We start from the raw sequence: 72,089 nt of genomic DNA on the forward strand, positions 1-72,089 counted from the left end.
GCATTTCCAACATTGTCCTATGGGCACCCTCGTGCATACAACATTCTAGAACGTACAAGTTACCAAGAGATTGTGAAATGGGAATTGATGAGCATGGATAGACAGTTTGTTACTTGCATAGAGAACCTCTTCTCCAAGACAATGAAGGTCCTAGTTCGGTGTAGTCTAAGATTGGCTACCGTGGCTTCACATGCTTGCGTACATTTACAGACTATAAACAATGCCTGAAGAAAAACCTCTTTGCAATGGTGAGACAAATAGGACCAAAGGATTTATACACCAATAACTTCAATCCAACTATATCAAAACTTTGGGGAGCTAACACAAACATTCAATTTGTCTTGAACCCCCATGGAGCAACATCATACTGCACATCCTACATGACCAAAATTGACAGAGACCAACAACACTTTTTGAAATGCTCTCATTGCGAGGTTGCAAACCGACTCCCCATCAAATGAGCACATACACAACATTGACAACATGATACTAAATACTCAACACATCAGCACATAACAAGATACTTACATATGCTTATCATTCCCCTTAACAAGCGCCAATAGGGATTGTTATTATGTCAACACAAGCCCCATGGATGAATGGACACTACTCCTGAAAAGGCAATCCCAACTTGAGAAGATGGACCCAAGCAACACTAAAATTTTCTTCGATGACATTGTAATAAAATAAATGCACCAAAACATCACCGATGAGCATCTATGCCTAGCAAGTTTCACCAATGAGAACAAAATCCCCGCCAAACAACAACATCCAAGGAAACGAGCCAAGGTCATATGATACAGCAATTACAATAGGGCAAAAGATCCAGAGAACTATTATAGGGAACTATGCTTATTGTACTTGCTATTCAAAAGCCATGAACACACATTGTGTGATAACTTCCTGATGTGGCACGACATGTACTACTTCCACATGGACACAATTGAAAGAAATTGTGTGCTATTGAATAAGATTTCTTCATACCCAGCCATGACTACGAGCTCTATCTCTATTGCAGGCACAACCTACAGCGGAAGCATGTCTGTTGAATAAATGAGAAGTTTGACCTGTGTATGGAAACGGGGCCGTACACCAAAACCAGAGCAACACAAGAACACCAACAATCCAAACAAACTATCATTCCCAAACAACAAGTACTACATCTTGCTTTGGCAATTGAATTCCTAGTAACACCTCATTTTAGAAGACATCATGTTCAAGAAAAAATTAAACCGTCATGAATGGTTCCACCTATATCTCTAGTGATGTAGGGACTGGGGAATCATTCACACTCATGCTCTTGGTCCAAGCATTGCTACAATTCTACTCGTACTATGAAACTTCATATGTTGAACTCGTACTATGAAACTTCATATGTTGACTTGCCTGAAGTGATGCTACTGGCATACACTGGTAGAGCCGCCCATGCTATCGGTGGTATAATATTACACTCGGCCTTGCACCTACCATTGCTTTCATCCTTGTACACTGCCCTTAGATCCACAGAGAAACTACAAAGCCTATCTAAAATGTACAAGAGCTTCAATTGTTGGTCGTAGATGAAATCTCCCCCATTGGGCTGGACACCTTCATTGCGGACTCTCGGCTGCGAGAAATAAAACACAATCATGACAAGCCAGTCAATGGAGTTGATGTATCGCTTTGTGGGAACTTATGCCAAGTGAGCCCCACCAAGGACTCCTGGCTATTCCTAGAAATATTTACTACTTCTACTATGCTCACATGATATTACAGATCCCAACTGCTCTACTACAAGATCGATAAGCCAATGTGTCAAAATAACCCAGGTTTCCTTGCCTTGCTCAATCAGAGTTGCATCACAGTCTAATGCAGACCTTGAATATCTAAATAAACAACACCTAAAAGAGCCACCACATAAACATACTATCCCCCACCTTTTCTACACAAGCGACTCAAAAGACAAGCACCTCGAATACATCTTCAACATGCTTGCATCCCATCCCCACACACTGAAAGGAAAAGACACTAGGCACATAACATGTAGCAAAATTATAAAAACCCCAACATGCCCCAGGAAAACTGATGGCCTGCATAGGAAACCAAGAATGATAATAGAAATTTGCTTTGGTAACTTGAACATATGTGATGGGATTGTGAATGGTGCAAAGGGTGTCTTCAAAAATAGCAACATGGAAACGAAGCCATACGTGCTTTGGATAGAGTGACCGTAATGTAGGCATACAAACACGTATGGAAAACAAACACCTCTACGAACCAGACACACCCAATAACTGGACACCCATTCTCCCATCACGCGGGAGTTTCAAATTGGGAAGAACCACTTGAACACTATCTCACATAAACAATTCCTAGTTCAGCCCGCAACTGCAAGGATAGTACATCATTCCCAAGGCTTGACAATGAACTCCAACGCATTTGATCCTTTTAATATCAGAGCGCATGGACTAGTTTATATTGCTCTCTCACATATACGTGAACCATCAAACCTCTTCCTTTTGTCAAAACTAGAACATAAACATATCAAGATGGACCCACTGGTCCAGCGAGAAATTTTGCGACTAAGATTAACTCGTAGGTGGACATTTGACCAAACGAACCTCGTAGAGCTGAAGCTACCAACAATAGAACCTTGCAAGTCCTCAATGCGAGGTCCTTGCCTTTGCATGCGAATGCCATCCTCTGTTGTGAGAGTATCCTCAGTGCGATAGTGTGCCTCCAAGAGACTCGCACAAATCCTTCAACGTTGTTTGACTACTAGGATTTGAAGACATTTCCATGCATGAGTGCGTCGGGATCGCCACTTCCTACAAGCACAACATTCACCTCCTCTGCAACAACGAGCTTGCAATGCCGGTTCTCAATGTCTACTTACCATATTCGAAGATCCAAAACAAAGACATATCGCAATTGTTACCTTGTACAAATCACACATTGCTTCAAACCCTAGAAAATATGCTCCAACTTATTCCATCCAACATACACAGTAGGGGATTTCAACATTGACTACAATAGTACTTCACCGGCTGTGGCATGGCTATGAGACGTCATGTTGCACCACAACATGTGACAAATCATCACCGCACCAACAACAATCTATGGGACCACAATCGACTATCTGTGGACCAACACAACAAGCAAAGCCCCAAGAAAAGGCACAAACTTGGTGTACTGGTCGGACCACTCGTTATTTTTTACAACAATGGATTTGCCATGACAACACACACTACAAAACCATCCAAAGGCAGGCCCAATGAATAAAATTCACCTTGTTTATAGGTGAAAATGAAAATTTTGCAAGTTTATTATGGTTAAGTTTAAGTTGATTCCCTACGTCTTCCTAAACAAAGACTCTAGGCCTCCAGCTAGTGAAGCTATCTTACATCATGCGAAGCTCAAGTATCATGAACAGAAGCTCCTCAAAAAGGTTAACTTTCTCGAATGGAAGAGAGAAAGAGGCCATCGGGAGGCCTTGGTCATGCGTCGGTATCACATAACCGGTCGGGATGACTACAAGAAGTGAGTCTTCCCCCCCCTTCCCCTCCCAACAGGTCAAATAATGAAGCGACGCATATTATTAGTGCTTAATTTCCCTGTTTGTGTTGTGTGTGTGTGTGTGTGTGTGTGTGAGAGAGAGAGAGAGAGAGAGAGAGAGGAAGGAGGAGGGGGGGGGCATCCTATATCCCTGAAAATGAAGATATTCCCGGGAGGTTGCGACAAAGTTCAACCAGATAAGGCAAGCCACGCAATGCGTGTAGTCACACACACACACACACAACCACAACTGATTGTTGGAAAGATAGCCAAATGTACCATGTGTTTGATTTAATAATAGATGCAAATCTTGATGTCCTTGTGTATAATCCTTGATGACCTTTGCATAATCTGAAATACTGATCAATGAAACTTCCCTCTTGCTTCTCATGCTGAGAGTCTGCCTTTGATAAGAGTCACTTGCATTCTGATTAAGGCCTTTTGCTTAAAAGAAAACGCTGGTGAAAGAAGATATTGAAAACACAGTGGCGGATCATCTTGTACAGAACACCAATTTTCAGTTTCTAGCATATTCACCCTCTTTGGTTTGTTTCCAACTTTGGGCAATGGATCTGATACTGTAACAGTTGCATGTACTATGGTGGAGGTAACCTCTTGACTCAAAAAATCCATAACTGTGTCTAGGCCACACTGTGATGGATTTCCACACCACTGTTGTCTTACTGTATAATCGATCTCAGTCTGGAAAACAGCGTACGCTCTCAATACTTTGTACATACCCAGTTCCCTTTTTAGTTAATAGCCAGCCCATATTCGTGAGTTGAACTCCACAAAGCTAGTGTACTTGATTGTGTAGACAACAAGTGTAGTGGAAGCTTCCTTCACCTGTGCGTAGAGGTCAAACCTTATAAAAGCACTGTGCTCCTCTCCTATGGCTTCCAGTAGAGCTAAAAAGATAGCTAACACACTCTGATTTGAAGTTATTAGTTTAGGTCATGTAGCCTGAACAAGCTAGCTCCATGCAATGATGCTCAATAATGACTTTTTGGTTGATTTATAATCGATATGAACCATTTGGAACATGCTTTCTTTGTTTGGATTGTGCAAAAATGTGCGGGATTGGCAAGTCATAAAACATGGCCACTGTTGGTAAATGATGAAGGGGATTGTATATATGTTGATGTAAGCTGTTTAAGCTTGGAGTCCCAGGTTTGGACAGCCAGGCAAATAATTTCACATTGGATATTCACTGGTATTCTGCAGTTTACAACCAACCATAGGAGTATGCCTAGAACTTTGAGCTCATGAGCAAAGGTACAAAACTCAAAGTGCCTCTTAGTTGAAGTACTAGGAGCCCACGAGCCCCTAGGACAGTAAGCCAGCAGCACGGCAGAGACATCACAGCTCCAGCCTTGAAACATCCTTTCTAGGATCTAACCCTAAACAAAGTCCAAACATAGCCAGCAAAACCATATAGAGATCAGCATGTGACTCACCTCCCAGCCACCCTGGAGCACTCAGCCTAGAGATCAAACTCCCACAAGTCTATACTCATAGCTCTGGCATTCCATACCACCCAAACCGTGCGCAATGTGTAGCATGCAACAGTGAATGATCGTTTAATGTGCAACAAGACCTTAAACCTTTGTGTGAGGTGTATGCGTATGCACCATAAGAGAGAGAGAGAGAGAGTGTAGGATTTAGAGAGAGAATGTAGACGACACCAGATTGGGTTCCTGTACCCACTGAGGGTCCCCCTCCCCAACTGGGAAGGAATTTGCTTTATATCTTGGAGAACTGCAAAAGAATACAACTGACACTTCTTCAGAGAGCTCGAGATACAACTCTGAGGATGACCCTTCGATATGGAGAGCTGACCCACAAATGCCTAGGAAGCAACCCAAATCTTGACCAAGACCACGCTGCACACACAGAAGATGTGGACCACTGTGCAAGGCTATTGAAGAGGCTTGTGCTGTCCTCGGGCATGCAATGGAGCTGCGTGAGTGTGAGGTGAAGGGAAGACAGAAAGCTGAGAGTAATGGAAGCTAAAACAGAGCTGAGATGTGAACTGAGAGCTGAGTGATAGGAGCTGTGAGTGAGCTGAGAAAATTGGAAAAGAAGCTGTAAAAGAACTGCTGAAACAGGCACCCCAAACCTCAACTCCGAGCCGAGCTATGGTGCTGCGTAAACTCCTTCCTGGATCACCCTTAGGGACTGCTGAATGTTTGCTGTCGTGCAGGGGACTGTGGAAGGCTGAGGGCTGCACCGGGCTGGAGGAAAAGGAGGCTTTCTGCTGGGGGCTGGATCAGAACTGAAGGCAGCAGACCCCCCTTTATATAGGGGGCTGTAGGGCTGGTAGGGAATGAGCCAACCAGCCTGAAACAGGCCAACCAGCCAGTCAGCTGGTTGGGCTGATTTCCCTAGCCCTAGCTGCCTAGGGAGGGGCACAGGATAGCCTATAAAGGCAGCCCTTCCCCAGCTCATTTCCCTAGCCCTAGCTGCCTAGGGAGGGGCACAAGGTAGCCTATAAAGGAAGCCCTTCCCCCAGCCCATTCTCCCTTGATGGGAGGTCATTGTCTCAGCCCTGAGGGGGCCTTCTGGGCTCCTATCCTAGGCTGAGACCTAAACCTACCTAGAACCCTAAGACGGAAACACTAACCTACTGTTCTCTAGTAGGTACTAGTGAACAAGGACTGACTTTTTGACTTGACCTAATTTGATGGAATCTGCAAAAAGCTGTTTGAGATGCATCAACTATTGCAATACTCTGGCAAATCTGTGCCCTGAATGCATCTGAAGTCAACAATGGTTCAGGCTTCCTCAGTATACTAGTTTTGCATTCTTGATCACAGTATCTGTTTGACAATGATCTTTTGTTCTACATGTGCCTCCTAATGTCCTTGACTGAGAGATTGGGCAGGGTAGGAAATACTGTCATGTTTCGTTCTCATTGCTTGTGTTAGTCTCATACAAGAAGAAGTCACTCTTTCTTCCTTGTTCTCCCTCTCCCTAAAACAAGGAATAAACAAAAATTGATGGTTTTGTTGGTAAACTGAGAGGAAAGAGTAGAGTGGACACAAACTCACAATACTTGCATATAGAATGAAGAAGAGTGAGGTCCTTATATAGGCACCTCTTACATGCTTACTGACATCACTGATGACTTCAGAGCTCCACAATCATCTCCTCAATCTGCTCCTAGATTCTCTCAATCATCCTATGTGGCTTTCCACCACCTAACTGTGCCTCTCTCACTCACACATAGAAACCAAGGTGTGCCTGAGGCATACACCTTGAGATATCCCAACAAACCCCCCCTCAAGGGAATGCCTCAGGCTATGTCAAGGATACAGCTAGCACAAGGTGTCTCATGCCATCTCATGGTGGTCATGGATCTATCAATGGCTAGGATCTCAAGCTAGCAAGGGTTCCCATGGGTGTAAGGTAAATAAAAGGGATACAAAAGACCTTCCAATGGTTATCTCCCCTGCATGTACATGCACACAGTGTCTGCAGGAGGTACCATGGAGCAAAACAGATACACATGGCCTACATCATAAGGTGACCAGAGGTGTTTACAAAACACACAAAACACAATAGTTTATTTCATTCATTTTGGAGGACTATCCAGGCTGAGTACCTTGACTCAACATAAAAAGAGAGATCTGGAGCATACATAGAGATGATTTAAAATGCATAATCTTCAAAGGATGCCTCATCTTGTGGAGGCACATCAACTGAAAGTAGATTGGTATTTTCTGTCTTTGAAGTTGCTTCCTTTTTTGCAACCATTATCTTGGCAATCTTTAACAAGGAAGCCATGTTGGCATTTTCTTCCTTTGTAGCATAACAAGACATTGCTTTATGTTTAGGCTTTTCACATATTTTGCATAAGCAAGCCATGAGAGGGTCTAACCCAGGTATTGGGCAGTGTCTTCTCTCTTACAAGGCTAGAATAACAACTGAAAAGCTTCAGAATATAAGCATTTAATGTAGCAAAGTCTTGTGATCAAATTTCAATCAATGATGCTTTCACTTATATGCTTCACAAAGGTGGCTAAATGAAAGCTTTCCAATCAAAACCAGGTATAGCAACTCAAAGCAAAGTTGAAGCCACAGTTGTACTGATGTTATTGAAAACTTCAAAAACTCAGAAATGCTAGAGTAGCATCTTATGTAGCATCACTTTCAAAAACTTGTCAAAACTGTCAAAATCAAAAGACTAAACTTGGAGGGCTTGAATCTCACTCTCCAGAGCAAAGAAAAAGGGGGTTTTTGAGGCAAAAGAAAGCTTATATACCACAGAAGGTCCACTGAGGAGAAGGGGCGCAAATTCGCGTCAGGGCACCATAGCTTGCCTCTCCATTTTCGACTGGTTTTTCTCTGTTTTCAGGTTGAATATGCAGCCATTGCTGCTCAGATTTCAGCACAGGATAGCTCAAGGTATGGAGAAGCTCCCTCTGAAAGGAATTAGAGAAGCATGGAGCAGTCTCAGAGAAAACGTAGGAAGAAGAGTCGACGATCTGCGTGAAATGGCGACGAGCAGAGGCGAAGATTCGTCAATTCCTTGCAGCCAAGGGTCGCCCCTTCGAGGTGTATCTCCAGCAGGAAGGGCGTGGAGAATGGCAGAGAAACGGAGGAGAACAGGCTTAAGCAAGTTTTGGGAAGAAGAGGAAGAGATGGTGAAGAAGAAGATGGAGAAGAAGAAGATGATGTGGCAGAAATGGGATCAAGGGGGATCAAATGGCTCTGATACCATGTGGGTAAACTGAAAGGAAAGAGTAGAGTGGACACAAACTTGCATATAGAATGAAGAAGAGTGAGGTCCATATGTAGGCACCTCTTACATGCTCACTGACATCACTGATGACTTCAGAGCTCCACAATCATCTCCTCAATCTGCTCCTAGATTCTCTCAATCATCCTATGTGGCTTTCCACCACCTAACTGTGCTTATGGGCACCTAACTGTGCCTCTAGCACTCACACATAGAAACCAAGGTGTGCCTGAGGCATACACCTTGAGATATCCCAACAGGTTTTTCATACAATTCATAGCACACTTGACACTCTGGAAAGGACAGATAATGTAGGAAGGCGAGGCATGAATTTTTTCTGAAGGTATGGCTCTCCTCAATTAGGCATCCTTTTTTGGATATGGCAGGCACGGTATTAGATCTCATTCTACATAAGATTACGTACTCCTTTCCCCTTTTCCGAAAACTGAAGATCCTTTTATATAATGTGATTTCCCTTGATGCCCTGAGGATCATGCTGTAAAATTGTGAAACGAGCAAGAGTAACATTGTATAAGGTGGTCTGAATCTAGACTCCATTGTCTGCAGGGTCTACAGGAGTCATGATAGCAGGATCTGTATACAGGGCCAGAACGCTAGCCTATGATTGATATGCATGCTCCTTGTTGATGGGCTGCTTTCTTGTTGGGACTCTAACCGTCCAAAATAAGTGGGAGCCCCCCCCCCCCCCTCCCATAACGACGGACAGTCTATCCCCCTCCTCTTAGCAGGCTGACTCAGCCCTCTGGCCCCTCCATGGGCCCGAAAAACTCCCATTCGCTGCCCTATTACTAAGCCATCCAGCCCATGTTGCTGCGCCTTGTACACAGCCCTTGTGGCAGCCTATAAAGCCCACTTGTCTGTTCTCAATGCTGCCGCACATCAGCTGCCCATGTGCCTCCCGCTTCTCCTCCTAGGTTTGCCCATGTGGAACCTTAGCCTTCTGTCCATATGGCAGTCCCATAAATCATTGCAGGGGTCCTAGGATGCCCTCAAGTTTGGGAGCTCAAGTGGAGCAATGGCCCTTCTTTTAAATACCCCCTCTCAAATGAGTGGTCGATCAGCTCTCGCGAAGAGATGTCGGGAATCATTGGAAGGCCTCCGAACTCAAGTCCACTCTCCCACAACTCTTGCACCTTTAGATATTGCTCTGCAGCGTTCAAGAACAACTAGAACCAACCTAGATCATAGACAATTAGAACACTTGTGGCACTGCCAAGCCAAGTCACGAACTTGCTAAATTTTTTATACCCATGCACCATTGTTAGATTCATCTAGTGAATCACTACCTTTCGAATGCCAAGCCATCCTCTAATTGATAGATGACTATCCAATTGTTCCTCTTTAACACTAGAAATAGTATGCATATATCTTGCTAACCACACTAATGGCTATTTCAAACCATTCAGTATTTTTCACCATCTGCAATCTTGAATCAAAAGACTTTGTTTAATGAGTTCCCTATGGCTACTCCATAGATCCCCATCACCAGAAATCCTTTCAACAACTTTGGATTGGGTACTAGTCTTTGAGACTACGTTGTATTTGAGAATTGAACTCTTGAGTCCACCAAGATACCTTAGAGGCTTTTGCTTTGTTTACAGAGCCGACTTTTTTGTGTGTGGCACTTTAGCTACCAAACTTTTGATGTTTTGGTGGCTCCATAGTGTCAGACATAGTCTTCAAGTGGGCTACCGCAAATTATTCTAGCATTATGCAACTTGACCTCCTTGGAAAGTTCTCTAGGTTTCCTGCTTGAGCACCCATATCATTTTGACACTGACTTCCTCATCCAAGCAAACATTGCATAGGCCTCTAAAAATCACCGGTCTTTGTTTGGAAGGTTTGCACCCTCCACTTGGACAAATAATCCACCCAAAGCATGCATTGGAAGTATTCAATAATGCACAAAGAGAGTACGTACCTTGTCCCATCTCTTGATGCTCTAGTCTTTATCATCTATCTCCTCACACTTTACTTGAGAATCGTCGGCCTTATCCTCATCCCTCCTAATGTGGACAGCCTACATGTTGTCCTTCATGTTCACAAAGGTATCTGGATCCATACAACCATTGCCCACTATTAGGCATGAGCATTCACATTATTCTTGTTTTAGGCCTTATTCTCAATCATCAATTGGCTATCTCCTACCATTGATTCTTAGACATTAGTGGCTGTCACACTCAAGAGAGAGCTTGTCTATCTCTGTAGCTTGCTTTTCAACCATGTGTAACAATAAATATGTCTTCTTCCTTTAAGATGCGAGCTCATTTTTAACCTTGCCTAGTAGGAGGATCTTGTGTGTATTTTGTCTCCAACTAAGGGCCCAAGAGAAAAGGAGACTTTGCTTTGTGATGCAATCGAGGGTATTTTTAGTGGCATACTGTGTCTTTTGCATCACAACTTCTTCCATCAATGGGCCACTTGTTTGATTCATATCTTGTGTTTTGGTGGCATATGTTGTCTTATTACCATGTGTTGCCTTCTCCATACATTAGTAATCTTCCCTTCCAATGCCTTATAAGGAGGGGCAAGAGCTGGGAGCTTGTGCTAGCCACCACGAGGGGGTTTCCCATTCCTATTACATCTACTATCCAAAAGTTCACAACCTTGGAATCTATGTGACATGCTTTTGTAGAGTCAAGAGGGTGATTCACGCACTACTAGTCGTTAGAGTGAAGAAATAATGATTGGTGTGATTCATGCATTGCTAGTCATTAGTCGTTAGAGTTGTGACCTCATTTTGTATTTGGAGCATTATTTGTGTGAAAATTAATGTTTGTTTTCAGTGTTCTTAGTTTGTTTTCAATGTTCTTACTTTCTAATTCAAATGTTGTGTACAATGTTTACATTCACATTCAAACCATCAAATCTTATTGTGAATGTGACTACAACATTTACATTCACCTTCAAGCCTTATTGTAAAGGTGCCTACAAGGATCCCATACTATTCGACATTACTTGGAATCACAACATATCATATTTCATGCTATTCACCTTGGAATTCCAAAGATGATTGATTGCATACCAAAATGACAACATTATTAAAGAGTCATTTCTTTAAATCTTTACCAACACTACTAATGATATAATGTAAACATACATGTACCAAGATTGTATTGCATTCATAATTCTATCTTGGCAATTTTGTTGCTATGTTTTTATGCACACAATACGTTAATGCTTATACACATGCCCCTTTCTCTTCCCAAATTCTAAAAAGTCAACTTTTTATCCTAACTATGCTAAAGGCATTAATGCTATACGATAGAAATAAGACTCTACATTTGGATAACACAGAACCCCTGCAATGTAATTTATGTGTATCAATGGATGGTTTGAATGGTAGATAGTTTTATGTCAACTCTTGTATTTTGTAATTGAAGACACATAATTGTTATAAACATTTGAAGCTTCTACATTGAATAAAGCGGATGGTAAAGCACATTGTTTAAAGCTTGCACTTTCAATAAAGAGAGAAGGTGAAATTTTACACATCCAATTATTTTACTTCCCATATTGAAAATTGAAGTTCATAATCATTAAGTTTAAAATCTACCTTGAAGATGTATATGAAGATTTCGTGTTTTTTAATGTTCTCAAAATCTTTCATCAAAACAAAACTTGCATTAGAAGGTCCATATCTTTGGATAAATAATATATGATCACAAAAACCCTCTTACAATTTTCACATCTATGAATTTGCTCTAAGAATTCAAAAGCATCATCATGATCTTTCTGAGATATTTTTTAGATTATTTAGAGACAAGCTATTCAAGTGGGTGCTTCCAATACATTTAAGGGTATGCTCTCCACCTAGTGCCTCCATGTGTCCATGACTTCAATATGTTAATGAATCTTGGTTTGATATTTTAGGGAGTTATAGGAAGGACACATCTTTAATAGGATGTTCTAGCTCTTCTGAAATGGATAGGGCATGGATTCTTTTATTTATATAATCTCATTGTATCTTGTCATCCTAGCTATTTTTGAGTATGTGGTTATGTTCAAACATTATTTCAAATGAAGGCACTAAATCGGAAGCATTTTGTACTTATTTACTTTATGATGCTCAAAAGGACAATTTAGAGTGCACGTGCACATTCTTTGACTGAAGACTAGTAATGGGATCTACAACAAGTTGTTGAAGGAAAATATTTAGCAATGTACAAGATTTCATGTTGTATCTTGGCATGCACTCCTAAATGCCATCCCCAAATTCTATGATTTAGTAACATAACATCTAACACTGTAGGAAACGGCATGATCTCTTCTCTAGACGTGTTTAATCTACCATGTTTTCTTCACTGTCTAGTCTCTATGGATTTGTGCCCTTGATTGTACCCATGTTATGAGATCTGCTAAACCATACGTCTTGTTTGATGTGTTGGTGTTGCTACCTTCAAGGAGAACTTAGATTTAATCATAGGAAATATTAATGTAGCACTGTGGGGATCTCCACCAAAATAGAAAATCTCCTAATCTATAGCCATGTCCCTTGTTCCCCCTAACAACAACAACAACAACACGAGAAAAAACACCTCAGTGCTTCATGCACTTGCCACTTGCTTTGTCAATGCTTTGTCCCAAATCCCCCTCTATTGCACATGAGCTTCATCATTTGGACAGAGCAAATCAAGAACTTCTTGAGGAGGTGTATTGGATGCTTTGTCCCAAATCCAACCTATGTTGAGGCCTGTACAAAGTATCCTACCCATCGGATATGCTTTGGATGGTTAAACTTGCCACCACAAACCCCATGTCCACCTCTTATCCATGAGGATCTATTGCCTCTACCCACATGAAGTGTTTATTATTACGAACTCTAATCCCACCATACACCTTGTCATGACTTCCAAAAAATAGCACTTACAACAAACACAAAAGAAGACATACGAAAAGGCATAATGAATCGTATATTTCCTCCTTGCAATGTCATGCACATGCATGAATTATAAAATCCTTGCTACATGTAGCATAAATTCATGTTTAACATCCATCCTACATTCATAAATGTTCAAAGAACACAACCATGGAGCATATTTCCAAAACATACATGGACATCTCTTTGTTTTATTTCTTTTATAAAAATATTTCATGGGCAACTACATCCGCACAAGTGCATATATACCGTTCATGCCCCCCCGTCTCCTCCCCCCCCCCCCCACACACACACATGCACACGCACATGTGCACACAAATGCAAAAACACACACACACACACATGTGCATGCATGCACACACACATGTGTGTGCATGCATGCATGTGCACACACTCACACACACACACACATGCATACACACACGTGCGCATGTGTGCACACATGTGCATGGCATGCATGCATGCACAAACGCACATATATGCACATGTGCATGCATGCACAAACGCACATACATGCACATGTGCATGCATGCATTCATGCATGTGCATCACACATGTACGTGCCCACTCATACACATAGGCAAAACTTCTTATGGATCTTATGCTTTATGATTTTGTGTTTCTTGAAATGTGCAAACTAGCATTGACACACACACACATGTGCGCACACAAAGCATCAATAAGTATAATTGAATACCATTAATGGACTACTACATATTGGTCCTTTTATGTTGCTTTTTTGTAATGCTTTCTGGACACTTATAAATTTTTTAGACCCAAACAATGGAACATTAAAACCAACTGATCTAGGTAACAACCAGGATCCATTGGGAAAGAAAGTTGAAAAGTGTTATAGTGTTTATCATAATTTTTACTCTCTATTTAGCCACACTAGCAATAGGGCTACTAAAGCATAGTCAAGTTTCTTGAATCATTCATAGAAAGGGTGTGTGGTTGACTACTGCGCACGAGTTGCATCTGTAGTATGTGAGTTTACCGCTACTAGTCTTGCTTTTCTTGTTATAATTATAGCTTATCATGAATTAAAAAGGCTAGAAGGGCTTGAAACTGCTAGCAGGTGGAGAACTCATGTTTAGTATGTCAATGTGCTTAGGTCAAGAAATAGTGTCACCACCATAATACACCATCATAGATATGATGCAACACATGAGACCCCTCTAATTTTGGAGGAATTCCATGATTCATCATGTGGTACCCGAGTCTCGGACCTGAACTATTGGCTTGCCCATGGGCAAGGTTTTAGGCCCATTGTGTCTGGGGCGATGATGGGACCAAGATAGGTTAGCAGTAATAAAAAAGATTAAGGAATCCTATCTTGACCAAGATGCCATTGCGTACATTTGTGCTTTGATATAATGGCCTAAAAATCACACCTCCACAACACTTCAGAGAGTAGTGAAGTGGTTTTAGTACCAACTTTGAAACAACTATGCTTACCAGCCAAAGTCAAGCAGTAGGTGAACCAACTGTGAAACATCTAACTGCACCACCTAAAAATGATCAATAGGTGCTTGCAAAAACTAAGTCATGACTAGCACATGCTTACTCAACATGAAGGACTTGACCTTGAAGCATACTAAATATTAGTAAACGGGGATGGAAAACATGCATATGTGGGGGTGTGTCCATGTACCAACAATGTAAAGCAAATATTGTTGTAAGGTGTGATGCTCCCTAAGAGACTTTGATCCTTCCCACAAAGTAAGGGGCTCCTCATTAACTCCATTGCACCTAATCAAAGAGCTCTGTTTTAGTGGCTCCTCCTTTAACATATACCCTTTGTGCATGGATACTCCCTGGACCATTGCTAACTCACGGTCTACATGCTTCCGCTCAAGACAATAGAGAAGGGGAGGGATCAACTCAGATAGTCATGTAGGGGCAATCCTTGGAGACTCTAAATTTTCTCGTCCTTTGGCAATAGAAGTGGGGCTATTTTAGTTCCAAGCTAAGGAAAGTGTAGACGTTTGCAATTTATGGTAGTTTCCTTGCAACCACCTCGCTGGTTATTGGAGTTATTATAGTTCTAAACCACCGCGCTGGTTATTGGAACCATTTTCACTACAATAACAACAGTTTTTTTCAACAATTTATTGTGCAACGATCCCTATGGTTCCAATAAAATGTAAACGAGGGCAGAAATATGCCATTTGTTCTTCTTTAGAGCCACTTTCACTACCGAAGTAACAACAATAATAGTATCGGTCATCAGAGCCAAGATCATAACACTTCAATGGGATGAGGGGGAGGAGCGATGGCACACACACCCAGCTTTGTGTAGCCTAGTGTAGGCGGTTATATACATCATCGTCTAGCTATGACGTGCGATTAGATGGTTTCTCGGTCATCGGAAAATTCTAATAGTCTGATATGTTATTACAGTCTAGCTCTAGCTTAATGCTAATCTGAGTGTGCGAATTAGATGGTCCCTCATGAAAAGTCATTGTTATTACAATTTGATTCTAACTCAATGCTAATCTAGGCCTGTGAACTAGATAGCCCCTCATGCAAAGTCATTGTTATTACAGTCAACTGAAGAAAGGCAAGATCAGCCAATTACAGCATTCACGTGACTCAAAATCATCCATATTGTATCCGCATGGAGATCTAAGTGTTCTATGTATATCTATGAGCATTCTTTAATAAGGCATGTGGTCATCTTTATCATTTTGTAAAAAAAATTTGTCTGTGATATTGAACACATGTAATCTCATTATTTAGATTGTTAGAAGAAATACTCACATAAGAGGAAAATTCCCACCAAAAAATATAGCACCAAAATATATCATGTAGCCCATGCCTAATGACATCATCTAGCATTTCTGCAAACCTAGCAACATGCTCCAAGGGAGATGAAATTGGTCTTGCTACATCCTCCTTGCGAACTCTCCAAGATAGTAATAAAGTTCTCACAACTTCAATGTTCGCCTTTGACCATCCATTGTCACAGTTGAAGTTATAAAAGCTATGTGCGATGTCAATTAAGAGAAGACCCAAATCATACATGTACTTTGGTATATCTTTAACAACACAAAGAATATATGGCAAGCACCATTGTGTGAACCAAGATAGTAACAAAGTTCTCACAACTTCAATGTTCGCCTTTGACCATCCATTGTCACAGCTGAAGTTATAAAAGCTATGTGCGATGTCAATTAAGAGAAGACCCAAATCATACATGTACTTTGGTATATCTTAGACAACACAAAGAATATATGGCAAGCACCATTGTGTGAACTTTTGGTTTTCTTCAGCTTTAAAAAATCATGATATTTTCTTGGAGTATGTGGCCATCAACCATTACGAATCGAGGAAGGAGTAGACTTTAAAACTACTTGGCAACAAGAGTCAATTCTCTTTTTTATATCATTGGTGGCTTTTTTCATTAGAGTAGATATGTATTTACTATATTTACTAAATAAGTTTAGTGATAATATATGCATTGTATCAATATACACCAAATCAAGTGATAAATTGAATCCATATAGGTCATAAAACCTCCAAAGGATTGACTCTCGTGATAAACCTAGTACTTTTAGTATGGATTCTCTATCCATTTGTGAGCAAACTCTCTTCACTTCTGACAAAGGTTGAACCATTTCTAATATTGTTCTTTTGGGAGGTGGATATCTTCCTTAGGCATTTGCATTGTGACTTGGGGTTGGTTGGGCCAAACAATTTGGGTTGGAGATCCTTTGGGAAGTGGCATGTTCACCCTAGGCATAGGACTATAAGGGGCAGTTGTTGGGTACCTCCCATGTTCTGTGCCCAAGTAGGAAACAAAGGATCTTTAGAGGTGGGGAGTCTTATTTGTGGACCTTCTAGATTACTCCCTTGTCGAGACTATTCCAGCATTTGAAACTCTTGGGGGAGTCTGGGGCCATCTTATCTTCAAGGAAAAAAGATCCATCTTCATCTTAGCATTATAGAATTGTCTCGGCATTGATTTGACCCTACTGTTGAACCATATTTCAAGCATATCAAAAGCAATATTTTGACATTATTTACAAGGATTTAAATATATTCATTTTGGAATCTTTTCAAGGATGATATGGCAATGGACCATGGTATCATGTATAGGTCAAGCAATATCAACAAAACTGCACAAGGGGAAATATGTAACATGTAGATATATAGAATACAAACAATTCTTGTTCTCCAAGACCATTGGAAGCATGTGGACACCTTCTTGAGACGAATAGATGATCCCCAAACGGATCCTAATTTTGCCGAGAGCAAGCAAAAAGAGATCAAAGGGAGAGGGATGCTCATGAGAAACATGTGCATGGCATTTCATCGAATACACTTAAAACACTAAAAGCAACACGGAATATGTTTGCCCACTATTTCTTTTTACTTGGCCAGCATTAGAGTGTTTTATGAAACTGTAAAATCCTAGGAACCCATGTGGCACATTCTAAGCCATTAGATCAATTGGCATATTATTAGCTACTTACAATATACTTAGGAGTTGGTCAAGCACTCTAGTTGTGAAGCTTTTTGGGTTGTGGTGATAGGAAAAAATTGAAGGCAATGTTAGCAAGTGCCCATGGTCCCTTTTTCTTTTATCAGTCTGGTATGTATGGCCTAAAGCGCTGAAACTTGGGCGAAACAGCCTTGAAATCTGAATTCCTCCTTGATCATCTTGGTCACACGTCGTTATCTAGATTTACGTCCGCCACAACCAGTCGTCGATCACCTGCTACAGAAAAATTTGGCACTCAAATGGACATCTGCGCCAAGCTTTGTCGTCCAAAAGTCACAGATATCAACATCAGATTGCTGATCTTTGCAATAACAGTTAATCATCAGCTTTGGCAGGAGAACTGGAGCCAGGAAGTCGTGCAGATCTTTGAAATGCATGGATGCCGTGCTTAGAAAGGACAGACCAAACTAGCATTAATTGTAAAGAAATGTCAAACTTCCTTGCCACCATGAGGAATTTAAGATCCAAATATCACTATCATTCGTTCATTGACCGGTGGTTGTTAGGTGGTACCTCAGAGATTAAGCTATCCAATATATTGGGCTTAACAGAGCATGGGCGCAACGCAGAACTGGAGGGATGCTGCTCCATTTTCGCGGCAACGGGTGAGACAATAGCAGGTGTCCTGCGGGTTGATAGAGCCAAGGTCTCAGTGCGCGAGAAATAAGGTTTTTAAACTTGCGTAGAGGTAGGTTTTTTAACTTGCGTACCGGACATCCTTTCTGTTGTCGATAGTCCTACTATCACGAAACGCGGAGGAGACCTGGAATCGTTCACCAGGTCGATTCTCTTCGAGTTCTATTCCACGAATCTGCTGCAGATTTCCACATTGATACTCTTCCAACACTGCAGAATGCACAGACTTTTCAAGGAATTCTTTGTAGATGAAACTACGGCGTCCAGACGAATGGCGAAGGAAAACTTCAGCAGCTGCAATGACACTGTCTTCTCGGGTGGCTTCGTCCTTCCCCATCGTTAATATTACTTGCTCATGATGAAGCGCTAAAGCAGTTGCAGGAAGCATTAATCTTTTATCGGAGCTGTATTGCTGAAGGCAAATGTTCATTCCTGTGCGAGTCGGGATGTTATTCTGGACCACCACCTGTGCGCGGTCAATGCTGGGCTTATTGAAGGGAGCGACTGTGGTATGGCAGTTTCGTGTGCACCTCTGCAAATCTAACAATTGTTTGCTGCAAAAACCGCAGGACAGTGAAGAAAAATAGCGACAGCTTCTCATTACACACAAATCCAACGATCCGAGCAGAAAACTGCAGAGTACACTTGAATCGAAGTTGAATTCACTTCAAACATGTATCGTCGCCCAGGACTGATGGTTGTGTGAAAATTCTGGTAGCATGCAGGTGTCGTTGATCTTATGAGAATTCTGTTGCATATAATACGTGAATTGATGCGTTAATTAGTATACCTGCGTTGCAGGACGTCGTCAACCCATTGATCAAAGCGTTGGGAATCGAATGCCGTTATGTTCATGCGAGAGAGCAAGCGGGCTTCATGCTCCATAGCTCCAAAAACAGAGCATCTCAAACTAATGTTGTACTGGCTACTCAAGATTTCTCACACCCCCAACTATTAACGGTTTTGTAGGTAGGCAACTGCCTGCCTTGAACGTAATAATCAGGGTTTAGTGTTTCGTTTATACTAATTGAACATCAATATTTGCTTTACATTTTTTACCTTTGTCTTGCCCCCCCCCCCCCAAATCACACACACACACAAATGACTCACTTTGACTATAGGTGTTTGTGCTATAGGTGTGAAAGTAGCCATGTCATCTCTTTTGGAGTAGGTCTTCAAATACAAAAGGGTGAACATAAAGCATTGCCAAAAGTACTAAGTTAAAGTTCAATGCACCATAACTAATACTTCTCTTGTCAATATACCATCAGTTTTCTCTTCCCTTTAAATGCTATCACCTATGAGAATGAGCACAAGGATCATGGTGAACTTGGAAATAGAGGCAGCGTGCACGCACACACACACACACACGCATGCACACATGCACACACGCACAGATGCACACACGCACTCATGCACGCACGCATGCACATACACACATACACACGCACACACGCACAAACATGCGCGTGCACACACACAAACACACAAAAGAAAATCCATCGTGGGGGTTCTACCTGTGCTATTTATACCCTCCAATTGTTGTAAGAAAATAAATTGAAGCTCAGGTGATGTATTTAGTACCTTCCTTAGACCACTAGTAAGTGAATTAGAGAGTCTATTCATTGATGGAATTGATGTAATATACAATTATCCAACAAACATGATTTTGATGATGCATCTCAAGCTTCAAAACAATGCAAAATACATGCCATGTTAATGATGGTAACAAGAGATCACCTTGCTCATTGTATAAAATAGGACTTTTTAAAGATGGTTAGTTTTTTGTCATAGAGACAAAGCTCATGCAATTTTAGATTCTAGTAATCCATCATTTCAAGGACACTATCTATATGATAAGAATATGAATTTAGTTCAACATGGTTCAAATAAGACATGTTATAGACTCTTTGAAAATATTGAGTTATTTAGACATGGTTCAAATAAGGACCATTAGAACCTTGCTGTTGATGGTACCCTGAAATCTTTGGACTCTTTAAACATGGCCAAGGTGGATGTCTTTTAAAAATTTTGCAATACTTCAAAAGCATTTTCCTTGGAAATCCCAAAAAAGTGCCTTGATAATTGTTCGTGTAGTTTTGAAAAGACTCTTAAAAAATTATTTTGGAAAATGTCAAAATTTGAGGCTTTGCAAGGGTCTTGGGGGAGTCACTATGTATAAATCCTATGTATCACGTGTGTTCAAGGCCTATTTGTAAAACCCCTTATCTGTAGATTTATCATGGATAAATCACACCCTTTCTTATTCAATCTGTGAATACTCCCTTTATATGATACCCTTATGTATGCGAAAAATGTGTAAAAAGGAGATTTTAAAGACTCTTTCTATTGAACCCATATGATATGCTTACATATTTATGAGTGAACCCCCTGAGGCAAGGGTTAATATTCTTATTTTTAAAAATGGAGAGGTTGAATAATCATTGCTAGAAGGGGACATGGGAGACCATGATGTGGAGCACCCACTTGCTGCCTCAACTCTCCCATCACGTTTTTTAACTGTAACCAAATTGAGAAACCTAGTTTCTCAACCAAACTTGTACCATTTGACCTAAAACGAAATCCTCCCATCCAACTACCACACTTCTTTCACATTCTCTCATTCCTCTTCCTTCCCCCTCATTTCTGAGTACCATTTCAAAAATTTCTTTGCTCTAGCCCTCTTTTCAAATTTCTTGCTTGCTTCTGAGCGAGAAGCTTCTTTCTCTATTCTCCCTCTCATGGGTTGGACTCTCACACCAAACTTGTCACTTCGCTTCTCCACCTATCGCTTCCCTGCTTTTTCAATGCTTTGGCATTGCTTTTTATTTATGACTGCTTTGTTTGTTCTTTGCATGTGATTTGGCACTGCTTTGTCAATGCTTTGGCACCGTTTCTAAATGCATTGGCACTGCTTTCTCTTTGTGACTGCTTTGCTTATGCTTTGCATGTGCTTTGGCATTGCTTTGTTAACTCTTTGTCAATGCTTTGGCACTGCTTTGCCAATGCATTGGTACTACATTCACAATTCTTTGGCACTACTTTGTCAATGCTTTGGCACTTCATATACAATGCTTTGACACTGAATGCTTTTGGTACTATTTGTGTCTGCTTTATTTGTGCTTTGCATGTGCTTTGAAAGTTCTCTAGATGTGTTGTGTAACTGCTTTGAGAGTGCTTTGCATGTGTTTTGGCAGTGCTTTGTGAACTAAATTGTTACTGCATGGCTCTATATTTGACTGCTTTATCACTTCTTTCTACTTGCTTGTGACATGCCACTACATTGTGATTTCTTTGCGTGCTTTGTATGTGCTTTGTGACTCATTTGCATCTACTTTGTGTCTTCTCTCTCATACTTTGTGTTTTGGCACTGCTTTATATGTGTTTTTGCCAATGCTTTATATTTGTTTTCCGCACTGCTTTATGTGTTTTTGGCATTGCTTTGTATGTGTTTTTTGCATACACTTAAATATCCATTTGAAAATTTACATGTTTCTTTGGATATAGTCTTTGTCAATAATTCGCAAGCTGGATCATCTGACAAGCCTGGAAGACGTGGACCTATGCACATGTGTATTGTTGAACCTTCACTTGTGCCTAGAAGACGCGGACTTTTACACATGTGTATTGTTGAACCTTCACCTCCAAGTAGCACAAAACATGAGAAGAATGAATAACTAAGCCCATGGCATGGGCTTCATGGATTAGATGCAATCTTCCATGATACTTTGCAAGCGAGTCATTAGACAAGCTTGGAACATATGTACATGCACATGCATTTATTGATGAACCTGCAACTGTGTTGGATAGCACATCACACGGTGAGACCATCAAGTAAGCTTAGAGCTTATGCTCCAACCTATAGAAGAGAAAGTAATTCACATTGAAGATGAAGTAGAGATGGTTGAGGCAGAGGTAGTGATTAGTGACCCATCTTTTGAAGCTTTCATAGATGTACTTACTCTTGTAGCAGATACTACAACCACAAGGAGAACAATTCAAAGGGGCAGACTACTGGACAGTGGTTAAAGGGATGACGATCAAAGAACTGTCATACACAGAACATCAAAGAGGAGCCCAGTCCATCAAGTCCATAGCTGCTCAACACTAAGGGGAAAAGGCTTAGAACCCCAAGTGACGTTGAAAAGGTTGCGAGCCCTACAACAAAGTAAAATGCAAGTACGGCATCTACCCATAGGCCATGAGCCTGCAAGAGACTATAACATGTATATTAGAAGTGTGGTTGACCTTATGTGATGAGTGGAATATTACTAAAGTTTGGGTTATATGTTCATGTAAGAATTTGTGATAACCAACCCGATGTATTTTGGAATCTTTAATTGTAGTCAGAGGTTTTCTTCAATGTATGTTCTCCATGTTCTATTTGAACTTCTTGAGAGAGTGCCTTGTACTGGTGCACACATTAAAAATATTTGATCATCATAGGCTTCTTAAAAAATTTTATGTTGTATCTTTTAAAAAGATAGGCTTGTATCTTTTAAATCATCAAAGGATCTTTTGGGTGAAAAATAGGCTTGTATCTTTGAATGTTTTATGGGAGAGCAAGAGATAGAGAGGTCTCTTTATGAACAAGAACATAATCATGTCATGGTTTGTTTAGGTGAAAATGAATTTTTGCTAATCACATATGTAAAAGGTCCTTTCAAACTCTGACGCAAGATGAGTGCTACTCAAGCCTGTGGTTCTTCTCCAGATCAACGAAGGAGAGCGCACAATGTTAATGAAGCCAAGCTCCAGTAGATTCATCATAGTGGCAATGTTGGCATACCACTCTTGAATTGCGAGAGTGGTTATGCATTGCCTCCCCCTCCACTTTACTACTACGTCCCTAAGAGCAAGAACGTGGAACACCGCACTCTTATTCTTGACATGAGTGGTGTGGGTTCATCCACACAACCATAAAAAAGAGTTGTTCTAGCCGCAATAGCATGTTTATGTGTGGCAGCACAAGACCTAATCTCGATGTCACATTTCTTGTTCCAGATGATGCAGAGCGTTTTTTGCATTGGGCAACTCGATGGTTTGATGTGTATATATGGGGCTCATAGTGTATGCACAACTTGAGAAAGAATTTTGAACTATGCTTTCCTAGCTTGGAGTCTCTTATATCAAGGTGGATGGATCATGCATACTATGACTCAGTGCATATCACCCTTTTGGATGGGAAGCCTATAGGCTGTATTTTTCAAGAACCTATATTATTTTTGGGAGAAATACCCTTTTCACGATGAGTCGTGTACCATACTTATTGATTTACAAGTGTACAGGAAATCTGTCTAGGACATTCAACATACTTCCAAAGATGACAATAGTCCCTGCACACATGTGTTGCAATTTCTAACTAGACACTTGGCACCATGGTTATGGCAATGGTTATTGTCAGAGGATCGGCTGTAGTTTTCTTTTGCAGATCATTTTGGGGCTTGGTCAGACCAGGAAATCCTGCAAGTCACCGAAAGTCTTGTTGTACATCCAAGATGGGTGCCAGCCGAGATGGCTAATCTTGAGAGGCCTTGCACATATGTCAGACCCCAAAACTCAGGCAGGAAATAGTACCTTGGCACTAAATGTATTGTCATGTATTAATTGTAACTATATGATGTCATCTATGTACTGTGAATCGAGCCAGGTTCATTTCAATTTTTGGAAGGCTTGCAAAATGTATTGTAACCACATTAAGTAATATTATCATCAACCTTGGACCTTCATGCATTAATGATTGTCCTTTGACCAAATATTTGAATGTCATGTTCATGTTGCATGAAGTCGCTAGAGCATAATGTTTGTAAGACAATAGCATGAATATAGCCTAAAATGTGAATGTCAAAAGAAGAATGATGGCTGAATTTTATAGTGTTCAACCTTCATAGATTCCAATTTTGTTTACATAGATTGAGCATCGATTCCACCCCTTGTTTCCAAATTTGTTCATTTATGAAATATAGAAGTGTGCATGGGATGTTCTTGAAAAGAGTGCTATCAAGATCTCATAATCAAGCACTACTCAGATCTCATAATCAAAGTGTTATAAGCCTTAACAAAGATCATGTTCAACACAATAGAATAGGACATCTTGCTATCCATTTTGACTCTTTGAATTGTTCATCTTGCCACTTACAAGTGTAATTATGCTTGATGAAAATTTTGAGGTGCTTCTTCACTAATCGTATAAGATCACTACAATCCATCTCCTTTCTCTCAAGATCTTCCCTTTGCTTCTTTTTCCCATTCACAATGGTGCCTGTGTCCACATTTTGGAAGACCTTCACCATCACCTTTTTTGAAATTGATTCAAGGGAAACATGATATGTTCTTTGGACCACATCTTTTGCACTCACCCAATAGACATTGACGATGGTGGAATGTGGCTCCAACAAGTTTGGGGCACACCATAGACTCCCACAGGGGAGTGACACCCTTGTAAGCCTATCCCAAAGCTTTGCAACCTTCACTATTTCCACATATCTGACAGTCACAGTTGCAAGATGCTCCATGAAGACCAAAACTCTACATCCTTAGCTAATTAATTGCATCGTTGATAAAAATCATCTGAACGTGATAAATGCAGCAACATGTGTACCTGTCCTTCAGCTTTCGCATGAAATAGGGCTTCAAGCACTCAAATGAGCGTTGTTGAATTATAATCGCTGGAAGAGCTCAAGCTATGGTAGCGTACAAATTAAGGGAGCTCTCAAAAGCAGTAACACAGACTATCAATTATCTGGCTTTTTTTTTTAATCACTGGCATTGTGCTCTCATTACATAATAACAATAGTGCTCTCATCACAGACTCACCCACTTTACAACAACCAAGGTTGATTCCATACAAGTCCAACAATCATGCCATCCCATAGGTTTCTTTGTGGCCAAAACTGGCATATCACTTTGTTCCCCCTTTGTGCATTGTGAGCAATCTCAAAGCAGTTACTAAAAGTAGTCTCAAAGCAACTATCTAAAAACACTCTCATAGCAGTTAATGATGTCTCCAACCAGTCAAGAAGAAATATGAAACAGCTCTCAAAGTAGTTTACCATGCCATCCCATGGGTTTCTTTGGGGCCAAAACCATCATATTACTTTGTGGCCCCTTTGTGCATTGTGAGCAGTCTCAAAGCAATTACTGAAAGAAGTCTCAAAGCAATTACTCAAAGCAGTCTCAAAGCAACTGTCTGAAAACACTCTCATAGCAGTTCATGATGTCTCCAACCAATCAAGAAGCAATCGGAAACAATTCTCAAAGCTGTTCATCATGCCATCCCATAGGTTTCTTTGTGGCCAAAACTATCATATCACTTTGTGCCCCTTTGTGCATTGTGAGTAGTCTCAAGGCAGTTACTGAAAGTAGTCACAAAGTAGTATCAAAGAAACTATCTAAAAACACCCTCATAGAAGTTCATGATGTCTCCAACCAGCCAAGAAGCAATAACAACTCTGAAAGTAGTTCATCATCATGCCATCCCATAGGTTTCTTTGTGGCCAAAACTATCATATCACTTTTTGCCCCCTTTGTGCATTGTGATTTGTCTCAAAGCAATTACTCAAAATAATCTCAAAGCAGTTACTCAAAAAAGCCTCAAAGCAATTGTCTGAAAACAGTCTCAAAGTAGTTCATCATGGCTCCAAACAATGAGAAAGCAATCATAAAACAATCTTAAAGCAGTTCATCATGGCTCCACAACCAATCAGAAAGAAGTCTCAATGCATGCTCAAAGCAGTTCATCATGGCTCCACAACCACTCAAAAAGCATTCAGAAAGCAAGCATGGGTCCACAACCAGTCATCCAAGGTTCGTGGCTACTTCACATGGCTTGAGGTGCTGCGGATGTTGGATACAATTGCTCCCTACAATTGAAGCCCTTCTAAATCCCAAATAATGCCCTCAGGGTTGATCAGAATGCCATCCAACATCCTGGCAGCTGAACTACAAACAGAAGAGGAGATCTCAACTCAATAGACTTCTCAAACACCACCAGTAGCGGCGGCTACAACCCCTCCCTCTCGATCATCCAGGAAGTGCATGCTAGCTCCAACACAAAAGGTCGTGAGATCACTAACACACTCCCCACTCGGGGAAGCATGGCTCCAACAACTTACTGGCTGCACCATCCACCTGAAGTATGTGTACAAGGGTCAAGGTTATACCCTCTACTACCACAACGCGGCCGCGTACCAAGGATCCAAACGTACAAGCATCCCTGGTGATGATAGGTCTTAAGCCCGTTGCATACGGTCTACCATAATACCTCAACATGAAAATGTCATTAGGAAAAATGAGAGCTCATTATGGGGCCTTGAGAGAAATTGCTATATCTCTTCTTTTTTGCTTTAAAAATGGATAATATTAAAAGCAAACTAACAAGGTACGTGTTTTAGGAAGACATGCATTCAATAAGGATACCTGAGCTACTTTATTATATCTGACATAGGGTGAAAATTTTGGTATTTGTTACCTCATTGACATGTCCTGAGCGGGCCAAAACCCCCCAAACGGCTTTGGAATCGCTAAAAACGAACAATTGGAGGGTGTATGCATGTTTGACTGGACTTAAAAAAAGCACTGTCCCTAGACAATGCTTTTTAAGTGCCTATAAAAGCACCTTGCAAGTGTAGATTTGCAAGTGGTAAATGATAAAAAACTAACATCCCATGTCCCACGTCTTGCCTCATAATGACCTTGTAATAGCCTCTTCTCCCTCGGCCACGATCTTTGGCTATGTTGCTCTCCCTCGATTGTGTCTCCCTGCTTTGTCTTGTGTCTTCTAGCCTACAAGCTCACTCTTGTCTCTCCTGGCCTGCCTATCTCTTCCACTATTGCAAGCTCTGTGTGTGTGTGCGTGTGTGTGTGTGTGCGCGCATCCGTGTGCGCGTGTTTGTGTGTGTGTGTGTGTGTACGTTGTTTGCTCTTCCAAGCTCTATCGTTTTGCAATTCTCTGTCAGCACATTGCTTTAACACTACTTTGAGAACAATGCAAGCTCTCTCTCTCTCTCTCTCTCTGTCTCTCTCTCTCTCTCTCTCTCTCTCTCTCTCTCTGCACTGTCTTTTCTTACAAGCTCTGCGTTTCTTGTACTTCTTTCTTTGTCAACGATATGGTAGGTGATTGTGCTACAAGAAATACATTGGATTTTCTATTCTTGATTGATCTTTCAGAATGAAACTAGTGATCTAGGTGGTGATCTAGTGTTTCTTTTTTGCAGGTTCGTCTAACGTATTTTCCTTTCGCACCAGAGGATGTCATTGCACAGACACTAACACATCTGACCAATAGATAAAAAGAGGTAAATACTATTAGAGAATATGAGTCTGTGAAGAAAAGAAAGCAATGATAAAAAGCAAGGATGAAGCAAGCTTGCAGATCAGGCAACTATTGAAGTTGACGTGCACAAGAGACAAAAGATAACAAATGAGGTTGTATCCTTCTTGTTGAAACAAAAAAGCAGGACTCTGTACTTAGAAAGGATATCTTTGAACAAATCATTTCTCATTCGTGGGAAAAAATCAGGCAAGTGGGTAACAAATGAATTTATGGAGGAAAATGAGGCTGAGGACATCCAAAGAGGCAGTATGGAAAGAGGCAAGGAGCTGTGGAAATTCTGGCAGAAAACTGGTAGAGTTTGACTGTTTTTGCCAAGGTGACGATCCGAGGGGTAAGGTGCCTTTTTATAGTTTTAAGTATCCCAACGGCCGGGGGGATAGCGTTAAGGCAATAGGTCGATGGGATAGGAGTAAGGCGACGAGTTGAAGGACAATATGACAATGATCCAGCGGGATGGCTATAAGGCGACAATCTAGAAGGATAGCTGTAAGGCGACAATTTGATGAAATACCTGTAAGGCGATGATCTGACGGGATAGCTGTAAGGCAATGATCCGATGACCAACAGGATAGCCGTAAGGTGATGATCCGGTGGGATAGCTGTAGCGATGGGTTGTCGGGTTGACATTTGTCAGACTTGTTGAGAGGGAAGAGAGGAGAGGAAAAAAGAAAAAGTGGGGGGCTACTTATGCTGAGGGCGCTACCCAGAGGAGAAACGGGGAGGACGGCGGACTGGGTGATGCATAGACTTGTGAGGTCAGTGTGTAAGGATGTAAAATATGAAGAAAATGCAAAAAATAGATCAATTAAGCGCTCTGCCAAAGCATTTTTGGTGAGCCTTTCCTTGATCGTAATGGGAGGGCTGGGCACTACATACTCCATCGGCATAACTGCTTCCCAACCAAAGGCTAAGTTGAAGGTGGTGCAGTTCGTTGCCACTTCGTAGGACGTTTGGTAGGCCCACAATGCTGCAATGAGCTTGTGCTCCCAGTTGGTCCGACTGGCTTCGATTGTACAAGTTATGATTGTGTAGCACGTTTTGTTTGAGCTCTTGGCCATGCCATTTGCTCTAAGATAGTATGGTGTTGATTTCCTATGTATGATCATGAATTCGCTAGTCAGGACCACTATGGTTCATTAAGGAAACGACTTCCTCAATCATTGACTAATTCCAAGGGACACCCGAACCATGTAATGACTTGTTCATATAAAACCTTAGCTGTTGGCCACGCATCAGCTTTTCTTGTGGCTCATCCTTCCACCCATTTGGTGAAATAATTTGTGGCTAGGATAATATATATGGCCCATGTTCCTTTAGCTGTTGCTGGGCTTATAAGACCAATAAAATCTATGCCCCATTTCTCAAAGGAATGCTTGGTAAATATTCTAGTTAGGGGCATCATATCCGCTTTATGTGCGATTTTCACTCTTTGGTAGGGATCGCATCGCTTGATAAACTCGGATGCATCTCCAAAGAGAGTTGGCTACCAGAGGCCTACCTGTACCAATTTACGTGCTATAATGTCAGCAGTGGCAAATTGACTGCCTGCTATCCTTGAATGGGCTGCTTCGAGCACATCGATATATTCGTGTTCGCACACGCACCTATGAATGATTCTATCCTTGCCCATGCGATAGAGTTGGCCTACAATTAGCTGGTATGGCACTGCATCTTTAATGAGTTTGCAGGCTTTGTCCTTCTTGAGGGCTTTGTCCAAGGGTAAACCATTTTCCATGTAGTGGCCCATTTCGACTGCCCATTCCAAAATTATGTCAATGAGAAACAGGGGAGCATCTAGGAGGTCATCCTCAACTCCCATTGGAGCTTCTCCATTGGGAATCCTCGAGAGGTGGTCAGCTAGGACACGAGTCTTGACTTTATGCACCACGACTGTGAAGTCAAACTCCAAAAGGATTAGCATCCACCTTGTTATGTGTCTGTCATGCAAGGCTTGTTAACCAAATATAGTAATGCTTGATGATCTATAAAAAAGATGAACTTGTTGGCTAGCAAGTAATGCCTGAACTTCTTAACCGCATAAACCATGGCCAGGCCTTCTCTCTCTGTTGTAGTGTAATTAATCTCGACATCATTCAATCGCCAGACGAAAAAGTACACCCGGTAGTCCAAGTTGTACTCCCTTGGTTGGGCTAACATGCATCCGATGGCAAAGTTTGAGGCATCTATGTGAACGTGGAATATTAGATTCCAATTTGGGGCCCATTGCTATTGCCAAAGCTAGCTTGAGGGCTTCGAAGGATTTTTTACATTCCTCGGTCCACTAAAAGACTACTAACAGCTTCTACAATAGTCAAGCTATGTCTGCGTAGAACAAGATGAACCTTCTACAGTAACGCGTAAGTAAACCGCTACACTCCCATTGGCGTTCATGGGGAGGGGTAGCTATAGAATGAGCTTGATCTTGTTGTAATCCGTGGAGGACACTATGTGATCGAGAATCACGCCGTGTTTGACCCAAAATTGACACTTGAGAGGATTTAGGCATCCAAGAAGACTTCTACAAAGTCCCTTAGGTACTCCTTCAAGGCGGTATCATCAGTCACCCGCTGAAATGTGACAGGCGCATTGGTAAGTCCAAATATCATCACTTTGGCCGCATACACATCTCACTCGGTTGGAAAGGTAGTTTTATGTTGATCTTTTGAGGCGATGGATACCTGATTGTAACCCGAGAACCCATGTAGGAAGCTATAAGCTTCCTTCCCAGTTACTCTTTCTAGAACAAGTTCCATGAAAGGCAATGGATAGTGGTCGTGCCTTGTGCCAGCATTGACCTTTTTCAAGTCTACACATACTTGAATCTTTCCATTCTTCTTCAGGACTATCACAATGGGTGACACCCAGTTTGTATGCTCTATCTCATAGATGAATCATGCATTTATGAGTTTTTGGATCTCCTCCTTGATTATGAGTGCATATTTGGGATTCATAGGATAGGGACATTGTCGCCCTGGTCGGACGTCATCTATCATGGGTATAGTGTGCTTCACGACTTCAGCGAGCACACTCTTCATGTCTGTGTACTTTCAGGCCATGCAGTCCTTGTACTCTCGAAGGAGGGAAGTTAAGGCATGCTCATTGGGGGTGAGGTCATCTACTATGTACATTGGTTATGGGTCCACCCCTTCTGGCCCCAGGTTTACTTCTTTAACCTTGGCTGGGCCTTCGTATCCTTAGAAGCACCCTTATTCCTGGGTTCTCTTGGCCTACTGGTATAAGATCTTGCGATCCTCTATCATGTAGGCCTTATAATGGGAAGGTACCTATCGTCGTAGGTCTTCCCTTTCTTCATACTCCTCCTCCACTCCCTTTTGGGTGGTTTCCCCTTTGCCCCTAGTGGGAGCCTTCGGACGTTTGGAACTTAGGAGCTTCGGATCTAAGGGGGCCTCCTTCATGGCACTCATGGAGCCAACTGGAGAAATAACTTTACTCAACCGAGATCCCCAATTGGAGGAAAACTCATGGTGGGCAATAGCAATTAAAGCAAACCCTTTCAATCTAATGCGCATGTTGATACAATGGTCAGATGGAGTTACGATTCTCTAGAGGACTAATGGGGTGAGTCTTTGTATGACTTCCAAGCCTATGTATGGCTCTTGGCAAGTGACCCACCACATGGACAAGCCTAACTCACCAATTAGCATCAAAACATCAATTATTGTCCACCACTAATGTTGTTGCGCTAAACTTGTATGGCCAAGCAAGTCTTGAAACTCTTTAATCTCAACAACACATGTGCATCAAGTATATGTATCACCTAATGATACCATTATTAAAAAATCATGAATATAACATGGCAATGTAGACGAATGTTACTTCCATACCCTACCCATGACCAAAATCAAGATTCCTTACTCCCTGTGGAAAGTAGGTATTTTCAATTGCATGCACCTTATTATGTCCCCACTAATTATGAGTAGGGTCGATAGTGCAAGAGCTCAAGATGCTTAAATTTAAGCAAGTTTTATTCAACCACCTTACTTTTGATGCTTATCTAATTAGAGTGGGCTTTCCACTAGAGATCCTAATCTGTAGAGTTATAATGAGTAGAAACCTTTGTACTAGCCTTACAAATGGCAACTTGGCCATCACCCAAGTGCAAACGTTAACATGAATATTGTTATAATCAACATGACAACCTTAGGCCTAAATAAGATCCCATCTAGAACGAGCATCATTAGGTATGTGATAGCAATCCACCAAAAACCTATTCATGCATAAATAAACATAATGAATGATCTCCCAACAAGTGTGTGGATACAATGCTTATACTCATAAACACAACCAATTGCTCAAGACCCAAACAAGCCCATTACATCATGCATAACAATGAATAGGCCCTAATTTTGTGTTAATTAAGCAAATCAAGATGCCCCATGGATGAGATAATATATCTTATTAAGCAAATCAAGATGTCCCCGTGGATGAGATAGTGTAATCATAGCACACTGCACTGTTTGGCAACAGATCAAGTACCAGAAGCAAGCTTGCCTACATTTACATGTTAAGGTATCTCTTGAGCACACTTTACCGTATACCTTAGAGCAAGTCATTGCTTAGCCACAAGAAAGAGACCACATATAGAGCCAAAACTTGGGATGGAGCCTAAAAATGTCGCATTCGGGAACTCTATCAAAATCCAATAACAAAATATTTCAACCAAGGTACATATCAAAGAACTCTATACGTTCAAGGTGATGTATGTCAACATTCCTTGTAAAATCAATGAGGTTCATGCTAAATCAACTAACAAGGACTTCAAAGCTATTAACCTTCATGGAGTAGAGGGATCATATCTTGTACTCTTTGCACGTGCTTTAAAAATTTGTAAACTTGGTTGAAGAAGCATATTCACAAAATACAAGCATAGCTCGAAAGTATAAAAAAGGATAAAAACTATGTGCAATGTAGCCAACTTGCATTCTAAAATGCCTCTGCAATTTAGAAGCCCATCAAGGTGGCATTTTAGTGACGCCCTATTATAAGGGAGCTAAGGAATCCAGAAACAGCTTCTCTTAATGTTTATTACCGCATTTTGCTAACATTGAACTGCAACAGTTCTCCCCTTCTGTGCACCCACCCTCCCCCCAAAAAAAACCAATTTGAAAGTGCATGGTGCAGATTTGAAACACCTGTATTACTTTAATATGTTGTTGGGCTTTCAAAGAACCCAAAATATGCCATCAATTGTACATCTCACAACAACTTGACATTGTGTAGTCTTTACTTGAAACACAGGTATTAGTTCGATAGGTTGCTGGGCTCAATAGAACCCAAAATATACCAACAATAGTCATCTAGTCAAACTATTAGACAATCATGCCTCACATGCATAACACATCTGCGCTGTTGTTTACAAGACTGGTGTTTTGAACAATTCTCGAATCCAGACTCCAATGTCTAGTCTGATGTGAACATCCCCTTGCACTTAATTGACAACCCCTTCAAAACATAAGATTCATGGAGCAACAAACCCAATTGTAATTAAGGATCTTTGTAATAGATTCATTAACACAAGGAATGCCTATCCAAGTAGGCAAAACTTCTTTTTCAATCATCATACCATGGATTTTTCAAATCCAAAACGTGTGAAATACAAAAAAGAATCAGATTGGCATGTATGCTTCAACCATTGTACCGTGGCATTGTGGAAAACAGGGTGACCTTGCTGAACAGTTGACAAACCCTCAGGACACATGATAGATCTCAACTGGCCTAGAATCTCTCCCCACACCCTGTAAAATGGATCACAACAACATTAGCAAATTATTTTATATGCCTTCATAGAACTACAATATATTCAAGCGGGTTTTTTATGAGACAACTACAGAACAATCAGGGGCGGGGGAGGGGAGAGAAAGAGACAAAGGGAAGAAGGGGTTTTAGAAGAGACATACAACAAACAGAAGGGCTTAAAAATGAAATATGTTTTAACCGGGTCCCATGCACCATGCTCCAAGTTGTAATGAAAACCCAGCTTTAGTCACATACTTACCAAAACTGAACACAACCAAAGCATACTATCTCAGCTGCATAAGATCATTCACAAAGCTCCAAACCATGAGCTTGCTTTACATTGGATTAGCCAAACTTGCTTGATCTTAAATTCATGCAAGTTCCACCATAAGCTTGGCTTTAAACAGCAGCACTATGCTGCTGAGTGTAGCTCTAGCATAGAAAATCTCATATTGCAAATGCCTGGCATTCGAAAGCTTCTTGTCCCTTGAGGACACAATCCAATGGAGTCCAACAATGGGGTAGCAAAGTGAAAGTTGAGCCACAGATGATAACAAATATTTACTGACTAGACTTCTCTTTTCTTAGAAGCAATGGGCCATCATTGCTTGAAGTAGGACAACATAATGGCCTTGTCCAAGCTGATATATAATTCGGTCTCAGAAAATGTACTTACTGCCTAAGCTGTTTTCTCTGAAGCAATGACACCTAAAATGATGCACAAGGCTATGACCTTGTCCAAATTACTACGTATTTTAAAGGTAAGCCACTACATAGCCAGCAGATGACTCTGTATTCGGAATACAAGGATGATGCAGAAAGTGTATGCAGGGGCAGAGAGGTGGAGTGGAGAAGGGGTGGGAAAGGAAAAGCTATGGGGGAGAGAGAGAGGGGCGGGGAAGGGGGGGGGGGGGTAGGACCAGGGGAACGACAACGTTTCAGGATTTTTTGAGAGGGCCGAAATGGGAAAATGCCACATCAGCAATGGTTTTTAAGGGTTTTAGGAAAGGAGGCACCAATGAACATTAAAAATTCAAAAATAGAAACGAGGCAGGAAACAGCAAAACCACGGGAGTTTCGTGGAGGCAGAGGCAAGAGAAAGAAAACCACGCAACGAAATGAAATGAGCAGCAGTTCTCTTTGTGTCCAAAGCAACAGAAATGGCACATTTCTCGCGTTTCTGTTTTGCTCCTCCCTCGAAAAGGCATTTTACCCCCTCAAAAAAACCCCTGAAATGGTGCTTCCCTTTGACTATGGATCTGAGATGACTAGGGCCAAATCTGAAGTCTTAATGAGTCTCATATATGTCCTATCTGTAGGATGTACACGTGAACAGCATGAGGCTACCTGATGTCGAGATGCTACTATGATGGTACCTTAAATGGGTCGAGTGCTTGCGAGACCTAGGTCTAGTCTCTTATTGACCTGGCATGCATGAAAGTCAATGTCTCGCTCCCAAGCCTCCCGATCACTGCTTCTCCAATGAAGAATTTCATTATCTCCTGCTATATGTGGACCGTGGGTCTCTCGAGTCTAGATCTGAGTCACGTGACCATGTGTATGAAAAGTGCTGCACGCCGTTGACCTGGGTAATTAATGACTCTGCTCACGTCAGTATACCCCTCGGTGAAAAGGTAGTGATACCTCCCATGAATCCCATAGTATCGAGGGCATCGCATCGAGACATGCTCCTTGTTCTCTACTGCATGTGTCGCAAAGAGTGCAAAACCTTACATATCTATAATGTCGCATGGCTGCAATCTCATGTGGAGAGAGAGGATGAGAGAAACGAAGAGAGAAAGAACAGACGAGAGTGGAAGGAGGGGGGCTAGCGTTGATTAGAAAAGGAAATGTCACAAAAAACGTGGCCATTCCTTCTCTAGCACACTCACCTAGTCCTCTTTAGCCCTCTCCTAACCAATTGCCCAAGACCTAACCCTCTAACTTATCCCTTTTTCCCCTTTATTATAACCATAATCAATCTCCACTAGCATCCTGAACCCATGTGCTGGTGGGACACATGACCACGTGGTACTTGAGCTGGTCCCACCTCTATGTAGTGCATTCTGTCAGACCGAGTTTGAGGCCAAGTCCCCTTATAGGCGTCTTGCTGAAGTGAAGCTGGTGAACAGGTGCCAAAGGAGAAGGCTCTCCAAAACGTTCACACCAGGCTGGGATGTGCCAAATGTCTATCGTGAAGAATGAACAAGTGTTAGAGAGATTTTGAGGGCTGGTTTGTTTGATACACTAGAGAGGAATTCTTTTGCTCTAGCTGTTTATACCAAGGCCAGAAAATCTGCCATGGCTCAACTGAAGCTAAGCGGCCTTGCCAAGACTTGGTGGAAATTCACTTGCAAAACAAGAGGGTTAAGTGAATATCTTAACTTGGGAAGAACTTAACGATCTCCTCAAGGAGTGGCACTAGTCACTCGACTTTGCTAAGGACAATGAATCGCTTCATCAATTGAAAAAGGAAGGGGCAACCTCTAAATGACTATCATTTGAGTTTTTTTCTCTCTAAGCATGCCTCTCCTTCAAACTGTCTTTCAATCAAAATGCAATTGTGAGAGCCAAAGCTAGAGAAGAGGCTCTCAAATTTCCAGGCAGGCCATGCTCTTTTCCTCTCTTGATAAGATTGAAAGCATCTTCCCCAACTTCCATCTCAAGGCGGATTACCCTCTCCTAGCTTTAATCAAGCTTCTAAGCTCCTTCGAATCGGATTTTGTGGGCCTTTTCCTTATTCCTACCTCTCTTCAGACATTTACAAGAGAGATTAAGAGAAGAATAGAAGTTTCAAATGCTTTGGCAAGAACTCTGCAGCCCGCTCCCTCTCCGTACCTTGTGAAACCAGCCCACTCCATCACTAAACTCAAGACCATCTAAACCAATAATGGTGTGGCCCATGCCATCACTCTTGAAGAAGGAGAAGAAGATAAAAAGAGAAGAAGACAAAAAGGACTTATGTGCTTGATGCTGTGTGGATTCTAGAGGACCAAATAAGCACTATATTATTGATATCCCGACAACTTTCAAAGTTAGAAGAATTTCCCTTCCTGAAACCTCATTCCTTTGTTTCTCCTCACTATCTTCTTTCTTCAAGTGCTTGAAATAGAATCAAGAAAGGCTGATAGATGAAAGTCTAGATGGCTAGTGGATGTTTAAATCTTTATAACTTTAAGATAGATGAAGTTCCCTTCTACCTAGATAGTCACCCCATCTCTCAAAGCTTGAGGGTTATTTCTATTGGGTATTTTTTATGGCATTTCGGGAAAAGATGAAGAATGATGTTGATATTCATTGTAAGCTTATCACATGCCTTGATGTCTCTCAAAACTAGGGTTAGGCAAATGAAAGCAAAGCTTGCTTTGCATGTGGTCAAAGCTTCTTGTTCAATTGGAGCTCTCCACCTCTCCATTTTCTGGTTTAGCATGGGCAACATTTGCAACCACATTGGCTGTGAATTCTGCCGGTGCCACCTTTCCAAGACCTTTCCCATGGTCATAGGCAAATCCCCAAGCAACACTCCATGTTGACAGATCTTGTAGTTTTCTGGGCTCATGGGATCCCCTCCATTGTGCATAGGGACGATGGTGTTAAGGGTCCCAATGTGGGAAAAATCGGGTTCATACCACTTTCATAAAAAGATTTGCCAATGTCAGGGCTAGGTTACCTAGTCCATATGCAATGTATTCTGAACATATCCCCTCATGTATAATGTCATACGTGGTGAATAGTGCAGAAGAGGTGGGGCGAGGTACTTGTGAGAGGTCAAGGGACACCTGGTGAGGAATGTCGCATAGCGTGTGTGCATAGGAGTGCCAGAGGGTGGTGTCAATGAGAGGAGTCCGTCACTCAAGAAACTTCCACAATAAGTAACTCCTCATTTTGGTGGATGAATGACTACTTCTTTAGGTGGATCAGATGGTGACATGTGTGTATACTCTATGTCATGCTCGAAAGATGGTGCTTGGTTTTGAATCTAAGTTGGTAGCGTAATGCCTTGAACTTATTATTGTACAAGCTATTGCGGGGGGGGAGGACTAAGCCAATAGGTGACGAACAAGTGAAGCGCATTGTGTGGAATTGATCAACTCTCGAAGATGGTGGGAAAAAATGGAAGTCAATGATGTGTGAGGCTTAAGGCACAGGATCCCATGAGGTAGTAAACTATGCTAGAGTGGGAGGATTATGGGACCAATAAACCTTGGTTTGCATAGACTGGCTATCCGCATCTTGAGTCAAGGGGCAAGTTTATCTCCTTGTGAGCGCTTGTGGAGTAGGTTTGGGCACATTGCATCAAAGAAAAGGAAAAGACTTGGGACACAAAAGGCAAATGACCTTGGGAAACTTGTGTTTGCTTCAAAAGGAGAATGTTAGGTACAGCAATGAGGTTTTCATTAGATGGAAATAGAAGGATGGCCAGCTAGCCCAGAAGATTGTGCCTATAGTGGGTACATCCATGGTTCATATTGGAGATGACCAAGGAGATGGAGATGATGCAGATGGTGAAGAGTAGCAAGAAGGTAGCGACCACATGCTGCAGATTTAGATTGATCATTGATGTGGTGCTGAGTGGATCCCATCAATCATGCCACCATGCATCATGCATGTGGTAGCTAGCTTTCTAGGAGGCCCCCTTTTCTTGTATCTAGATTCCAAGACTCAAGTTGATCTCAGATAGCATGATTTTGTTTGTGTCCTGAGTCCTGACTTCCCAAAAGCAATTGTAATTTGTTTTGAGTTGTGAATTCATTAACTAGTTTTCTTGAATTCTAAGTTCAAGGTTTCAAATATATAAAATAGTATGTCTATTACGGGTAGGTAACGTGGTGTTCTCTTCCCGTTCCCTATTCCTAGGATTTTGGCGTTCTTGTTCCCCAGAGGGACAGCATTCAATTCGCGTGCACATTCCGTAGTAACTATGGCATGTTCATCAGCTCTAAGTCCCTCACGCTTTGCAAACTAGCTAGCTTGTGTGTCGAGTAACGAGATATAAATCTTGGTCATGATATGCCCTAACATAATGGAGTACATGGATCAGTAGGAGTGGCAGTTCAATATCGATCATCTCTCACTGGGATGATCTCGGTCAAAGAGGCGTGACACACATGCCAGGTTTTTTGGGGTTCAAATCCGACGCATCTGCCAACAAGATCTTTTCATTGCAATGTGCTATTTCCTTCCTTAGACCTCACATTTTGCTAGGGATCTCTGTTAGGAGGCTGAGATATCACCATATGCCACCCTGACATCATGGGTTTATTGAGCCTTGAGAAACTTCTTGATCGGGAACTTCAGCACGAGAATGGTTGTGCGTCAAGTATTGCTACCTAATGTTGATCTGGATAAGGAAGGGATATCTCAAGTATCCGTTGCACACAGACGAGTCCCTATCACTTGTACGGTCTCTCTTTCTTGGACATGGGCAAGATACATGACCTCATAATCTACAATGATCTAGACCAATGGCCTTTTGAGAGTGAATTCAGTTGCTTTCCATATGGGGCAACCACAAAGTAGACCCCACTGTGCACTTGTCTCTCTGTGCGTCCTTAGAGCCACACATTTCATATTTGTTTCAGTACCTTCTCCAATCCTTGCATCACCACCTTATCCAACTCTTGCTTGTTTCCTTGAATTTCGGGATCCAAGACATAAGCTGCAGCATGCAAGGGTGAATGATAGAAGTCCCACCGCTCCATTGCGAAGTCTACTAACTGCTTCCAATCAGGAGTAGTCACCTTCTCCTTCAAAGTTTCAATCATTTTGTCCATTCCCTCATAAACTTTGCCAATGCGTGGCTCATCACTATCCATAAAGCCTTATCAAAAGGATGATGGGCTTCACTATTTTCACCATATGACTACCATCCACCCAAAAGGCATCAGATAAACATAAAGACCTGTCTTCCAAGGCAACTGCACTAGTGGAATCCTTACGTGCCTTCCATTGATTATAACAACAAGCTGCCTTAGAGCAATTTTAACGTCCAGACACTCCAACATGATGAAGTTGTATGCAAAATGTGTCTCTGAATACGTCAAGAGGTGTTTGGAGGCAATCTTATGATACAATGCAAGAATATAGTGGTGTCGTGTGATAAAACCAGTAATATCTTTTACACCCAAGCAAGCTTCCCTATGTCCTTCAGCCAATTGATCAAACAATATACCATGAGCACTAAAAGTGAGCTTGGGATATTGTGCATCCAAAATCCATCATGCTGCCCTATTGAAATTCTTCCCATCTGCTATGAACTAAATGACATGTTCAGCGCCTATCTCATCAATTGCTTCACTCCACAAATTTGCCAACCTCTCTGTTGTCTTTCCACCCTTTGAGTTATAAATGGACTTCAAGAAGAATGACTTACCCATGCAATATGCAAGCCCTTAATAGATCGACTACGTGTATCACTCCATCCATCACCCATGAAAGTAGTACCAAATGTCTTCCATTCCACTTGGAGGTGTTTGCGTTTCACTCTCCCACACGGTGGCCCTAGACTTTATTGATTAGGGTGAGACTATCACATGATGAGCAGTTTGGATGGGTATCCAGGTGAGCGAGTCCAGGATCGGGATCCTGAACGTGTATGCCCTTGCTTGTAGGCAACACCGTCTGGCCTTTTGGAGGCGTTTCACAGAGTCCCTTCCAAACATTGACTCTTGGATTGTTGGAGGTGACTTCAACAACCTAGAGCTTTAGGAGGACAAGTAGGAAGGAGCTTCTTTTGCAGAGATGCCCACAACGGAGAGGAGTACTAGGGAGCTATTCATTTTCACGATCAATGGTTGCGTGGAGAGATGGAGTTCACTAGGCTACTAGAGCGCATTAACAAGTTTTACGTTGGGGATTGGGCGATGCATAGAGGGGATCCACAGGTATTTTGGCAAGCACTACGATGTCAAATCACTCCCCGGTTGTGCTTCACTTAGTGCAGCCTGTCATGGACTCCCTCGGAAGGGGGTTCATATCTTAGATGCTCTACTTCAAGAGGAGGTGCAATAGGCAGTCTGAGAGGGAGGGTGGGCTACTTGGGTGATAGACGTGATGGGATATCTCAAGGTATATGCCCCAGGCACACCTTGGCTTCTATGTGTGTGTGCTAGAGGCACAGTTAGGTGCCCATAAGCACTGTTAGGTGGTGGTAGATGCCACATAGGATGATTGAGAGAATCTAGGAGCAGATTGAGGAGATGATTGTGGAGCTCAGAGGTCATCAGTGATGTCAGTGATCATGTAAGAGGTGCCTACATAAGGACCTCACCTTTCTTCATTCCATAAGCAAGCATTCTCATTTTGTGTTCACTTCATGCTTTCTGTCACGAGGGCGTGAAATTCTAAGTACTTTAATGTACTACAAGACCATGACAACTTTGGTTTTAAAAGTCCAAGCGTGGGCTTAATAATGTGTAATTAAACGCGGCATGGTGCCTAGCACATAAGCGTAATTAATCCCTAGGCCCAAAGGCATTCCAAGGAATTAAAAGAGTGGTTGTTGGGAAATGATGATGTGGCATTTTTAATGGGACCCCTAGAGGGCCATGTACCTTCAGTGGCCCCCCTAGAGTTCCAGGTGGCTCTAGTGCCTTCTACATGCTCCTTTGCCATTCCTGGACCTTCCTGGGCCTTCTAAACTTCACATGTGTGGTTTTCTCTCTCATCTTCTCCCTTTGTTGAGATTTTGGACTGGTTTTTCAGCCTCCTTCAGCTGAATTCCGTTTTTCTTCATAACTCCTCACCCGTTTGGATTCCTCGACTTCCGTTTGGCCCGATGGCTTCCCCTCTACCTCCCCTTCGTAGTGATATGCTTTTCCCTCCGTGCGTTTGGTAGAACGGGCAGAGCTGAGCACTTCTTTTGCTGGTCGAATTTGCAAAAGTGGCTTTTTCTGGACCTTTTTGCTTCTACCGTCTCTTGGGCCTCTCCTCTTGCAAAGCTACAGCTTTCTATTGAATTTCGAGTGGTCCCACGCGCTGGTTGACTGGTTTTTCTCAGTTTTGGAGGACTTTCCGACGATGAAACTTCTCAAAAACCTTCTCAATGCATTCCTCTCTGAAGCACGCTTCTTTTGAGCCCAAGAACTCCCACTTCTTCGCGACAAAAGTGCTTCTTTTCGCATTTTTCAGTGGAATTCTTGCTGGTCGGCTCTTGTAAATGCTCTTTCTTCATGCTTTTGCACTCCTCTTTGGCTGAGAATGCAATTTAAGCTATTGGTTGTCCTCGTGTGCCGCCTCTTTCTTGGCTCACAGGTGCCCAAGCAGTGCTACATGAGTCATTCTTTGGTTGGGTACTTTGCTGATTTTATTTTGGAGCTTTGAAAAGCTTTGTGAATGCCATCTGGAAACCACTCAAAGAGAGTGCAGCTGGGGTGCAGTGTGATTGCATCTGGACAGCCAATGGAATTGCACTCGGAAAAGAGAATGCCTTTGGGTTGAGCCTATGGGTTAAGTGCACTTATGTGATGGTGTTCTATGCTGGAAAGCCTTGCAAAGGCTTAGTGAATTGGGGCTGCGTGCTCAGTTGCAGGGAAGGTCTCCCAGATGCAACTTGTAATCATTTCACTGTGAAATATAAAGAAATACCGAAAGGGGCGCCACGGTGTTTGGGGCCAATCGGGTGCACTTGTCTAAGTCTGTTGAGCAGGGGCATTCTAGCCTCCATCCCTTTTTCAGTGGTTTTGTTTGAGAACAAATGGGTAAATGCCAAATGGTGATCATGCAATGGTTAATGGTTGTGATATATGCTTTGTGAGCTGTAAATAAGTGCTGAAGTGATTAAAGGTTTAGTTCCACTGCCCTTTGAGTGATTAGAGGCCGGTTTCACTTTCCCTTCAGTTCCCCAACATGGTATCAGAGCCCTTTGATCCTCCTTGAGCCCATTTGCGCCACATCATCTTCTTCTTCTCCATCTTCTTCTTCTTCATCTTCACCATTTCTTCCCTTTCTTCCCAAATCTTGCTAGAGCTTGTTCTCCCTCGTTTCTCCGCCATTCTCCAAGCCCTTCTGGCTGGAGATACCCCTCGAATGGGCGAACTCTCACCTGCAAGGAATTGAAGAAAGGACGTCGCTGCTGGTCGCCATTCCCCGAATAGCGCATTTTTTCGCCATCTTTCTGTTGCAAATACTCCCTGCCTGTTGCACCATTGCTCGAGCCCTCTTAGGAGTAGATGGGCGACCTCAAGACGAACATTTTGAGTCACTTTGCAGCCCATTCGGTTCAATAACGAAGGAGAAAACGTCAAAACACAGACTCAGCCTGCAGCAACTCCCTCGGGCAAAACAGCGCACCATTTCGCCCAACCTCTGTGCTGGATCTTCTCCTCAGTGAGAGCTTTCTTTTGCTCCAAAAAGCCCCTTGAGTGCTTCACTCTGTTGCTCCAATTTCGGCCTCCAGCCTCGAACTGCTCAATTTGGGGATAACTGCGATCTCTCTTTCCGCTTGCAACTATTTCCAGAGGTTTCATGATAGAAAGTTCTGAAATTATATCAGTTATCTTTTTTCTTTAGGATGTTTGATCATTGGATGTGATCTAGAGCACATTTGAGTTGCATCTTTGGAGCACCTTCCTGCAGTTTGACAGTTTTACAAGCATATGCATAAAAAAATTGTGGTCAAACAAAGGTCAGCATTTCTTCAAAGATTTGACTGTCAAAGCTGCATTTATTATTGCTTGACTGTATCAAATCAGTTTAACAGAGATCTACCCTCTCATGGCTACCATATTGAATATGGATAAGTTCAATGGTAAAGGCTTTCACACATGGCAGATGAAGGTTAAGTTTGCATTGATGAGGGAAAACCTCTGGAGGCTTGTCAAACCGGCTTCAACTTCTTCTTCAACAGCCTCCAATGCTGGAGAATCCTCAGCTCCGACACGCCCGGCAAGAGATCCTGCTAGAGAGGAGAAAGCCTATGGCATCATTGCTCTTGCCTTAGGAGATGACTATATTCATCACATCTCTGACTTAGAGTCTCCTTCAAAAGCTTGGCAAAAGCTTGACATTATTTTTGGTGCTAGCTCTCACATCTCAAAATTGTCACTTAAGATTGCTTTCTTTGAATTGAAGATGGTTAGTGGCACTCCTTTGGCTGCCCATGTCAATCATATGCGGAGTCTCATGACTCAACTTGCTTCTATCAACTCTCCAATCACTACAGATGATGCAATGGCAATGTTGCTCAAGAGTATGCCTAAAGATTATGATCATGTTGTTACCACTTTGAAAAATCTTCCTAATCCTAATCTTGAAGGTCTTCTTCAAGAAGAAGAAAGGCACATGGAACTCCGGAGAGGCAATGACACAGCCTATGCCATAAAAATCCAGAAGGGCAAGTTTTCACCTTGCAAACATTGTGGGAAGACTAATCACCTCTCAAAAGACTGCTTCAAGATCAATCCATGCAAACACTGTGGCAAAAACAATCACCATGAAAAGTTTTGTAGAGCCAAAAAGGAAGCAACTACAAAGTCAGAAACTGCCAATCTACTTTCAATTGATGTGCCTCCACAAGATGAGGCATCCTATGAAGATTATGCTTTTTGAATCATCTCCATACATGCTCCAGATCTCCCTTTTTTTATGTTGAGTCAAGGTACTCAGCCTGGATAGTCCTCCAAAATGAATGAAATAAACTATTGTGTTCTTTGTAAACACCTCTGGTCACCATATGATGTAGGCCATGTGTATGTGTTTTGCTCCATGGTACCTCCTGCAGACATTGTGTGCATGTACATGCACGGGAGATAACCATTGGAAGGTCTTTTGTATCCCTTTTGTTTACTTCACACCCTTGGGAACCCCTTGCTAGCATGAGAACCTAGCCATAGATTTATCCTTGACCACCATGAGATGGCATGAGAAACTATGAGACTAGATGTATCCTTGACATAGCCTGAGGCATTCCCTTGAGGAGGGGTATGATGGGATATCTCAAGGTGTATGCCCCAGGCACACCTTGGTTTCTATGTGTGTGTGCTAGAGGCACAGTTAGGTGCCCATAAGCACTGTTAGGTGGTGGTAGATGCCACATAGGATGATTGAGAGAATCTAGGAGCAGATTGAGGAGATGATTGTGGAGCTCAGAGGTCATCAGTCATGTCAGTGATCATGTAAGAGGTGCCTACATAAGGACCTCACCTTTCTTCATTCCATAAGCAAGCATTCTCATTTTGTGTTCACTTCATGCTTTCCCTTCAGTTCCCCAACAAGACGTGATCTAGAGGAGCAATGAGGGTCTAATCCCAAGCCATTAGTCCAAGGGATGCTCTGCAGGAGTGACATAACACTCAGATGGGATTTGCATCCACTGAGCACCTCAGGAAGAAGGATCTAGAGACTCACGATGGCTTAGAGACCGGTACAAGAGTGCAAGGCTTGACCTTCAAGCTCCGGAGGTCCCAAAAGCCTGATGACCAAACACTTCCTTCAAACCATTGGGCTTTAGCTAGGACTCAGCTCCAACGGCTGAGAGCGGTCATATGCATACATATCCATAGGAGATCCTCGAGATGACCACCTCAGACTTCTATCGACAATTGTTTCAATCTGAGAAGGAGTCTCCCTAAGTTCTTGCACCTAGAGAGGCAGTGTGGAATCAGATGCCGATAGTTGTCCCTCCAAGCTTAAGCAGGTGGTTAGAGGCACTGTTACCTGATAAAGAGCTCTGGGAGGCCCTCCTGCCTCGTCAGAAGTGCCCTAGAGGGGATGGCTTAACCATGTCCTTCATTCGTTCTTCTCAGAGCATATCCTCAGCCCACTTCGGTTGGCTTTCCAGGAGATTTTCAACTTAGGCTTGCATTTTCTGTTCCCGAGTCACAACTCGATTTGTTTGATCTCGAAGAGGAGGGTGGGTGGTCAAACATTAGTGACTCGATTTGTTTGATCTCGAAGGGGGGGGTAGCTCAAACATTTGCCAATGGAGATCGATTACCTTGTTGGGTGAGGCACTAGTCTCCCGTGAATGTTGTCTTTCTTCCTCTTCTTATGTGTTAGGCCTTGTAGGCTAGTTAGGGCATTTTGTCCTGGTCTTAGGCAACCAGTTGACTCTGACTTTGGGGCCATATAGTGCCCACTCTTGTACTTTCCTCATATCCGTTTGCAAGTAACGTTTCCTCAACTTGTTTCCTCCCTTGCATTCCATCTCCAAAATTTGCAAGGGTCTTGAAAATTTTGTTTTTAATGTCCTTGCAAAGTATCAGGTGGATCGAATGCCATATACCAATGTAAACTACTCGGTGCTTTCTATCAATTCAGACAACAGATTTTTGCAGAGGCGTTTGAATGAAATGATTGCGTGTTGCCAAACACATATACTTGAACTTAAGAGTTTGCAATTAAGCTGGAATTAAGACTTATACAGCTTAAACACAAAGTGACATCATTGAAAATTGCAATATGATTGAGGGATTCCATTGCTCCCCGCACCCAACAGTGGTATCAGAGCCTCTCATGCTCTTGGTGCCTCCCCCCACGCATCTTCTTTACTGCCATTCGCTTGAACACAGTTCAATTACCTACCAATAGCCTTTTTTTGCAATTTCAGCCTCATTTCCTCTCCATTTTCACTGCAAATCATTCCTAGGACAGGCGCAACAACTCCACGCGAAAAACCCACCATACGCCCTGTCTGTACAACTATACGGACCTGTATGGACAGATGCGCAACAATGTCAGTAGTCCGTACGTACTGGCTTCAGTTGATTTCGAGCATTTTTCAAGCGTTGTTTGAGGTTTTGGCTCAAATTTTGACTTTTTCTATCATCCGAGGCTCACTCCAACTACTTCAACCAAGTCTAGCAGCATGTTTTTAAGTGACATTGGCATGAAATTGCAGCAGATTTGGTCAAATTTGCAAAATTAGAGCTTACTTTGGGGCTTTCACCAATTTGCCCTCTTTTTGGCTATTTGGCCCTCTCAAAATTTGGGGCTTTTGCCAGATTTTCTGTTATTTGCAGTGATTGTTGCTTGATACAGACAAATTTGGGTTTGATTTGCACTTGCCCTTTGATTTGGGTACATTGCCTTCATAATTTGGGGCTTTTGCCTTATGTGCACTCCAATTGGCTCTCGTGCCTCGAAGTTTCTTTGCAGTGACATTTAGCCACTATTTGTGGGCACATTGTACTCAGATTTACCTTGGAGAGATTTGCAGGTATTTATCCTTAGATTTAAGCTGGTCACTTTTGCAGGACAGCCTTTTGCAGGCAAGTGTTTTCTTAAAGATATACTTTAGAGAGTGATGGTCTGTCTTGACCACCGAGTCGGCTCCCATGAGATAATGTTTCCAAGAGCGATAAGCATGTACAACAGCAAGAAACTCCTTATCATAAACCGGGTATCGGGTTTGGATATCGGAATGTTTATGGCTGTCAAAAGCAATAACTCTGCCTTCTTGCATCAAGACTGCTCCTGTAGCGATGTCGGAAGCATCGGTCATGACCTCAAATGGAAGGTTTGGGTCAACAATAGCCATAACTAGTGTGGTAGTGAGTGCTTGCTTGAGTTGTTGGAAACTATACTCTGTTTCGGAAAGCCACTGAAAAACTGCTATGCTTTTCAATAATTCGGACATAGGAGCTGCGATTTCGAAAAACTAATAGACCTTTGTATGGTAGAAATTTGCCAATCCGAGAAAAGAGCGACATCATGAACATTCTTAGGAGTAGGCCAGTTTCGGATTACCTCGACCTTCTTGGGATCCACAGAGATGCCTTGAGCTGAAATAACATGTCCTAAATATTCGAGTTGGGTCTTGAAGAACTCACTCTTCTCAATGTTGATATAGAGAGAATTTGCGCGAAGAAATTCAAAAACTTGGTGAAGATGTTGTTTGTGCTCATGTAGGGATCTGTGACACAACCCTATGAGGCACAACCCTTCACAAGAGACATTCTATTGAAGAGATACTCCTATTGTAATGTACCCTCTCATCAAGGGTCACACCCTTCACAAGGGGTACACACTTCTTCATGCACATACACTTTGGAGTACACACCTTTTCATGTGTGACTCTTCACTCTCTATATAAGAGAGGCCCAATTGTATGGATGACACACTACAGACACTCAAGCAATACAATTATTCCTTGTTCTCTGCTATTTCAGTCTCCTTTCTGTTCCTTAGCACATTTCTAAATATAGTAAATCTAGGATTTCTTACAGTGGTATCAGAGCAAATTTCGCTCCTGCCTGTAGGAAATGCCCCCCACCTTCTAGCGCCTATCTAATACATCTCTTTCCGCTAGAAGGATATCCGTGCACATTGTGCATGGAAGAGATGGAGAGAATTCGGCGCTGATCTAGCGCTGCAAGACTGGCAGGAACCCAGGGCAGCAAACCGGTTAGGGGGGGGGGGCTGCATATGGCGTGGAAACATGGCGGATCCTGCGTGACGAAAAATCCGTACGGCAAGGGGGGCGAGCCTGCGTGACAGAAATCCGTACGAGCGTCAATCGTGGATCGTCATTTTGTTGTTTGTGGCTGCCTAGGTTGGGTGGTTGCCAAAAAATTAAAGTGTGGGTTTATTTAACCCGTGGGTAGTCTAGGGTAAGACCTAAGGTATGGGGCTGGGTTTTCCTTTTTAGCCCCTCTAGGTACCCTTTTTATATAAGGTGCTTGGTGCCAAAAGGTGTGCCTATTCTAAGGGGTGTGACCCTTGGAATAGGTGCACCTTTTCATGAAGGGGTGTGACCCTGGTTTTAAAAGGGGTGTCCCCACATGAAGAGGTGTGTCCTTTTTTCCACGATGGGGTGTGTCCCTTGGGTGACGAGTCAAAACTCTTCATCAAAAGGTGTCCCCGATGGTGGAAAAGGTGCGTCCCTTGGTTTTGGGACAGCCCAAGCACATGAAAAGACACGATTTTTGTCGTGTCCATTCACATCAACTCGTGATGTGTGGGACATGGAGAGGCCATTGATGACTTTAGGCAGGGTTGGCGCTAAAAATTTTTACGCTCATTCTCTCCATCTCTTCCATGCACACTGTGCATGGATATCCTTCTAGCAACAAGAGATGTATCAAATAGCGCTAGAAGGTGGGGACATTTCCTACAGGCAGGAGCGAAATTTGCTCTGATACCACTGTAAGAAATCCTATATTTACTATATTTAGAAATGTGCTAAGGAACAGAAAGGAGACTGAAATAGCAGAGAACAAGGAATAATTGTATTGCTTGAGTGTCTGTAGTGTCTGTAGTGTGTCATCCATACAATTGGGCCTCTCTTATATAGAGAGTGAAGAGTCACACATGAAAAGGTGTGTACTCCAAAGTATATGTGCATGAAGAGGTGTGTACCCCTTGTGAAGGGTGTGACCCTTGATGAGAGGGTACATTACAATAGGAGTGTCTCTTCAATAGAATGTCTCTTGTGAAGGGTTGTGCCTCATAGGAAGTGTCCCGTCGAAAGGGCATACCCTTCCACAAGTGTCCATTCATCAAACCATCCATAAGTCTAGATATAGAGAAAGGAATACGTCACAGATTATGACACAGCACCCTTCAGATTGGAGTAGGCCAAGACACCAGAGTTTGTCAAATGCTTGGCTCTTGTACCAATGTGGAGAAAACGGATAGCTTGCTACAGCCAACCCTACTAAGCAGAATAAAGAAAGTTTAAAGATCTCACAATGAAAAACTTCAAATGATAACTCACTCCCGTGTGCTTCTATGTATAGAGAGAACACTTCAGAAAGAGAGAGAATACACGCAGTTACAGCCAAACAGTTTCATAAATAGATAACAGAAATAACTACAAAACCTCTTCAAATCTGTACCAGCTACAGCAAGCAACCGCTGAGGTAGGCCACCAAGATCAGCTTCTCATATTGTGTTAGAACTCTCCTAGATGACTGTGTCTCCGTCAGACTTCAGTGGGTGCTCTAGGTGAGTCTGCTGCTGAGCTTCCTATAGATACCTCCTCCCTCCTGTGGCCCACAGTAGGAGAGGATGTAGATCTTCCTCTCGGTGTGCACCTGGATGGTGCAAATACTCCTGCAAAGTGATTGCTGAGAGAACCTCTTCTGCTGCACATGCACTCTCCTCTGCTCTCTAGTAGGCTGCTGATCTGCACCCAGGCAGAGGCTGAAATGCCCAAAGACTGAACTAAGGAATGGCCGAGCATTGAGGCCCATAGGCCCTGCAGACATGGCCGACCAGCAGGCTGAGCTGGCAACCAGCCACAGACCAGGCCGACCCAGTCTGTGGCAAATCTCCCCCCCCCCCCCGCCCACACCTCCGCGACCTGGTCTGTCTGTATGCACCTGGTCTGTCTGTATGCAGACTTTTATGGCCATGGTCCACCCACCTTCTTCTGGGTCCTGCCCCTCTGCCGTGCCGTGCATATTTTCATGACCTGACTAAGCAATGGCCGAGTATTGAGGCCCATAGGCCCTCCAGACATGGCCAACCTAAAGCTGGCCGACCAGCCAGACCGGGACCCAGTCTGTGGCAGATCTGCCCTCCCCCCCTCCATGACCTGGTCTGTCTGTCTGCAGACCTTGTGCCTACCTATATAGCCCTGGTCCACCCACCTTCTTGTGGGTCCTGCCCTCTGCAGTGACCTGCACTTTTTCATGGCCTGACCCACAGACTGAGCCCACCCAGTCTGCGATACTGCTGCTGTCAGCAACACTGCTTGCTGTCTGCAGCCCTCCGTGATCTGTTCCAGTCTAGCTGTCCTGACCTGACAGCTATGCCAACCTGTCAAAGGCCTCCTGCACCTGCTGTACCTGCTGTTGCTGCCTTACCTCCTGCACCAGCCCAAGCACCCGCCCAGTCCTTTTTGCCCTATGGATTGCCTTGTATAGTGCCCATGTGGCAGCCTGCTTGCTGCCCACATGGCAGTCCTCTCACTCACATTCCTACAAGTGTCAAGCCTATGGCACTCCTCATATGGGGGTAGGTAAATAGGTGGAGCATTGACCTTATTTATCCAACAACCTGTTGATATAATTGGATGCAAGCATCAACCCATCTCCACCACAAGTAGTCATGAATAAACATCAGAAAATATGAAGTCATCTTGGATGGCGCAATCTTGCATGTACCCTCCAGAATCAATGAATTGGACTGACACAATATCATGCAAGCATCAACCCATCTCCACCACAAGTAGTCATGAATAAACATTGGAAAATGTTAAGTCTTGGATGGCGCAATCTTGCATCTACCCTCCAGAATCAATGAATTGGACTGACAATATATCAATGATGCATGTTTAAACCATGACATACCAGTTCCACTTTGTGTATATACCTAGATGAATCCAGGAACATTCCCAAACTCATCCTCTAAAAACACAACATAGTGCAGTTTCAACCTCACGATAGTCACTCATAAGATTGAAAACCATAAACTTGGACTCAACTTAACCAAATGCCAAATCACCTATAAATGCTTGGCATGGTGTTACAAACAAGGTTGCTCATACATCAACAAAGAAAACATTGAAAATAATGCCCCATCATATATGCTGCATGATGCGACAGTGCGCAGGGATAAGACTGTGGTAAAGGCCATGAAGAAGCAAATTATGCAGACCGTAAGCCAATACCTCCAAGAACGCCTGAAAATATTTGACCTCCTCCCTCTTCACCCCCCAATCGGGGCTTGCTACCCTGGCCAGCAAGCTTGCTGGTTGCCCATGTGCAAGGAACGATTAGTCAACTTCCTGGACAGGGTAGCAGCTAGGCAGTAGGCCGCAGCACACGAGCAGCCTGCTCAACCTATGTAGCCGAGCGTGAGATATGAAACCGCTCCAGGTTTTGTTCGTGCGTTGCTAGGGTCTATCAGTTCAAGGTTGCATTCACATCTTGTCTGAAGCGTGTAGAAGTCAAGGGCATCAAGGGGAAGATGAGATGAAAGACTAGGGGTGCCCACTTAACTCTCACTATTTTTAGCCTCAGACTTTACCTTCCCCTTCAGGCTGCAGCTCCAAATTCCATTTTTCTTCCTACCCTTAGAAAGGTCCTTTCTACCGCATTGTCAATATAGGGGTGGGATACTATATAGACACAGCAGGATAGACAGCATTCGTTGTTTGAAGCTTTTACATAGACAACGGCATGCTGCAGACTGAGACACCAAATCCCTCTCCCTCTCTCTCTCTCTCTCTCTCTCTCTCTCTCTGTGGCTCGGCAAACTTGGTGTGTATGCACATGGTATCCCACAAAATCATTAAATATCCATAATACCCAACACAAAAGCTGGCACGCATAAGTTAGCAAACGAACGAACTTGTTGGAAGAATCGGATTGAACGTCGGCTGGATATTCAGCGCGATCACTTTGCTCAAGACTGTTTCGTTGCCAGTGGCCATGAAGACCCTCAACACAGAATCGGTCAACTTGCCGGCAGCCAAAGTTTTCTGCAAAACGATAGGCGCGCATCAAGCAGTTCAGCCTCCATGAGGGTACACCGAGAACAGATAAGGCGTATTCTCCAGCTGAAGCATTTACTGGCAGATAAATCAAGGCATGTCGAAGAGAAAGGCGATCGCATTCGATCGATCAAAGGCATTTTGGGATGTGGGTTTAAATGCAAGAGGATTGTTGAAAGTCTAAAATGTGTTGAAAGTACCTGGAAAAGGTCAGCAACAATGGCATCCGGGATAGAGTTGAGATTGGTGAGGTGGTGGATATGAAGGGCGGCAGCTTCAGTGGCGAGAGTGAGCAGGGAAGGCGGGTCGAGACGGCGGTATGACATATATACATATGACGAAGATGGAAATTGGGAGTACAAAGGAAGGAGCTCTATGCTCAGCTGTTTGTGAGAGAGATGCAAATGAAGGAGCTCTCTCTATACATATGAAGGAGATGCAAATGAATGGCCTCTATTTACAAATCTATTTACATATGAAGAAGATGCAAATGACGGAAATGCAAATGAAGGAGATGCAAATGAAGGAGCTCTATATCATACAAGTAGTGAACCCTGCTTTGCACGGGCAAAGATGCATGACCATCCTCTACCACTCCCCATGACCTTCCTCAACCACTCCCCGGCATGTTTGATTCTTAAATTTTGGCTAAGTCTTGTTGACCCATGGCTCTGAGACCTTCCATCTCCTCCTTTCATTCCATTAACCTTCCATCTCCTCCTTCCTCCCGAAGGTTACCTTCCATCTCCTCCATTCCATTGACCTTCTATCTCCTCCTTGCCCTTAAAGCTGCCTCTTGTCTTTCCACCTCGTCCCCCCTCTAAACCTCCATCCAAGAGCTCCTTCTTTGTGACACGTGGCAGGCTCTTCTCCTCCAGTTGGCTTTTGAGATTTTGGAGAAGTCTTAACCCATGGCTCTGAGACCTTCCATCTCCTCCTTTCATTCCATTAATCTTTCATCTCCTCCGTTCCATTGACCTTCTGTCTCCTCCTTCCCCCTAAAGATGCCTCTTGTCTTTCCACCTCCTCCCCACTCAAAGCTTGCCTCCTGTCTTTCCACCTCGTACCCTCTCCAAGCCTCCATCCAAGAGCTCCTTCTTTGTGACACGTGGCAGGCTCTTCTCCTCCAAGCAGCCACGTGTCCTCTCTGTTTTTTTCTCGTGTCCGTGGTTAATAGGTTAAAGATATGAAGGAGATGCAAATGAAGGAGCTCTATATACATATGAAGGAGATGCAAATTGTGAGTACAAAGGCTCCTTGGGACTTTTGTTAGCACCACTTCCTTAGAAGCTCTTCCCATCGAGTCTCGTGCCATGGCGGTGTGAGGGTGGCAGAGCATCGGTGGCCAATCGAATACCCCGTCTACTCCAGGGATTCATTTGGCCATGTGGGAGATGTCAACATTGAGCACCACACCTCCTCGCGTCAGAATAGCCTCTTAGAGACATTAGCACTACCTCCTTACTAGGAGTGCTATAGTGGAGGATTGAAACCCTTTCTAAATTTTCACTTATAATTTTTTTGTAAACAATCAATTTATATGTTCCAAATTCCCATTTTTGGAGATCATCCAACAAAATTTGCCTTTTAATAGCCCAATGCCCTTTGAAAAATCATTTTCTTTGTCTCTTTCATCCAAAAGCACTTGCTTTATCATTATACTTAGGAGGCAGTGCCCACACGCACTTGTTTTGTTTTGTTTTGAGAGCCGGTTTTACTGTGTCACGCACTTACACCCACCAAACATCTCATGGAGAACTCTTCTCCTCGCCTTATGTATTCGGTGCCACCTCAAGTGTGGACTCCCTGTATCATACTTAACTCAGAGAGCAGAGAAAATACCAAGGCGGAACTTACCTTCAGCCCCTAGGCCTCTAGCCCACCATGCTAAAATTCCATTAACCGACAGGTGCTCAATAAACTAAGGGCTGCCATACCCAAACTAGGCATCAGTTGTCTTTTACTTTGCTCTTATGTTATGTGTTTGTTTTGATGTGGGTGTGGACTTACTGAAACAAAAACTAATTTTGGAGATTTTTTGTTCATGGTGAACTAATTTACTTAGCTTTGGAGGAATCCACTCGCACGGCTTAGGCTTCTTCACAGTTGTCACAGCTTCACACATTCACTCACTTGAAGCTTCCCCAACTACTCGATTAATGTATTTCTAGATGAGCTTTAGGCATTTGAAATCTACCCTTGTGGAGCTCAAGATTGTACATATTGTTGAGATTCCAAACAAGATCTACATGCAGAAAGAAGAGAATGTCCTCCACACTACCTTCAAGCTTGTGCAGTCTTAGCTTAGAGAGCTTGGCCTTCACTAGTTACAATTTCTTCTTGGCATGCCTAATGAAGCTCATTCATGTTGTTTGTTTTGTTTTGAATACATAAGGTGGGGTGTAAGTGTTCTCCATAAGATGTGAGGTGGCTTCCTAACACCACTGCTGGCGCTAGGGAGCTAGTCGACTTGGCAAGAATTGCACAAAGGTGAACTACGTCCCTTGTGTCAGATCGTCTTGGATAGAAGTAGCTCCAAACTGGCTGCACCAGTTGCCATTGAAGTGGCACATCTTCTGTAGTGATGGGCATGCCCAGTTGGCAAGAGAAGAAGCTCTACAAGGCTCTCTTAGATCGGCATCAATTGAATATCCTAGTCCAGTGGTGGAACGCTAGGCTGGAACCGTTAGAAACCTTCAAGCTAAGCCATAGAGCACAAAAACAATATTTGGATACACCTTTCCTTCTCCTTGTGAAATAGGTTAGCCATTCTATTTGGGTAGTGCGACTTCTTAGCCATTTACTGAGCGAATGTGTACGGATCCAGAGCCATTTTAAGTCATTTAGGGTGATTTCTTTTCATCAGTTGTGATATCAATCAATTTGTACCTCCCCAGGATTTTCAGCCTTCCATCAATTTCCCTAGGCTTTTGATATCGACTGAATTCATCCCCACCCCCAGGAAGTACTGATAGCTAAATTGGAGCTACCTCTTTGATTAGAGGGGAAGCACTAATAGCATTATCGGAGCTACATGCACATAAAGGTTTAATGATTGGCCCTTTTCCTTTTTTGAGATTGAGTGGTAAGAGATCGGGTGCCAAGTGCGAGTCGATCGGCTGCCTTCAACCATTACTGGGGATGACCCATGAGGTGTAGCTAGGTTGGCAACCAACGTTAAAGCTTTCACTAATTCAGCCATTCGTAGGCATGGCATGTTGTCAACTAGGCTGGGAGAGCGCTCCTAATTGACATGAGGAGGCCCTCTAATTGCCACATAAAGAAAGCTAGCTCTAAGAGCAAATCAAAACTAAAGTAAAAAGGTGGTTTGAGTTCCCTTGCCTCGCACACAACCTCCACGCAATGTAGCATTGGGCAAGCAGCGGCGGAGGCAAGCATTGGGCTTGCCTTCTCTAGTAGCACCATCCTAATCTCCAATTGACTTGAACCTCTCTTCACTTTTTGTGTTCCATTGAGGCCAAAATTGACTCCACTAAGCTAGCGATGAGAGGAGGGAGTCCTTAAAATTATGGGGAAGTCCATGGGGATGTTATCTTCAATTGCTAATATGCTAGATTGAGCTCCTCACCAATGCAAGGACCTCCTTTTATTACAAAAAGGTGTTTTCTAGCCCCAACATTAATTTCTTCCAAGAACCTGCCTAACAAAACAAAAAATCAATATTGGAAGGGAATATACGCACAATACAAGTAACTTTGGGGCATGTCTTCTTTAGTTAAAAGTCAATTAGGGCTAAGTTAGGCTTCTGTGGCCCCATAATAAAGGTTTATATTTTGACATTTTCATTCTCTTGCATTAATGCCAACTCTACCATTGTTGCTCTTTCTCTCCTATTTTATATACTTAAATGAATATGATGAAGATTAATGAGACACATGATTAAAGCTACTAAATGTTGTGGCCGAATAAACAATGTAATCAATAGACAAAACACAGAACCTAATTTTTCACATATAGGCAAACATTGGCTCGATTGATAAAAGGAAAAGTAGCATGAGGATTTCTTGTCAATTGCCCATGCATCACAAGGTTCTCCATTGAAGCTACACTTTGGATTTTGGTGATCCACCTCAAAGCAAAATGAATTAACTGAAGATGGTTAGTATATATCAAATTTGATGCTTCACTTCGGAGCAATTTGAGCTAGCTTTGCATGCACATTTATAAGTGGTAGAGATTCTCACACATAGCAAAAACAACATACAAAGACGATGAATACACAAAGAAGCTCATGAAGTTGCATTTTAAGAGGGGTGTAAATTTAACCAAGAAGCAACCCCATGAAGATATGGGTTGACACCATGGAGAGAGAGAGAGAGAGATAGATAGATAGAGAGAGAGAGAGAGAGAGAGAGAGAGAGAGAGAGAGAGAGAGAGAGAGAGAGAGAGAGAGAGAGAGAGATGACCATAAGGAAGCACAATAGGTACAAGCCACAGGAAGGACATTGATCAAGGGGTCCAATTCCTTTTGAGCCCTCTCACCTTAATGAAACAAGATGGAATGGCTAGTAGAGACCTTACTAGGGTGAAGGAGGAGAAGTAATTTATATGCATATGTAAACTATCAAATGGTATGCCCAATATGCAAAAGAGGTGTGGCCATGACCTATTATTTGTTACGTAGGGAATTGCTCTTGCATCCAAATGTTTGTATTTGTAGGAATTATTTTTACATCTTTTTGTTGTGCAAAAAACGTTGTCCATGTGAGATTTATGTTGGATACATATGTTTTTGTATATTGTAGTATCATATTTTCATACCTATCTTATTTGATAGAGTGCATTATACTATGTATGTATGTATGATTGTGTAATGACAAGATCAAATCCCATTTTTACCATTCACTAAGCCCCATCAGGTTATTGATGTTCTACATGCATATTTAAGAAAGCATACCCTTTTTAATTGCTATTGATGTGCACACTCCATCTATGATTTTTTTTGGGGGGAGTAGAAAAGGTAATTTGTATTATATATAAGAAGATTTGTACATTGTCTTTCACATATTCTCAGAGGTGAGATCAACAAAAACCCAAGAAGGGTATTACATCAAAGAACTTTGGTGGGGTAACCAAAACATTGCTCAACAAAAGAGGAGACCAATCAAGTCAATGTTTTTCAAGTTTGACATCAAACTAAGTAAGTTTGTCTGCTGCTCTATCATGTAGTTTGGACGTAGGTACAATCAAAATGTTGCTTTTCATATTCTTCTCTCTCCTTGATAGGCTTCATTGTAGTTCATCTTCTTAAGGTTTCGTTGTTCCAGTTCTTGCTCATGACAACAGTAAGTTAGTCCTACTGGTTAAACAAAATTTTCACGAAGGCAAGCTGTCTTTAGACTTACATTTGTCAAGTCAATTGCAAAAGACTTCCTGTGCATTAATGAGAAGGTTGTCAAGCTGCACATTGTTTCTAGAGACCCAAATTTGCCACATTTAATGTGCTCTAACAAGTATCCAAGTATTCTTCTTAGTTCATCTCCTAGGAGAGTTGCTTTCCAGTTGTTGATAGGTTGCCCTAGTTGTATCCGGACTACCTTTGACACCATTGTAGCAGCTAGGCAAGAAATAGGTTGAAGATAGCCTCATTATGTCCATGACATCTTTTGCAATGTCCATCACCTTTGCTTATGATGAGACCCCCCAAAGTACTTTGTGTAGTATTAACCAAAGGAGGACAAACAACTTTTCAGGTATCCTCTTATCCCATAATTTTTTGAATCTTCTTTTCCATTGGAGTTGGTTGTCAGAGGTGTTCCACCTTCTGTTTAAGACTTTGTACATTTCCTCAATGTCTTTCTTTAAAGTGGGTATAGGTAGAAGATGGGGGGAGTTGATCCAGATGAACTCTTTCCAGTACACCAAGATGGTGCCCCCCTTCCAAACAATGTCCCCATCCTACCTCTAAATCATGCTCCTAACTACATATTGGTCTTGACTTTTTGGTCTAAATTTCCTTTTGATTTCTTGCCATGTCTTCCATCTAAAGTCCCCTGTGACCCAGAGTTGACCCCAGCTTTGAATCCCCTTCTTGAATAGCAACTAGCCTTGTTAGAATCCCTGTTAGAAAGGGGGGGGGGTCTAATAATAGTTGAGACCCAACTTGAGTCTAGAATCATAAAGGCTCCTTTGGCAGAGAATATAATGTCTGCTTTGAATGGATTTCCACATGGATTCTAGGGGGGACTTCCTTTAATTGAGCAGGTCTTTGTATTGCACAGGGCAGAAAGCTTCGGATATCCCTTCCATTGGGAGCCCTTATAGGCATGATAGAGGGGAGTTTCCTTAAGAGAAGTTGTGCCTAGTCCTTACTACGATTCAAAACAACTTTGATAATCCATGTTGTATCTAGTTCATCTCAGTAGAGGCTTGGATGTGCACTATACTCCCAGCCCCCCTTCCTCTTTTGGCCTGATACAAAATTCCCATATGACTTTGGATATCTTTCTAACATTATTGTTTCCTCCCTACAGGAAGGACCTGCATAACTTGGTAAAACTTTCAAGAGCAGTTGTAGAAGGATACTAACAAGATAGGTAGAAAATGGCCATAGGATAAATGCAATGATTGAGGACCATTCTCCTTCTTACCAAGTTGGCTTGATATCCCCTCCATCTCTCTAGTTTTTCCCTGAATTTGACCATGAACTAGTCCCACCTATCCTCTATGGGAACTAGTCCCACCTATCCTCTATGGGAACTAGTCCCACCTATCCTCTATGGAGACTTCAAAGCCCATGAGGATCCCCAAAAGTCTAAAGATAGTGCCCTTGGGGATATTGTGGTAGCCACACTAAGCAAGGGTGGCATGCTGTTTCCCAAAAAGTGTGGATCCTATTTTGGTGTGATTAATCACAAAACCTAAAGCATTGCAAAATACATCCAAACATTCTAGGATAGCTGAGACATCCTGGGGAGTGTTTCTCGAGTAAGTGTTGCTAGGATAGCTGAGACATCCTGGGGAGGGTTTCTTGGAGTCAATGTTGTGTATCAACCAATTGTTGGGTGATCAAGTGTTTACTAGATGGGATCTCTATACCTTTGAGCTCTCCTTTTTCCACTTGATCTCACAACAACCACCCTAGTGAATCAACTTCTATGGCAAAAAGTAGGGAAGCAAGGGAACACCCTTGCCTTATTGACCTTTTGAGAAGGAAGGGTTATGTCATAAGACATTTGACATAGACTTTTGCAAAGGCATTTGAGAGCAAAATTTTGACATAACAAACAGAAGGTTGTCGTAGTCCAAGTTCTTGGAGGGTGTGGATGATGAAGTCCCATTCAAGTCTGTCATATGCCTTGTTAAAATCTACTTTTAGAAAGTAGACATCCTGATTTGGGTCCTTGGCATACTCACATCCTTCCCACAGATTGACAATATCTTCCAATAAGCGCCTACATTTGATGAAGCCTTTCTGTTTAGGGAGAATCTAGGAGTCCATTCTCTTCTATATCCTTAGTGTCGGGGCCTTAGAAAAACTTTGATAGCTGTACTTTAACATTGTCAAGGGACTCCAACTTTTTAGTACCTGTCTATCTCCCCCTTTTGGGATTAGTTTGATATCCCCTCTATTTATATGAGTGCGTATGGCAAGAGCTAAGAGACTTTCTTCCCAGAGTTTAAGAAGACAGTGGCCTATGTATTGCCAAAAGACTTTGTAAAACTCAATGGGGAGGCCATCTTCCCTAGGATTTTGCCCATCAGCCACCATGATGTCAACACCAGCTTTCAACTCCTTTATATTGAGAGGTTGGTCTAAGTAGAGGTTTTCAAAGTTTTGAATAGCTTTGATTATGGTTTGAGCCTGAGCTTCTTTTCTTAGTAGGGGGATTTCTTCTATTATCCTTTTCCTCCTAATTAGCCTAAAGGTCTCAAGGGTTGGTTTATCAATTTTCCCATCCCACTAGTCATTGAAATAGACTCTTGTTGGCGTTGGGGAGGAGGAGGGTTCTTCATTTTAGTCCTCTTTAGATGGGTGATCTTTTACCCTATGTGTAGCTTGACCACACAAGAAGTGGGAATGGGATAGACTTTTGTAAATGAGGGGCTGATCTTTGAAGACTGATCCATTCCAATTGAGTATGACCATAGTCTCAAGGAGTTCTGGAGCAAAGTCCATCTCTTGATGCAATTTGTGGGTTTCCTCTAGGGTTGATGAGTTGTTCTCTCTCAAATCCAATTACCTCACCTAGGTCTTGGCAAAGTCTATTAGCTTGATTGCATAAAGAGAGAGGTAAATCAGGTAATTCAACCTAGATAGGGACCTTGGTAGATCTCCATCTGCATGGGGAGAAGTCTAAGGATCAAGGCTCTGGGTATAGAGGATAGTTTCTAAGGGTCCCGAGACTTTGATTGAGAGCAGCATGGACCATCTCCTCTTTTTCAAAGAGCAAAGCATAAAACCACTTTCTCATGAATCTTACATTGATGACAATAAGCCCTTTCTTGACCTAGTTTGCTGTCACCCAATTTCAATGACAACCACTGGGGGTCTTGTGCTAGGAATGAAGCCAATGATTGCATGAGTGACCAACCAGTTTATAGAATCATGATGAATCTTTTCATTGATAAAAGTGGAGACGTGAGTACCTGGACCACTAGACTCTACCTCATATTCACATTGGCCGCCCTCTTCTTGATCTTGTGGCATTCCTTATGTTCTTGAGTCTGCTCCTGGCATGTTCCTAGTTCCTATTTTACCACATTCATAGGGGTGGGCATGGCCAGTGTTCTTGCCCCTTAGGAACTCGAAGTGCTAGCACCATGAGATCTGACAAAGGAGGTTGCAAGGAATCCTCCTTTATAGTCCTTGAGGATGACTGAGTAGATGGGCCTCTCAGAGGGAGGCATGGATCTAGCAGGGCCGTGGTCCTCACATTGTTGAGCCACCTCTTGAGGTGTTGGTTCCAAGGGCCACTACTCCTATGTAGTTTTCTCCAATGCCAAAGGGTCTCTTTGAATTTCCATACTCATCCTCTTCCCACTCAGCATAGGTCTTGTAAGTAGCAAAGTTTATCTCAATAAATGAGTTGAGAGTGCAGGGAATTGTATGTGAGAGTCATAGTTAGTCTCTCATTTGAAGGGCATTAGAGGGAACTTCAAGAATATCTGCTGTCCTCTAAGTGTTTGCACATTTAGCAAAGTTCTGTCTTATTGCGGGGAAGGGAGGGTAGAAGTCTAGGGAGGTGGAGAACCATCGGAATCTACCACCTCTATTCTCTCTGTCTCTCAAACCACAATGTAGTCTATTGAATGCATTCTCAAGGATCCATTCTATCTACCATTTTAAAGTCCTTTAAAAGTTTGAGTCATCAGTGGGTTATGTTTTGCAGTGAGCTAGTATCACTTGTATGTGGTATCCTATTCCAATTGCAATTTCAACAATGTGTTTGTTGTGCTTTGTCTATTAGGATTTTGGTAAAGGAAAGATGGGAGAAGGTGTGGCCACAAGCTGGTGGTCAAAGGCAATTCATGTTAATTTAATCTATTTTGTGATTTGTGTGTCTCTACATGATCCAAATGAGTTCAAAATTTCAACAAAAATTACACCTTTTTCCTACTATCATATCCATTTGGATTGATGTGCCACTAAGTAACTACTATAAGTTTGTTGGGGTCCTAAACCCAAGAGTCCATGACTTCATTATCCACGTAGGATTCTCATAAGAAGTAGCATTGTTTTGTTCAAAAAATTCAATGTGATTGTGTTTAATGGAACTCATTCTTAAATCTACAAAGGTAATAGTGGGGTTGCCACCTAGAGATATCTCAATAATATAACTAATGGCAATGCTCCATTTAAAGAACAAGTAAAGAAATTAATGTGTCTAGCCGCTCTCTTAATAGAGATGTGGGATTTTCATTACAAATTGGCAAGTGGCTAGCAAAGTGTATGCAATATAGTCCTATTTATATTGTATCTTGATCTTCCTATGTATGCAAGAAGAAGAGCTTTTGGAAAGTCAAATTCTCCACTTTTTGATTGAAAAATCTAATCACTCTTTTGGACAAGGAAGTAGATGTATCTTCTTGTCGAGTTCAATTCTTTTCTTACTCATTGTATCCACAAATAATCAATTAGTTTTTTTAAATTCAAAGATCTATGAGTATGAATTATTTTTCACTCGCCATTAGTAATGGTGTTTTTGTACTGATCACATAATTATTTTGTCTTTAATTGTGTTTTATATTTGGCATATCCATTTCCATATCATATTAAATTTTTGGTCTTCTAATTTTGGATTGTTGTTGGACTAATTTTCTTTGTTTAATTGCTGTAGTTCCTTTCTTTTATTGTTTTATCGATGCCCAGTAATTCTTTGTAATTATATTTTCTTGGTCTTATAATTTTGGATTATTGTTGGAATTATTCCCTTTGCTCAAATTATTGTAGTCCCCTCTTCTATTGTTGCATTGATGCCCAGTAATTCTTTGTAATTATGGTTCAAGAATGATGCATTCTTTTGAATCATGTCTATGTTTTCCATGGAGGCAATTTTCCATGTTTCGTCAAGTTGAAGTTGCATATTTTCATCATTAGAAAAAGGATAATATAGCAACACTTTCTTAGTATAAATACTAGTTGTATATTTATATAAATACATTTTAAAATCTTATGATCTTCACTTTTTCTCTCTGTTTAACACTACCCATTGTGGCGTTATACTCCACAATGAAAGATGTCACACAAATAGTCTCCACATCTCTTCATTAATGTGATTGTCTATTAGATTGTTTGTGATTCTTTCTAAAAAAATTTCGTTGGTGTCTTTTGAGTGTTTTTCTTAGGATGAATGCTCCATTTTCCATTGTAATAAGGGTCATGAATTGGAATTCTAACATACTTTTGGGGAGTGCACAATGAAAGTGCTCTTGTGTTGAGAAGTTATTGAAGATGTGCTTTCATTAAATCTTTCAATGCTTGTGTGATTGTGTTATGTCTAAGGTGTTGTGCACTAATTCATTATACTATAAACCTTAGAAATGTATAGATTGCCCATAAATTTTAATCCATAATTGGTGCATAGGGGTGCACAATGAGTTGGAAATATTCATATCTAATTGCTAGGAATATAGTTTTCTTGCTAAAATTGTTAATGTATATGTCTCTTGGCTCCCTTTTAAAAAAATGATTGGTTGTGAAATTGCCAAAGTGTAATCATTAACCTCAATTCCCATTAATTTTACTCTACCCATCAAAATGAAGCAATTTTTGTAGGGGTATTTCATGTATTTGCCTACGTGTTGCGTGATATATTCTGTGGTATATTTTCTTTATAGTTTTGTCCAATGGCTTTTAGTATCAGTTTTTGTGTAAATGGAGGAATCAAATAATGAAAATGGTACTGTTTCTATTAGTTTCTCTTTGATATAGTTGTGTGGTTGTGTCTTTCGTGTTCCCATCAAGTCCATCCTTATCACAAGTCATGCTCATGTTTCCTTCCTTTATTTTTGAATTTAGTGACAAAAAAAATAATGAAGGATAACTTCAAAATTGGTGAGAAAGTTTTGTACAAAGGGAAAGCATGTCTTGTAATTTATGATGTGATAGTGTAGTGCACAAGGAGTGCACAAGGTCTACACACAAGCTGTTCACAATTGTTGGATTTTGTTGTGTGTGTCCCTTGATTATTTCTAATCATTAAAGGTGATGCAATTCTATTTCTTCCTTGTTGTATTTGTAATAAGAAGACAAACACTTAATTATAAGTACCTACATTCAGCCCACATTCATATCGCAAACAAAAATGTCACCAAGAATGTGGAAGGGTCTCATTATCCTATTTTAGATTGTATTAGTCTCTCGACATTGGTATTGTCTATGAGATATTTAACTTCTCAAACTCATTTCTTAAGAAAACTCGTGCTAATGTCATTACTTTGGTGCATCGAAACTTTTTATGTTCATATGACAAACTAAAATATAGTACTTCCCACTTGATAATATCTTGGTATGCTTGTTTTGTATGTGGCACCAATCTTGTACTACTATAGAACAATGTTGAAAAATTGCGATGCTCATTGTAATCACACTTAAATATGCCTAAAGATGCTTAGTTCTTGCAAGAAGAAACATATGTGACATGTTTGGCAATCTACTAGTTGCTTAGCAACTACTAGCTTATGAGTCAATGTGTCTATAGCATCAACCTCATCTTCATTTCATAGTATTGGCTCTTCATCTTCTTGAACATTTATTTTCTCTATGTAGTCATTGACTTTTAAGTGTGGCACTTGATTCTCATTTTTTTGAATTTTTTCATGTGTTAAAACATAGCTCTTATAAAAACGAATGGGTATACATTTCTTGCCATATAAGTTGTCTTATCCTCTTGCTTCTTTGTTATCCAAACTATTAAGATTACCTCATCATCTAAAAACCTTGGAAGGATTAATTGTGGATTTGATATTGTAGTGATATTTACTATGCTTCCTAATACAAGTACTTGGCATTCTCTCTTCAGCACTTGTATTAACTAGCCCATGCTCAATCACCCATCTCCATATGGTTCTATCAATGCCTGCACAACCTTATATTAGTACGGCACTCATTTCTTTGTATCAACCACCAATTAAGGAATTACATGCCAAGCATGTCTTGGAGTGCAAGAAAGGCTTTTGCCACACCAAGAATTAGCTTGTCCACTGATCATTGTGCACACATTGAGTATTGGGTATACTAGGTAGTCAACCAAGGGGTAAGAGAAAATACTATCAATATTTGGCAATCCTATTGGGGAATTAGTCTTTTTCTTTGCTAACTCCTTATCTGACTTCTCAAGCTTAGGTATATATGTCATGTCCTCTACTTATTTAGTTTCCTTTGCCTTTGTTGTGCTTGATCAAACTTTTAGATCCTCCTCTAGATTCCCCTTACATGATTCATCCATAGTGGCTCCACTTCTATTTATCTCCTCCTTTGCTATGGCCTTCTCCTATTCTTATGCAAATGGGGAAGGAGATTGCACCTTGGGATTACTTGGAGAGGTGGGAGGTGTCATCACCTATTGCTCAGATTTGTCCTCTGGAGATGAGGCAATGGTGGTCACAGGGGGCTCCTCAAGAATCGGCTTTAATGTGTACTTGTCCAAGTTGGAGAGTCTTTCCCAAGAAACTGGGTAGGGGTAGGTGATGGGGCCTCTCTCCTGTTTGGGATCCTATCACTTCCACTTCTGAATCTACAACCATCAAGCTTGCTTCAATTGTCTTGCTAGACCCACCCACTTCTGTTGAGTCTTCTAGCCTCTATTGAGCTTGTGCCTAACCCACTCGACGCTCCAATGATCATGAGCTAAGGGTTTGGTCCTTCCAACCTTGGAGTCCCTGACCATCCAATTGTCCCATACTCTAGTCTATGCCAGATCATGTAGAAGTAAGGCCCCAATTTGCAATCTGCAGGGTGTGCCACACACACCCCCTTCAACTACTTGTCTAATGTGTCTATAAAGATGTCCAACCAGGCAATTTAGACTCCGTATTCATACATAGCTAGAGCCTTGGCCACAAAACTTCCATGGTACCTATCATGGCTCTTCTTGAGTCTAATATACTCAATCAAGAATTTGTAGAAGGATTGAGAGTCTGCATCAATAGCCTTGCAAATCTGGTAAACCTACAACTAGATGCGGATGAAGCCATGGCTATGTTTGGAACAGATAAGACAAGGAAGAAGGGGATATTAGAAGGCTGAGTTTGCTAGAGAAGGTATAAGGGAAGCTATGAGTGTGAGAATACAAAATGGGAAAGATGAGGGGCCAACATGGCAATGTCTTACATCAGCCAACAACTCCTCATGATTAGTGCCCATAGTGATGAGTTTAAGAGACTTGATTCTATGTGGTAGTTGATTAAGCCTCTGTCCACTATCCACTAGCACTAAACTTTTGTCATGAACCTTCCACTAACTTATGGGAACCATCATAAACAAAATTGAAATTGGGCTTCATCAATAGTCCCATTGTCATGAACCTTCCACTAACTTATGGGAACCATCCTAACCAAATTTGAAATTGAGCTTCATCTTATCATCCCATATATGGTATAACAATACGAGCATACCTTTCTCAAATTCTTGGACACAATATACCTGTCATGCCAAGCCTTCCTCGCTCGAATTACCTACTGTGTCCATGTAGCACGTAAACACAATTCATTGATTTTAGTAATCTATTCTAGTCTACACTGTATTGCCTGAGGTTCACCCAATTGATGTTCTGTAGCAATGCAGATACTTGGGACAAAAACTTGACTAGGACAATAACTTCCAATCCAAAGGCCATGAGAAATGGAGTAAGATTGGTTGTGACTTCATAAGCTGTTCTATATGCCCATAATCATGCATGCAATTCGGTATCCTGATGAATGCAATTAGAGATAACAATCTTTGTGAGTACCACCTCCAAAGTCTTGTTGGTAGACTCGGCTTGTCCATTACACCTGGGGTAGTAACTAATAGAAAATTAGTGAATAATCATGAGTTATTTTGTCAAAATCTCAAAGAATTCATTCATGAAATGAGTGCCCTGATCACTTACAAACTTGATTGGATAGCCATATCTACAAATGATGTGCTGAAAGAGAAATTAGCTATTGTATGAGCTGAGTTATCTCTGATAGCTTTTTCTTCATCCCACTTAGTAGCATAATCTATTGCAACAATCACATATTTATTTTGATTTTTGGTTGTTTTGAAAGGACCAATGAAGTCTAGGCGCCATCTCTAAAAAGCTTCCCAAGGTTCACTCAATTGTAGAGGCATATGATTTGGTGGAAGCATCCTTCCTATAGTACATTGACAAGCATTAGATGGAACACTAAATGCATGGGCATCCTGGTATAATGTACTCCACAATAGTGACTAAATTTTTGAACACTATAAATTATTCCCGAAGCTTCTCTTTCACTAGTGTTATAATTGCACTTGGGCTTAGTCATCAGCGTGCTTGCATAATAAATAGGATAATCCATCTTACCATTCGACTGAGCTAAAATGATTCCAATAGCACATCCAAAGCATCTACAAGCACATTGAATATGATGGGTGCTTTTCTTTTGGTGAGTGTGAGCAAAAATGGCCAGCATACCCTCTCTCTCTCTCTCTCTCACACACACACACACAAACACACACACACACACACACACACACACACACACACACACACACACACACACACACACACACACACACACACACACACACATGTGTGCATGCATGCACGCTTCCACTTGGATACACACATTTTCTCCTGCATCACTCATGTTGACACACTCAATCACACACTCTCATACCATATGGAAGTTTTTCTCATAGGCTAACACTATTCACTTTATGCTAAAATTGACATTGTTTTGATGTTGGTGGTGTACCAAGGTACTATCAATTTGATGGAGGAATGATACAACGGAATCTCATGCTTTGGGCTTTTGTTTGGTTTTGGGTGCTACTAGTGTGTTTTAAAAATAATACTTTGGAAGGTCTTTTATTTTCAGCTATAGTACTTTGTAACTTTGGTTTGATTCTAAAAAATTATTCAAGTTGTAATTTGTGTGGTAAGACCCTAGGCAACTGGGCAATAATTTTCAATTATTGGCTTCTTGTTGTTGTAACTAAACTTATGCTAATTTTTAATCATTATTTTTGTTGGACAATATTAGTTCAATTCAAATATATGATAATCTCTTGTAATCGTGGTAATCTTGATTTTTGTATGCTATACATGGCCTTAGGGGTAATTTAATCTTCCTTTGTGTTTAATTTGCTAGTATTTTTAACCATCTGGCTATATTGGTTTGGTTTAGGTTTATTTAGTGTTACATAATTATATTAGTGATCTAGTATAAGTGCTTAAGGATGTTTGTTGTGATTATTTTATGCAATGGGTTCTACCATTATTAAGTGAATGTATTAACCATGGTACTAACTTAGGTGGGATGTAGATAAGGTGGAGCCCCTTGGTTTATGGAATAGATGCCTTGTTTGGAGGGATTTTTGTGTGGGTTGGTGATGTTCTTGGTGGTGATCCTTCTTTAGGGAGCGTCTTCTCTTTCCCTTGCTGGTTTCTCGCCATTCATCACCTTCCTTCTCACCTTGCTTGCTCCTTGCCTTGGTGATGTTGCTCATTCGTGCATGGTTTCTCCTTGCTGCTCTTGGACTTTGGAGGGACTTCTATCACTACCACTTTACTCTCATGGTCGCTACCCAAGTATGTCGGTGACTCTTTGAATGTTTCTTTATGTGGTTTACATGGCTGTTGGCCTCTTGAAGATTGTGTTTCATTATTGGATCATGATTGTTGCTTTTCCTTGTACTCACTCAGGTATATGATACTTGCAATCTATTGCTACTATTTGCATGGTGAGCCCTTGTGCGTACTGCACCTGGTGTTCCAACTCTTCATAGCTTTGGTATGTATCCTTGTTTGCTCACATGTACCTTAAGTGCTACCTTTGAAGAAGCCTCGCATACTCCTTCTTTGGTTCTTAGTCTACTCCTCGACTACATGGGCCTAACTCAATGTACTCCTCGACTACAAGGTCACAACGCAATTTATTCTCTCAGCATTGGCTTATGTTCACTTGCTTGTAGATGGGTTGTCATCTTTGTGGTTGTCTACATGGCTTCTAGTGCATCTCTTATATGATGTTGTCTATGCATTTGCTTTATATTCTTGCATGCAGTTGATCAACGCATGCTTGCACTGGCTTGTCCCGGCATGAGTAACCATCATGTCTCATTTCAAAGGGTTTCTCTTTGCATCAGTGCCTTGCTACTCTACTTCCCTTCTCCTTTTGTGCCCCTACAAACTATGCGCCTTGTATTGCTTATATGTTCCTCTGTATGCTAGCTACATGATTGGCTTTGATACGTGCCTCTATTGGTCATGTATCAGGAGTGAAGATTCTTGTGGTTGTGTTCATGACTGGCTACAATATCTATGTGGGTTCTTAACAGATAGAACAACGTAACTTTTGTTGCTAATATGCTCATTGGTGCCTTTGTATTCGAGATATTTCGTAGACCTCATTGTGCCACTATTGTTGTTGCAATGTTGCATTAAGCATCTTGATTACCTAAGGGCACTATTGAACATATTTGCCATGGCATACTATGATGCACAACACACTACTCACACTAGTGCACGTGCCTCTCTTCTCTGCTCTTCTTGTGTTAGTGCACTTTCTTGGTACTATGGTGGGATTGTGAACCCTTTTGTCTACACAAGTACTCGTGTTCTCTTTCTTTGAGTGCCTTTCTTGGGTCACCCTCCTCGGTTGTAGACTTGGGTCGATGAGTAACAGTCTCCCTCTTGGTGCCTTCATGAGTAAAGCTGTTTGCTCTCAATGGTCCTTGAAGGGCATTCCTTTAGGGTTTCCTGCCTGGTTGCAAGCTAAAATTTGTGTGCATGTTTCGTTCAAACTTCAAAATTTTCACGTGAACTTTTTTGAGAGCTCCGGCTTTGTTTCTGCACCTTGTTGTGATTTGCTTTTTTGGTTGGGATCTCTCTTCCTACCTTAGCTCTCTTTGATTTGCTGCCTTTTCTTAGTTGCTCCCCTCTATTGTTCTCTATTTAATGATAATTGTTTTCGTCCTTTCTTATTTTTCTTCTTCATTTTTCTATTTAGTGAGATAGGCCTAGTAGGACATGCTTGCATGTCAGTTTACATAAACATTAAAAACTTTTTCTTACCCCCTTATATATCTTCATCATTAATGGACTTTTAAAGCATCATTTTGGGAATTTGTGGTCCTATCTAGAGGACTTAGTCAACATTCTTCAAGCTTTCATTTGGAATAACAAATTATATTTCTTCTCCTTTAAAATCGTACATATGGGTGTCGGCATCATTATTTCTTGCATTCCTCTTGTTTGAACTTACTTAATGCATTCCTTCTATACTATTGTTATCTTTTAGCTCCTAATTTAGATTTCTTCCCTCAGATTTTCAAATTTTCAAAATTTCTAAGTTTGAAATTGTCTTGATGCTTTAATTTGAATTGTGCAATGAAATATATAATAAATATTAATATTATTAGCTAAATTGTATGTAGTCTTCTCTCCAAGGTGTTATAGCATTTGTTACATATATTTCTAATACCATACAAAGGGTATTAACCTTCCAAGGATGTGCTTTCAAATATATAGTTTTGTCTACTCAGAAAAAAACATTACTTTGTACACATTTCATGCTCAACCTTCAAATTTGGAAGGTGGTTTATGTCTTTGGTAAAAGCGATAACAAGCCAGGGTAAGCATGCATTACTTGTCTACCCATTAGAAGCTATGATGTTCTAACACTTAGTTTCTCTTGGATGCTGGTAGGTAAGTTGACCCTGACCTCAGATCTCAAACTTCTGAAAGGATTCATCAATTGAACTTAGTACATAAAATTTGGTTGTGGTGGGCTAGTATTTTATACCTGATCTATAGTTTTTACTTGAAAATGTTCCCTGGTTGAGTACCATTTTAGTTAAAAATCTATGGATGTTAATGAGAGACTTCTATTTCATCCCTCTAAGTTTTATTTTCTCGCATCTTTAGGAATATGCTTTTACATGTGATTCACGTCGTCCTAATGATAGAATTAACTATATGGTTCAATGCTGATAGGAGTATTAAATTTGAGCATGAACATGCACATGCACACCCATACACACACACACACGCACACGCACATGCACATGCACATGCACATGCACACACACATGCACACACATGAACACATGCACGAGCATGCACACGCATAGACACACGTGTGCACATGCACATAGTCCTATTGAAATAAATTATTATTTCAATAAGAGTGTCAATGTTATGGCCCTACTCTCTCTCTCTCTCTCTTCCCACCACATTCTCTAACCTTTTGTATGCATTATCAAATAAACCATTAATTGTTCTTGTCCATATTATTGCACTATGACATTCTCTCTCTCTCTCTCTCACACACACACACACACACACACACACACATTGCAAGTACTGCATGCTTATGGGTTTGGTCTTAAGAACATGAAGTAGATTATTTTGCATGATTAGTTTTTCTTGTCATTGTTATTTCTCTCTCTCTCTCTCTCTCTCTCTCTCTCTCTCTCTCTCCCCCCCTTTGCCACATTCCCATTAATATAAATTAGTCTTTCTTGTCATTTTGTTGCGCTATGACACTCCTCTCTCTCTCTCTCTTCCTCTATCCCTTTGTCACATTCCCCTTGAAATAAATTAGTGTTTCTTGTCATTGTTATTATGATGTGATTCTGTGTGTGTGTGTGTGTTATTACACTATGATTCTATGTGTGTGTGTGTGTGTGTGTCTCCCTCCCTCCCTCTCTCTCTCTCTCTCTCTCTCTCTCTCTTTGTCTCTCTTTGTCTCTCTCTATCACCTTCCCATTGAAATAAATTATTAGGTTTTCTTATCATTGTTATAGTTCTCTCTCTCTCTCTCTCTCTCTTTGTCACCTTAAATAAATTATTAGTTTTTCTTGTCATTGTTATGGTGCTATGACTCATTGATACAATCTTCTTTTCTTGTTAATCGATAAAAACTGCTTCATCATCCAACCTAAGAATCCAAGCTATTTCATTGTACTTGGGGGGAAAGATCTTCAATAGAATTTCCTTCTCGTCTTCATCTTCTACCTTTGAACCAAGCTCGTGAAGTTGTTTTAAAAGAGCATGCATGCGATTCAAGAATGTTGCCAAGTCTTCACTCCCTCCCATATGCAAGTCAAATAATTTTGTTTGAGAGTAGCTTTTGAATGCCCTTCCAAGCCCACTTATTTGCTTCATTAGTAGTCGGCTCTTATTTGCACCAGAGACTATAATTTCCCATAAACTCTTCTGCATAAGCCACAATCTGGTTGACAACTACTAGGTCACAAAGTTTCGCCCATTGAATTGAATTTCACAATAGATGCTTTAGATTTCACTTTCTTTAGAGAATCTAGGATATAAATCGTCATGCACTTCTGACTGAGCCTCAAGGAGCTGATGACACATGTCAACCAACACATCAAGAGGTCTCTTACGTCGCCTTTGATTGTTGCTTGTCAATTTCTTGGATTTCAATGTAGAGACTTATCAGGTCTAAGACCTCGATAAAAGGACCCAAAATAGTGTCACCACAAAGCCTTGTAGAAGAGCGCATGCATCAGGAGGCACCACCAGCACTATCGGTTTGCTTTTGCCACTTGATACCATGTATGTGAAGCCATCTTAGCCAACCAATTGCCTCTCATCTCATGCATGGACCAATCACTATGGAAAATCCAGTTAAACCACCAATCAC

At 41.6% G+C, this 72,089-nt stretch overlaps 1 protein-coding gene across 2 annotated transcripts; it reads right to left on the minus strand.

The window, feature by feature from the left end:
* Positions 1–32,811: 32,811 nt before the first annotated feature.
* Positions 32,812–52,312, minus strand: LOC147891980 (UDP-arabinopyranose mutase). Of its 2 annotated transcripts, XR_015542494.1 has the most exons (5): positions 52,284–52,312; positions 51,989–52,241; positions 51,647–51,776; positions 33,312–33,408; positions 32,812–33,115 (listed from the first exon to the last, which is right to left on the minus strand). XR_015542494.1 is itself a non-coding variant. In XM_087388757.1 (4 exons), the coding sequence occupies exons 2-4, from the start codon at positions 52,112–52,114 to the stop codon at positions 33,389–33,391; spliced, it is 276 nt and encodes a 91-aa protein (XP_087244883.1). In that variant the 5' UTR covers positions 52,115–52,241; positions 52,284–52,310; the 3' UTR covers positions 32,812–33,388. The 2 variants fall into 2 exon arrangements, 1 of the variants encoding a protein (XP_087244883.1); XM_087388757.1 differs by having other exon boundaries at positions 32,812–33,408; positions 52,284–52,310.
* Positions 52,313–72,089: the final 19,777 nt, after the last annotated feature.

This window comes from Dipteris shenzhenensis, chromosome 17 (genome assembly GCF_047967505.1).
Source record: "Dipteris shenzhenensis isolate YYH24624 ecotype China chromosome 17, Dip_SZ_1.0, whole genome shotgun sequence".
Classification (NCBI taxonomy): domain Eukaryota; kingdom Viridiplantae; phylum Streptophyta; class Polypodiopsida; order Gleicheniales; family Dipteridaceae; genus Dipteris; species Dipteris shenzhenensis.

Bases quoted from the DNA above. Each gene is read 5' to 3' on its own strand.
- LOC147891980 (XM_087388757.1), bottom strand. From the start codon at position 52,114: ATGTCATACCGCCGTCTCGACCCGCCTTCCCTGCTCACTCTCGCCACT. The intron at 51,777-51,988 runs GTACTTTCAACA...ATCGTTTTGCAG, and splicing joins TTGTTGCTGACCTTTTCCAG to AAAACTTTGGCTGCCGGCAA. The intron at 33,409-51,646 runs GTTCGTTCGTTT...TCCATTTTACAG, and splicing joins CAATCCGATTCTTCCAACAA to GGTGTGGGGAGAGATTCTAG.